This window comes from Aegilops tauschii, chromosome 3 (genome assembly GCF_002575655.3).
Source record: "Aegilops tauschii subsp. strangulata cultivar AL8/78 chromosome 3, Aet v6.0, whole genome shotgun sequence".
In the NCBI taxonomy this organism is placed as follows: Eukaryota; Viridiplantae; Streptophyta; class Magnoliopsida; order Poales; family Poaceae; genus Aegilops; species Aegilops tauschii.
The window spans coordinates 486,314,391-486,386,479 of NC_053037.3; the positions used below are offsets into that span (position 1 = coordinate 486,314,391).

Below are 72,089 nucleotides of genomic sequence, written 5' to 3' on the forward strand. Positions count from 1 at the left end.
GCCAGTAACGATATTGAACGAGGTATTGGGATACCGACGATCGAATCTCGGGCAAGTAACGTACCGATTGACAAAGGGAATTCTATACGGGATTACTTGAATCCTCGACATCGTGGTTCATCCGATGAGATCATCGAGGAGCATGTGGGAGCCAACATGGGTATCCAGATCCCGCTGTTGGTTATTGACCGGAGAGTGTTCTCGGTCATGTCTGCATATCTCCCGAACCCGTAGGGTCTACACACTTAAGGTTCGGTGACGCTAGGGTTGTAGAGATATTAGTATGCGGTAACCCGAAATTTGTTCGGGGTCCCGGATGAGATCCCGGACATCACGAGGAGTTCCGGAATGGTCCGGAGGTGAAGATTTGTATATAGGAAGTCCAGTTTCGGCCACCGGGAAAGTTTCGGGGTCACCGGTATTGTACCGGGACCACCGGAAGGGTCCCGGGGGTCCACCGGGTGGGGCCACCTATCCCGGAGGGCCCCATGGGCTGAAGTGGGAAGGGAACCAGCCCCTGGTGGGCTGGTGCGCCCCCCATGGGCCTCCCCCTGCGCCTAGGGTTGGAAACCCTGGGGGTGGGGGGCGCCCCACCTGACTTGGGGGCAAGTCCCCCCTTGGCCGCCGCCCCCCCTTGAGATGGGATCTCCGGGGGCCGGCGCCCCCCCAGGGCCCCTATATAAAGGGAGGGAGGGAGGGCTGCGCACCTAAGCCCCTGGCGCCTCCCTCTCCCCCCGTAACACCTCTCCCTCTCGCTGAGCTTGGCGAAGCCCTGCCGAGATCCCCGCTGCTTCCACCACCACGCCGTCGTGCTGCTGGATCTCCATTAACCTCTCCTTCCCCCTTGCTGGATCAAGAAGGAGGAGACGTCTCTCCCAACCGTACGTGTGTTGAACACGGAGGTGCCGTCCGTTCGGCGCTAGGATCATTGGTGATTTGGATCACGACGAGTACGACTCCATCAACCCCGTTCTCTTGAACGCTTCCGCTCGCGATCTACAAGGGTATGTAGATGCACTCATCTCTCTCATTGCTAGATGACTCCATAGATTGATCTTGGTGATGCGTAGAAAATTTTAAATTTCTGCTACGATCCCCAACAGTGGCATCATGAGCTAGGTCTATGCGTAGTTTCTATGCACGAGTAGAACACAAGTTGTTGTGGGCGTTGATTTTGTCAATTTACTTGCCGTTACTAGTCTTATCTTGATTCGGCGGCATCGTGGGATGAAGCGGCCCGGACCGACCTTACACGTACGCTTACGTGAGACAGGTTCCACCGACTGACATGCACTAGTTGCATAAGATGGCTAGCGGGTGTCTGTCTCTCCCACTTTAGTCGGATCGGATTCGATGAAAAGGGTCCTTATGAAGGGTAAATAGAAATTGGCATATCACGTTGTGGTTTTGGCGTAGGTAAGAGTCGTTCTTGCTAGAAACCTATAGCAGCCACGTAAAAGTTTGCAACAACAATTAGAGGACATCTAACTTGTTTTTGCAGCAAGTGTCACGTGATGTGATATGGCCAGAAGGATGTGATGAATGATATATGTGATGTATGAGATTGATCATGTTCTTGTAATAGGAATCACGACTTGCATGTCGATGAGTATGACAACCGGCAGGAGCCTAGGAGTTGTCTTAATTTATTTATGACCTGCGTGTCAACTGAAACGTCATGTAATTACTTTACTTTATTGCTAACCGTTAGCCATAGTAGTAGAAGTAATAATTGGCGAGACAACTTCATGAAGACACGATGATGGAGATCATGGTGTCATGCCGGTGACGATGATGAACATGGCGCCCCGAAGATGGAGATCAAAAGGAGCAAAATGATATTGGCCATATCATGTCACTATTTGATTGCATGTGATGTTTATCATGTTTTACATCTTATTTGCTTAGAACGACGGTAGCATAAATAAGATGATCCCTCGCTAAAATTTCAAGAAAGTGTTCCCCCGAACTGTGCACCGTTGCGAAGGTTCGTTGTTCCGAAGAACCACGTGATGATCGGGTGTGATAGGTTCTAATGTTCGCATACAACGGGTGTAAGCCAGATTTACACACACAATACACTTAGGTTGACTTGACGAGCCTAGCATGTACAGACATGGCCTCGGAACACAAGAGACCGAAATGTCGAACATGAGTCGTATAGCAGATACGATCAACATGAAGATGTTCACCGATGATGACTAGTCTGTCTCACGTGATGATCGGACACGACCTAGTTGACTCGGATCATGTAACACTTAGATGACTAGAGGGATGTCTGTCTGAGTGGGAGTTCGTTAATAATCTGATTAGATGAACTTTATTATCATGAACTTAGTCTAAAAATCTTTACAATATGTCTTTGTTGGAAATATGCCCTAGAGGCAATAATAAATAGGTTATTATTATATTTCCTTGTTCATGATAATCGTTTATTATCCATGCTAGAATTGTATTGATAGGAAACTCAGATGCATGTGTGGATACATAGACAACACCATGTCCCTAGTAAGCCTCTAGGAGACTAGCTCGTTGATCAATAGATGGTTACGGTTTCCTGACCATGGACATTGGATGTCGTTGATAACGGGATCACATCATTAGGAGAATGATGTGATGGACAAGACCCAATCCTAAGCCTAGCACAAGATCATGTAGTTCGTTTGCTCAGAGCTTTTCTAATGTCAAGTATCATTTCCTTAGACCATGAGATTGTGCAACTCCCGGATACCGTAGGAATGCTTTGGGTGTACCAAACGTCACAACGTAACTGGGTGGCTATAAAGGTGCACTACAGGTATCTCCGAAAGTGTCTGTTGGGTTGGCACGAATCGAGACTGGGATTTGTCACTCCGTGTAAACGGAGAGGTATCTCTGGGCCCACTCGGTAGGACATCATCATAATGTGCACAATGTGACCAAGGAGATGATCACGGGATGATGTGAGTTACGGAACGAGTAAAGAGACTTGCCGGTAACGAGATTGAACAAGGTATAGGGATACCGACGATCGAATCTCGGGCAAGTAACATACCGATAGACAAAGGGAATTGTATACGGGATTGATTGAATCCTCGACATCATGGTTCATCCGATGAGATCATCGAGGAGCATGTGGGAGCCAACATGGGTATCCAGATCCCGCTGTTGGTTATTGACCGGAGAGTCGTCTCGGTCATGTCTGCCTGTCTCCCGAACCCGTAGGGTCTACACACTTAAGGTTCGGTGACGCTAGGGTTATAGAGATATTAGTATGCGGTAACCCGAAAGTTGTTCGGAGTCCCGGATGAGATCCCGGACGTCACGAGGAGTTCCGGAATGGTCCGGAGGTAAAGATTTATATATGGGAAGTCTTATTTTGGTCGCCGGAAAAGTTTCGCACTTTATCGGTATTGTACCGGGAGTGCCGAAAGGGGTCCGGGGGTCCACCAGCCACGGGGGGCCACATGGGCTGTAGGGGGTGCGCCTTGGCCTATATGGGCCAAGGGCACCAGCCCCAAGAGGCCCATGCGCCAAGAGATAAGAAAAAGGGAGAGTCCTAAAGGGGGAAGGCACCTCCGAGGTGCCTTGGGGGGGAAGGACTCCTCCCTGGCCGGACCCTTCCTTGGAGGAAGGGCCAAGGCTGCGCCCCCTCCTCTCCCTTGGCCCTATATATAGTGGGGGGAAGGGAGGGCAGCAACACCTAAGCCCTGGCGCCTCCCTCTCCCTCCCGTGACACATCTCCCTCCTCCCGCAGCGCTTGGCGAAGCCCTGTTGGAATCCCGCTACTTCCACCACCACGCCGTCGTGCTGCTGGATCTCCATCAACCTCTCCTTCCCCCTTGCTGGATCAAGAAGGAGGAGACGTCCCCGCTCCGTACGTGTGTTGAACACGGAGGTGCCGTCCGTTCGGCGCTAGGATCATCGGTGATTTGGATCACGACGAGTACGACTCCATCAACCTCGTTCTCTTGAACGCTTCCGCTCGCGATCTACAAGGGTATGTAGATGCACTCCCCTTCCCCTCGTTGCTAGATTACTCCATAGATTGATCTTGGTGATGCGTAGAAAATTTTGAATTTCTGCTACGTTCCCCAACAGTCTTGTAGATCAAATGGCCCACGCTAATGTTGCCCTCAACTTCAACGCGTTCCTAGAGAAAACCAAGCTGAAAGACGATGGTAGCAACTACACGGACTGGGTCCGTAACCTGAGGATTATCCTCATAGCTGCCAAGAAAGCATATGTCCTTGAAGCACCGCTAGGTGATGCACCTGTTTTCCCAGCAACTCAAGACGTTCTGAACGCCTGGCAGTCGCGTAGTGATGATTACTCCCTGGTTCAGTGCGGCATGCTTTACAGCTTAGAACCGGGGCTCCAAAAGCGTTTTGAGCAGCACGGAGCATATGAGATGTTCCAAGAGCTGAAAATGGTTTTCCAAGCTCATGCCCGGGTCGAGAGATATGAAGTCTCCGACAAGTTCTACAGTTGTAAGATGGAGGAGAATAGTTCCGTCAGCGAACACATACTCAAAATGTCTGGGTTGCACAACCGCTTGTCTCAGCTGGGAGTTAATCTCCCGGATGACGCGGTCGTTGACAGAATCCTTCAGTCGCTCCCACCTAGCTACAAGAGCTTTGTGATGAACTTCAATATGCAGGGGATGGAAAAGACCATTCCTGAGGTATATTCAATGCTGAAATCAGCGGAGGTGGAGATCAAAAAGGAACATCAAGTGTTGATGGTGAATAAAACCACTAAGTTCAAGAAAGGCAAGGGTAAGAAGAATTTCAAGAAAGACGGCAAGGGAGTTGCCGCGCCCGGTAAGCAAGCTGCCGGGAAGAAGACAAAGAATGGACCTAAGACTGAGACTGAGTGCTTTTATTGCAAGGGAAACGGTCACTGGAAGCGGAACTGCCCCAAATACTTAGCGGATAAGAAGGCCGGCAATACCAAAGGTATATGTGATATACATGTTATTGATGTGTACCTAACCAGCGCTCGTAGTAGCTCCTGGGTATTTGATACCGGTGCGGTTGCTCATATTTGTAACTCAAAGCAGGAGCTGCGGAATAAGCGGAGACTGGCGAAGGACGAGGTGACGATGCGCGTCGGGAATGGTTCCAAGGTCGATGTGATCGCCGTCGGCACGCTACCTCTACATTTACCTACGGGATTAGTTTTAAACCTCAATAATTGTTATTTAGTGCCAGCTTTGAGCATGAACATTGTATCTGGATCTCGTTTAATGCGAGGTGGCTACCCATTTAAATCCGAGAATAATGGTTGTTCTATTTATATGAGAGATATGTTTTGTGGTCATGCCCCGCTGGTCAATGGTTTATTCTTAATGAATCTCGAACGTGACGTTACACATATTCATAGTGTGAATGCCAAGAAATGTAAGGTTGATAATGATAGTCCCACATACTTGTGGCACTGCCGCCTTGGTCACATTGGTGTCAAACGCATGAAGAAACTCCATGCAGATGGACTTTTGGAGTCTCTTGATTATGAATCATTTGACACGTGCGAACCATGCCTCATGGGCAAAATGACCAAGACTCCGTTCTCCGGAACAATGGAGCGAGCAACCAACTTATTGGAAATCATATATACTGATGTGTGTGGTCCAATGAGCGTTGAGGCTCGCGGTGGCTATCGTTATGTTCTCACCCTCACTGATGACTTGAGTAGATATGGGTATGTCTACTTAATGAAACACAAGTCTGAGACCTTTGAAAAGTTCAAGGAATTTCAGAGTGAGGTTGAGAATCAACGTGACAGGAAAATAAAGTTCTTACGATCAGATCGTGGAGGGGAATATTTGAGTCACGAATTTGGCACACACTTAAGGAAATGTGGAATTGTTTCACAACTCACGCCGCCTGGAACACCTCAGCGTAATGGTGTGTCCGAACGTCGTAATCGCACTCTATTGGATATGGTGCGATCTATGATGTCTCTTACCGATCTACCACTATCATTCTGGGGTTATGCTTTAGAGACTGCCGCATTCACTTTAAATAGGGCCCCGTCGAAATCCGGTGAGACGACGCCGTATGAATTATGGTTTGGAAAGAAACCTAAGCTGTCGTTTCTTAAAGTTTGGGGATGCGATGCTTATGTCAAGAAACTTCAACCTGAAAAGCTCGAACCCAAGTCGGAAAAATGCGTCTTCATAGGATACCCTAAGGAAACCATTGGGTATACCTTCTACCTCAGATCCGAAGGCAAGATCTTCGTTGCCAAGAACGGGTCCTTCTGGAGAAAGAGTTTCTCTCGAAAGAAGTAAGTGGGAGGAAAGTGGAACTTGATGAGATGACCCCTCTCGAACCAGAAAGTAGCGCAGCACAAGAAAATGTTTCTGTGGTGCCTGCACCGACTAGAGAGGAAGTTAATGATGACGATCATGATCAAGTTACCACTGAACTTCGTAGGTCCACAAGGACACGTTCCGCACCAGAGTGGTACGACAACCCTGTCCTGGAAATCATGTTGTTGGACAACGGTGAACCTTCGAACTATGAAGAAGCAATGGCGGGTCCAGATTCCAACAAATGGCTTGAAGCCATGCAATCCGAGATAGGATCCATGTATGAAAACAAAGTGTGGGCTTTGACAGACTTGCCCGATGATCGGCGAGCGATAGAAAATAAATGGATCTTTAAGAAGAAGACGGACGCGGATGGAAATGTTACCATCTATAAAGCTCGACTTGTCGCTAAGGGTTATCGACAAGTTCAAGGAGTTGACTACGATGAGACCTTCTCACCCGTAGCGAAGCTGAAGGCCGTCCGAATCATGTTAGCAATTGCCGCATTCTACGACTATGAAATATGGCAAATGGACGGCATTCCTTAACGGCTTCCTTAAGGAAGAATTCTATATGATGCAGCCGGAAGGTTTTGTCGATCCTAAGAATGCTGACAAAGTATGCAAGCTCCAGCGCTCAATTTATGGGCTGGTGCAGGCATCTCAGAGTTGGAACATTCGCTTTGATGAGATGATCAAAGCGTTTGGGTTTACACAGACTTATGGAGAAGCCTGTGTTTACAAGAAAGTGAGTGGGAGCTCTGTAGCATTTCTCATATTATATGTGGATGACATACTGTTGATGGGAAATGATATAGAATTCTTGGAAAGTATAAAGGCCTACTTGAATAAGTGTTTTTCAATGAAGGACCTTGGAGAAGCTGCTTACATATTAGGCATCAAGATCTATAGAGATAGATCGAGACGCCTCATAGGTCTTTCACAAAGCACATACCTTGACAAGATATTGAAGAAATTCAATATGGATCAGTCCAAGAAGGGGTTCTTGCCTGTATTGCAAGGTGTGAGATTGAGCACGGCTCAATGCCCGACCACGGCAGAAGATAGAGAAAAGATGAGTGTCGTCCCCTATGCCTCGGCCATAGGGTCTATTATGTATGCCATGCTGTGTACCAGACCTGATGTAAACCTTGCCGTGAGTTTGGTAGGAAGGTACCAAAGTAATGCCGGCATGGAACACTGGACAGCCGTCAAGAACATCCTGAAGTACCTGAAAAGGACTAAGGATATGTTTCTCGTTTATGGAGGTGACGAAGAGCTCGTCGTAAAGGGTTACGTCGATGCTAGCTTCGACACAGATCTGGATGACTCTAAGTCACAAACCGGATACGTGTATATTTTGAATGGTGGGGCAGTCAGCTGGTGCAGTTGCAAGCAAAGCGTCGTGGCGGGATCTACATGTGAAGCGGAGTACATGGCAGCCTCGGAGGCAGCACATGAAGCAATCTGGATGAAGGAGTTCATTGCCGACCTAGGAGTTATTCCCAATGCATCGGGGCCAATGACTCTCTTCTGTGACAACACTGGAGCTATTGCCCTTGCCAAGGAGCCCAGGTTTCACAAGAAGACCAGGCACCTCAAGCGTCGCTTCAACTCTATTCGTGAAAATGTTCAAAATGGAGACATAGATATTTGTAAAGTACATACGGATTTGAATGTCGCAGATCCGTTGACTAAACCTCTTCCACGGTCAAAACATGATCAACACCAGAACTCTATGGGTGTACGATTCATCACAATGTAACTAGATTATTGACTCTAGTGCAAGTGGGAGACTGTTGGAAATATGCCCTAGAGGCAATAATAAAAATGGTTATTATTATATTTCCTTGTTCATGATAATTGTCTATTGTTCATGCTATAATTGTGTTATCCGGAAATCTTAATACATGTGTGAACACATAGACCATAACATGTCCCTAGTGAGCCTCTAGTTGACTAGCTCGTTGATCAATAGATGGTTACGGTTTCCTGACCATGGACATTGGATGTCATTGATAACGGGATCACATCATTAGGAGAATGATGTGATGGACAAGACCCAATCCTAAGCATAGCACTAGATCGTGTAGTTCGTTTGCTGAGGCTTTTCTAATGTCAAGTATCATTTCCTTAGACCATGAGATCGTGCAACTCCCGGATACCGTAGGAATGCTTTGGGTGTGCCAAACGTCACAACGTAACTGGGTGGCTATAAAGGTGCACTATAGGTATCTCCGAAAGTGTCTGTTGGGTTGGCTCGGATCGAGACTGGGATTTGTCACTCCGTATGACGGAGAGGTATCTCTGGGCCCACTCGGTATTGCATCATCATAATGATCTCAATGTGACTAAGTATTTAGTCACGGGATCATGCATTACGGAACGAGTAAAGTGACTTGCCAGTAACGAGATTGAACGAGGTATTGGGATACCGACGATCGAATCTCGGGCAAGTAACGTACCGATTGACAAAGGGAATTGTATACGGGATTACTTGAATCCTCCACATCGTGGTTCATCCGATGAGATCATCGAGGAGCATGTGGGAGCCAACATGGGTATCCAGATCCCGCTGTTGGTTATTGACCGGAGAGTGTTCTCGGTCATGTCTGCGTGTCTCCCGAACCCGTAGGGTCTACACACTTAAGGTTCGGTGACGCTAGGGTTGTAGAGATATTAGTATGCGGTAACCCGAAATTTGTTTGGGGTCCCGGATGGGATCCCGGACATCACGAGGAGTTCCGGAATGGTCCGGAGGTGAAGATTTGTATATAGGAAGTCCAGTTTCGGCCACCGGGAAAGTTTCGGGGTCACCGGTATTGTACCGGGACCACCGAAAGGGTCCCGGGGGTCCATCGGGTGGGGCCACCTATCCCGGAGGGCCCCATGGGCTGAAGTGGGAAGGGAACCAGCCCCTGGTGGGCTGGTGCGCCCCCCCATGGGCCTCCCCCTGCGCCTAGGGTTGGAAACCCTGGGGGTGGGGGGCGCCCCACCTGACTTGGGGGGCAAGTCCCCCCTTGGCCGCCGCCCCCCCTTGAGATGGGATCTCCAGGGGCCGGCGCCCCCCAGGGCCCCTATATAAAGGGGAGGGGGAGGGAGGGCTACGCACCTAAGCCCCTGGCGCCTCCCTCTCCCCCCGTAACACCTCTCCCTCTCGCTGAGCTTGGCGAAGCCCTGCCGAGATCCCCGCTGCTTCCACCACCACGCCGTCGTGCTGCTGGATCTCCATCAACCTCTCCTTCCCCCTTGCTGGATCAAGAAGGAGGAGACGTCTCTCCCAACCGTACGTGTGTTGAACGCGGAGGTGCCGTCCGTTCGGCGCTAGGATCATCGGTGATTTGGATCACGACGAGTACGACTCCATCAACCCCGTTCTCTTGGACGCTTCCGCTCGCGATCTACAAGGGTATGTAGATGCACTCATCGCTCTCGTTGCTAGATGACTCCATAGATTGATCTTGGTGATGCGTAGAAAATTTTAAATTTCTGCTACGGTCCCCAACAGTAGGCAACTGAGCATCATTCGTAAGCAACTTTATAGTATTGTAGGCAACTTAGTTTTCAAGTTAGTCTAATAGTATCCTAAGGGGGCTACCATGACTAGCTAGTAGCTTAACATCATCCTTAGTTGCATACAACTTAGTTTCATACATAGGCGACTTTGGATCTAAGTTGCTAATGCTACTTAGTTTTAAAAGTAACTTTGATGCTAGATGAGGCAACTTTAATGCTAAACAGAAGCAACTCCACTCCTAAAAATAATTAATTAGCAACAATAAGCAACTAACTAATAATACAGAACAACCACCAAATCGAGGTAGATAATATCACATCACCTTTATGAGCAACTTTCTTTCCACAAGAGGCAACTCTAGTGCTAAAAGCAGGCAACGTCACTACATTGTGTGTCCTAATTAATTTTGTCTAACATTCTCCTAACTTCCTCATCGGTACTTCTAAGTTGCCTATTGTTCATGCTCGTATGTCGGTGTTTCTAAATTGCCTACAATACTATGATGTAGTCTACCGATGATGCTCTTGTGTCTGCTATATATTGCTAGTTATGGTAGGCAACATGATGATGAATCTTGGCCACTTCAGAGTGTCTGTAGGCAACTTAGAAAAACAATGATAAATAACTTCATAATATTCGAGGCAACTATTTTAACAAAATTAGGCAACTGAGCAACAATTATAGGCAACTAATTACCAGTAGCAGGCAACTAGGCATCAATTATAGGCAATTTATAGCATTTATAGGCAATTGAACATCAACCGTTTGCAACTCAACAATAGGCAATTGAGCAGCCATGATACACAAGTTGGAATAATGTTAGCAAAACTGACAAATATACATAGTGCAGTGAAGTTGCTTTGTATGTACACTAAAGATGCCTTATGTTTTGTGTGATTTTTCTTGTTTTTATGCAAACCAACCTAATAGTTAGTCCAACTAGGCCAAAAAGAAGTCCAACTAGGCTAAAAAGAAGAAGTTGCTCCCCAATAGCACTATAGTTGACTCCATTGCACCCAAAGTTACCTTAAAAAAAATTGACGAAACCAACTCATATGAGATCTAGTTTTGAAGAACTCGTCGTCAGAAACCTGACTGTGAAAACGGAACTGGATTTTGATGCTTGAATCAAAAGTTATGACTTTTACAACTTTTTAAACCCCAAATAAATGCACATGGGAAAGGATCTAGGCTGATTCAATCGGTAGTCACGTGCGCTATGGGATATGACCAAACAATTTCCTTTTCCGCAGTACACAGCTGGACATAACGACATGCACTTACTATATATGGCAATGCGTTCAAAACAACAAACGAGCGCAACAGCACTCCCTAGCCATGTCCATCTTTGTTTAATGAAAAATATTGAAAGTTGACAAATGCCTTCGAGAGGTAAGGCGAACGAGGAGAGACGTCCGACTCTCTCTCTCTCTCTGCGATGATTCAAATTGTTGCTATCCAACTCCGTTTTATTTTGAGGGATTGTTGCTATCCATGTGAGCAACGCATCTATACCGATACCGATACAAACCAGCTCGGTAGTACAGCACACAGTCCGACTCCAGCCCGGCCCGTTCCGTTAAAAGCAGGGCCCAGGGGGGAAACCCAACCGAACGAACGAACTGTCCCCAGAAAATCTCCCGACTCGCCCGACCGGATCCCCAAATCCCTCCACGTCTCATGGCGGCGAGCCTGTGGCGAGAGGCGATGGGCGCCGGCGCACCGGCCGCGGACGCGGACTTCCTGGACTACATCGAGTTCTGGCACCAGCCCGAGTGCGCGGGGTGGCTGGACCAGCAGGGGGAGCACACCAAGACGTGGCGGCGGCGGTGGTTCGTGCTCAAGCAGGGGATGCTCTTCTGGTTCAAGGACTCGGCCGTCGACCACGCGTCCGTGCCCCGCGGCGTCATCTTCCTCGCCTCCTGCCTCGCCGTCAAGGGCGCCGAGGGCGTGCTCGACCGCAAGTTCGCCTTCGAGCTCTCCACCCCGGGCGAGACCATGTACTTCGCCGCCGGCTCCGAGAAGCAGAAGGAGGAGTGGATCAACTCCATTGTCCTCCCACTCGCCGCTCCTGCAGGGACCACATGGGATGAAATTTTTCACATGGTGGACACGCTGCGCGAAGGGTTTGGAGCAGGAGGTTTAGATCCTTTTGTGGGAGAGTAGGCTATGTGTAGTGTGTTGGTGTCGGTGTGTTGCTGTGGATTTCGCATTTGTTGACGGTTTCTTGTAATAATAACTCTCTATCTTCTCCTATAAGAATATGATACGTCATTGATGTATTCTCGAAAATAAATTCACAAGAAATTTTACCAAGTAATTTTTGTGTTATGTAGAGATGTGAAAAAGTAGGATGAATGTGGCAAAGATGATGAGCAAATTTAAATGAACCCCTCTCCTTTTAATCGTTTTATTAATAGTACGAGATGATATAACTTAAGATTTAAATAAAAAGGCTATGCTAGTCCCCTCACGCTTGAGTCATATCTTGTTTGACGGGTCCACGATCACGCAATGATGCCAAGGGAATTAATATCATATATATATATATATATATATATACACACTTAATCAACGTAAGTATATTGTCATCAATATTAAAATATGATTAAGGGCATGATTATACTTTCAGGTGCAACTAGCGTCGTCGGAGTGCATGTGGATGTATGTTTTCGACAGATCATGTGGGATTGATGTGTGTATCCACTTGATCCAGTCTTCGTTCGTCGATGTTGGATCCTTTCGATCTAGTGCACTGGTCCTAGGACCTTAGCATGACGACTTCTCAACTGTCTAGGTTTGTCCGACTTCGATGAGGAAGGGTCAACGATGACGATGCGTCTTTGGCTCATCGCTTCTTGTGTTCTTTTATGTTGTCAGCATGTTTGATAAATATTGGAAGTTTTTCTCAAGATTTTTTTTCCAATAACAACTCCCAGTAGATGTAAAAAATACTCCCCGTAGACGAGTTAACGCCTTCGATAGAATGGGCGGATAAGGGTATCTCCAACGCTGACTCGCAAACCGAACACCGTAACTGTTCGCGAACCGAGGGAGGGGGCAGTCCGCGGATATGAATGTGGGAGGGGGTCATCCAATGCTATCCACATACATTTCAAAACAAGTTTAACAAACCGAACGAAATTTATCAAACAAGTCGGATTTTATTAAAGTTCAGACATAATTTACACAAAATCAATCAATATTTTGACCATTCAACTAAAAATTGGAAGGAAGAAAAAACCCTAAACCCTATACCGGACGATCGACCACCCCATTTCGTCTCGAATTTGCAAAAAAAGAAAGTGTTCAAACCCGTTAGCGGACCCATGTAGATCCGCTTTGGAAGGCAAAACACATTCGGACATCGCACGGTTGCGACGGCCGTGGGTGTTTAAGGGTCCGCGTTGGAGACGCTGTCCGGCGAGAAAAAGAAAACCTGGACTCTCTCTGCGATGAGCCGATGACTTTAAGTTTTTTTCTTATGAGTTGCCTTTTAAGTTGTTTCTATCCACGTGAGCAACGCAGATACACCGATACAAATCAGTCCCGTTCCGTCAAAACCAGGGGGAAAAAACCAACCGAACGAACTCTCCCGATCCGCCCGGCCCGATCCCCAAATCCCTCCGCATCTCATGGCGGCGAGCCTGTGGCGAGCGGTGATGGGCACCGGCGCCCCGCCCGCGGACGCCACGGACGGCGTCGAGTTCTGGCGCGAGCCGGAGCGCGGCGGGTGGCTGGACAAGCAGGGCGAGTACATCAAGACGTGGCGGCGGCGGTGGTTCGTGCTCAAGCAGGGGAAGCTCTTCTGGTTCAAGGACTCGACCGTCACGCGCGCCTCCGTGCCCCGCGGCGTCATCGCCGTCGCCTCCTGCCTCACCGTCAAGGGCGCCGAGGACGTGCTCAACCGCAAGTTCGCCTTCGAGCTCTCCACCCCGGGCGAGACCATGTACTTCGTCGCCGACTCCGACAAGGAGAAGGAAGACTGGATCAACTCCATCGGCCGCTCCATTGTCCAGCACTCCCGGTCCATGACCGACGACGAGATCGTCGACTACGACAGCGGCCGCCCCGCGGCCGGCGGCAAATCATAGATTCGTCGATTGATTCGGGTGAGCTAAAGGACCGGTGAGGCGGTGGCACCTGTAATTCTACTGTTCTACATCGTCTTTGTCATATTTATTCTTTTAGTTCATATTTTCCACAGATATGATGTATGCACCTGTATATTATTAGTGATTTTAGGTGTCTTTATTTATACTATGGATCGGTTTTGTTCTTATAACTTTCTTAAGTACTGTTCGATTTGTATTTGGTCCTTGAACGTTCTTATCCAAGTGTATATCTCAAGCCGTAGCAAATTGAACAAGGGGATGTTTCTCGGTGTTTTTATCTTCTGTGTATCTAATTGTCTGTTAATATTTGGCCTGTTATGAGTGGATATGTAGTGGGCTGCTAACCGTAAAATCATGCAATGCATTGTATCTTGTTCGATCAACATCTTGGTTTGCCTACTCCAGCGTTTAGTTGACCATGATGAACTCAAAGCAGTGCTTGTGCACAGAAAAAAATGGTTGCGTTCCATATTAACATGGATAGATATGTAGTGCTTGTGTTTTTATAAGCTTATCACTTAAAATAGCTTTTGTGCTAATCGCTTAACCATGTTGAGAACATCTGCAAAGCTGCAAGTAGCAGTATTTAAGTACATCAATATGGTTATAAGCAAATCATGTGAAAACAGCTGTAAACAGTGGTGTTATGAGTAATGATACCTCCAATTATATTCCTCCACCTCATTACTGAAGATGGCAGGTCCCCATCTCATCATTGGAAATGGCTAGGCTCAAGAGCTGAATGCTAACATCATTCCTAACATTATTGTGCCGTCATGTGGTAGATACATGTGGTTAGTATTGTACTTATGTTCCTGCAAAAAAAAAAAAAAAATTGCACTTACGGAGATAATAGTTTCGCAGTACACCCTGATAAGATAACTCTGTCTTGCGCAGGCGAGTTGGGTAGATGTGATTTTTCTGTTTCTCTAATTAATTATTTTATTTCCTGACTTACGAATGTTATATGCGTATCTCTGATTTGAGGATACTTGCTTTGCATGCCCAGCAAGATAATGTTCTGTAGACGCATTTATCTGTTAAATGTACCAAAGTATTGAAGTGGGATAAAGTTCACATATTTTTATATGCCAACTTGGCAACTTATATGTTTGGAGCTTGGAGACGACACTCCGCGTCTATTTTGAAACAGGTATATGAATGTAAGTTCGGTTGGGAATGCAGACTCCTGGTTGAGATTGGGCAGCTAGGTTCTGGTGCATGACCTATGAAATATGATGCTTATACCAGTTTAACTTGTTAAGGGTACATTTTTGTATCCCACAGGGATCTTTGCAGCTCCACTGGTAGTTTTCTGACGAAAATCAACATAGTTTGAATTTTCAGCATTACATTTGGTAGGCTTCTATTTTAGCTAGTGTCGTTGTACCTGTGACATGCTCTTCAATATTTTGTTCATATGCCAGATTTGTAAATGTGGTACATGGCCTTTTGTGATGTAACTGCAGCTTTTGAGCTTGCTGTACTTAATTACTGTCCACTATGTTCACATTACCATACGGTTGATTTGGCTTACCAGGATTTGTATGTTGCTTCTCTTAGATCAGACAATCCTATTGTAATCATGATCAGTAATTTGATCTGAGAGGATTCATTTGGAGAACAAGTTGGCAATAGAGCTGACTTATAACTTTGTCAATGTCTGCAAATCTGTTGTTGATGCTATTAATCGACATCTGTAAATCTAGTATATATCCAGAATTTTCCAAGTAAAGCTTCTGCTACTTGTCACAACTTCATCCAGTTGAACGAAAAATCCTGACTTCTTTTTGAAACTGTCCAGGTCCCGGAAGGAAGACCTGTCCCGAACTTTGTACTGTTCCAGCTTGCAACCGAAATCCTGACTTATTTCGTTCAGATTTTTACCTTCACTTGTAACTTTGTCAGACCGAATGAATCCTTACCTCTTGAAACAAGCGGAAACTCGCTTTGTATATAAAGCAGACCATAAACATCCAAACAAGTTCAAGTGTGGGAAGGAAAATAAATAGTCTCCCGGAGCAACAACACAAACATGCTAAAAAGAAAAAGGAATAACGTAGGCTTGGAGGAAGCAAAGGTGGCGGCGTCCAGCTGCAATGGGGCATTGATCATGCCCCCTAGCAGCTCCTTATCCCGCTGCCTAGAGAGCGGGTTTCAGTGTTGCAAAAAAGGCAAGAAATTTGAACACCGAGCAAAGCAAAGCAACATATCAAACATTTCTCAACTTCCATAAAGGTCCAGCAACCTACAGGCAGCCCAAGAAACTGAACATATGAAAATAGCCACAAGCTTTCATTTCCAAGGGAATGGGTTGCCCAGAGTTCTAACTCGTGTTGTTATTCGATGATTTGGCAAATAATTTCTTCTTATCGCTGCGTTTTGGAAAAGCTTCATCCGCGTCCTCGCTTGAATCGCAATCAATAATTATTTTCATACAGTTTGTCTGATTGCCTCTGTTTGTCTGCAGATACCCATCTACTAAAATGAAAGGAAAGATCCTACACCCACATTAACTGGCCTATAAACTCAAATACACTGCTGGCATTTCATTCCATGGAATTTTCTGGTGGAGAAAGATGGATGTCTTATCTTGAAGTGGAGCTAAGCTCGACAAGGGAAGCGTAGGTTCCATCCTTGATCCGCATCAGTTCCTCATGCCTTCCTTTCTCCACTATCATCCCGTTTTTCACCACGCTGATAATGTCGGCGCCTCTCACAGTCGACAGGCGATGCGCCACCACCACGGTCGTCCTCCCAACCATCACCCGGTCCAGCGCCTCCTGCACCACGCGCTCTGACTCCGCGTCCAGAGCGCTCGTCGCCTCGTCCAGCAGGAGCACCTTGGGGTCCTTGACAACGGCCCTCGCGATGGCCACCCGCTGCTTCTGCCCGCCGGACAGCTGGATCCCCCTCTCGCCAACGACGGTGTTGTACCCGTCAGGCAGCCCAGAGATGAACTGGTGTGCATTGGCCGCTTCGGCGGCGGCGACGATCTCTTCCTCGGAAGCCTCCCCTTGCTTCCCGTAGGCTATGTTGGCGCGGATGGTGTCGTTGAACAGCACCGGCTCCTGCGCCACGAGACCGATCTGCAGCCGAAGCCAGCTGACTTTGAGGGTCGGAAGCTCCACGCCGTCCAAAAGGATCCTGCCTGAACTCGGGTCGTAGAACCTCTCGAGCAGCGCAATGGCAGTGGACTTGCCACTTCCACTCTCTCCAACAAGGGCAGCCGTCTGTAAAGATAGTGTCACCAGATTAACCTTCGTACTAGCTAGCATACTTATTAGTTAACATAGAAAGAAGGTTGTCAAAAAAAAGTTAGAAAGAAAGTAACCTTTCCAGAAGGAATGCTCAAGGACAGATCAGTGAATATTTGAACATTTGGGCGTAAGGGGTAACTGAAGCACACATTCTGGAACTCAATGTCACCCCTGAGATTTGCAACCACCATGCCTTCCTCGCTGCTGGAATCTATCTTGGACTTACGGTCAAGAATTTCGAACACAGAGATGGCCGATTCACTAGCCTTGGTGCTATCTGCACCTACTGCGCTTGTTCGTGAGATCCCAGTAGCCGCCAAAACTAATACGAAGAAGACCTGAGAATCGGTGGATTAGTTAACAAAAATACGAGGTTAGAACAATCAACACTCAAGTTCTGAATAAGAATAATGTGCTCGTACCCGAAACACTTCAGGAAATGTTGCTGTTCCTTCACGAACAAACTTTGCACCGACGTAGAAGCAGAGAGCATAAGTAAGGTAGAACACAAGGAATGAAAACCCAAATCCCAAGCCACCAACAACACCTTCCCTCACTCCCTGCCTTGTTGGAGATTCACATTTCTTTTCATAGGCATCCATCACCTTCTGCTCTGCGCAAAATGACGCCACAGTTCTGATTCCTCCAACGGCGTCGGTTGCTACTTGACTTGCTTCCTCGTACTTTAACTGCATCCCACCAAACTATTAGACAAAACAACTCTCCATCTGACGAATACGTGTATGAACATTGGTCATTTTGTTGGTTTTTTTTTGAGGAAAAATTGAATAATAGTAATTGCTAATTCACAGCATGCACCTTTGCGTTTTTATTGAGACCTTTCAGGAACTTCATTTGAGCATAGGCTTGGAAACCCACCAATGGAACCACCACTGTGATAATCAATGCCAGCTTCCAGTTTGCCACCATAGCTATTGTGAAACCTACTATGATGGTCGATATAGTCTGGACATTAAGTGCTAAATTTTCTCCAACAAGCCGCTTCACGTTCAGAGCATCAGTCGATAGCCTTGCACCTATTGCTCCACTAGAACAAAAGTTGAAACTTATCTAAGTAAATCTGTAGAATATTGCACTAGTTGACAAGTATAACTCTTCACAATTTTTTCTTTGAAAATGCCAGATGGATTGATCTTAGTATTGATAAAAATTGTAAGAAGACTGCTCAAGCTAGTTAGCATACATAAATGTTCTTAAAAAAATCTGTATACTAACTGTTAGGGCAAAAGGAAGATTTGTGACAACACATCATGATGAGAAAAAGACTAAACACAGACCTAGAGTGTTCAGGTTTATCAAACCAGTTGATGTCCTGGTGCATGACACTTCGGAATGTCAGCGACCGTATGCGCTCCACAAGCTTCCCACCTGCTAATCCAAACAAGAAGTACTCTATTGGAATCAGAACAAGTGCACAAGCACCCAGCATGGCAAACATGCTTGCCCAGAACCTCGAGTCCTTGAGTAGTTCCGCTGGCGGCTCATAAAACGTCTTTATTGCACTTGAAATCAATATGCCATATACAGGCAAAATGGCCCCATGCATTGCAGCAGCAATCGAACCAAGAGCAAGAACAAGAGCCTCTGGTTTGTTCAGATAAAAGAGTCGGCCGATTGGAGCTTTCTTCCTGTCACTAGATATTTTATCTGTACTCTCCTCTAGGTCTTGATCATTGTTGAATTCCATGGGATCACATGGAGCAGGGTAAGGATGTGTACCACTGTGCCCAAAAGAGGAGCCTTTACTGTTTGATCTCCTAAAGGAGCTGCCTTGGCTTCTTGGTTTCCTTGTGAACGACCTAGAGCCAAAACTGTTTTCCATTATTGCATCAGGATCGACGTTAGGGGCTTCTGCTACCTGCAGAGTCTCTTGCAGATGAATCAGCTGAGAGTATGCACCTTCAGGTTTGTTCACCAGTTGTACATGTGAACCTGCTCCAAATTCACAGATCAAGTAGCAAGTCAGGACATCTATTTTGAAACGAAGTATGTACGCCCGATACAGAAGTTGTCAATTCTCATATGACATACCTTGTTCCACAATCTTCCCGTGTTGTAGGACGGATATGACATCAGCGTTCTTTACTGTGCTTAGGCGATGCGCAACAATAATTGTAGTCCTTTCTAACATTACCCTATCCAAAGCTTCTTGAACTATCCTCTCAGATTCCATATCCAGCGCGCTGGTTGCTTCATCAAGTAGCAATATCCTAGGGTTTTTTATAATCGCTCTAGCAATTGCTATTCTTTGCTTCTGCCCTCCAGACAGCTGAATCCCACGTTCCCCAACCATTGTCTCAAGACCCTGCAATGTTTCACAAAATATACATACTTTTAATTAACCATGAGTGAGTTAGCAACAGAATTAACATCATGTACATCTTAATTTCGCACTGTACATTTGGCAGTTTATCAATGAAGTTTGCTGCATTTGCAAGCTCGATTGCTCTTCTGATCTCTTCGAGATTAAGACCATCCTTCCCATAGGAAATATTTTCCCTGATCGTACTCGAGAACAACACTGGTTCTTGGCTGACGAGACCGATTTTTCCTCTTATCCACCCAAGAGTCATTCTTCTAATGTCAACTCCATCTATCAAGACTTCCCCAGACTGTGGATCATAGAATCTCTCCACCAAACTGACCACAGTTGACTTTCCACTACCGCTCACTCCAACTAGTGCCATTGTAGTTCCACTTGGTACCCGTAAGGAGAATCCATCAAATACCAAATGTTCAGGCCTGGTAGGATAGCTGAAGTAGACATCCTTCAGTTCAACATCACCCTTGATGTCTTCCAATATGATACCTGTGGTGTTATATACATCAATACATGGTTGTCTTTCAATTGTCTTGAACATTCTATATGCTGCTCCTTGACCTTGTGCAAAAGCTGTTATTGATGGTGCTGCCTGACCTAAGGACCTGCAGAAGCGACGCAACTCGAGTCAGAAACCAGAAGATCTCGAAAACAGACATGGAAGACCCTTTTGACATACTATGTTTGAAAGTTTGACTGCTGCTTTACGGATCCCACATCCTTATCAGAAACAAATTAGTAAGCACGATGTCACATCCTTCGGAGAACTGTGGGCTGGTCTGGTGCAGCAGCCGTGACCTTCTAGCATCATATGTCATATGCCCACATGACACACGGAGAGGCACGTCCATGGGGAAACGTGGCACATTAATCATCTATTAATCTAACTATGTCTAAATTGCCACTTATCAGATATAATGTTCTTCGAAGTCATTCTTAACCACATATAATTCAAGAATAAAATGACCCAGTAGTCAAGAAAGTTCATTCAAAAATCTAAAGCCCACCAATAATGCTCTCAACATTGCACCCCTAGATTCAAAGAGGAGCTCAAATGGATCTTCAGAGCTCACAGAAAGAAGTATATTGATTTTGAGGCCTGGGTCAACTCTTTTGATAGCTTGCTCCCCAGGATATTTGTTGTTGGTGTATTGTGTAGTTCTTTTCTTTTATCTTTTGGAACTAATTTTCTGTATACATTATTTTGAAAAACAATAAAATGCATGCAGCAGAGTCCTGCTTTTTCCTCTAAAAAAATGCACCCCTAGCTATAATCTCCGCCCTTCAACAACATCTGAAACAAATTTTAAGTATGTACTCAGAATATTAAAGTGGTAAGGACTAATGTACGGAACTTACATTGCGCCAACCATGACGGACATTATAATAGTAATAACTATGCCACCATTATATCCTCGGTCGACTATCAATTTAGATCCATACCAAACTGCCAACCCATAGCTGCAAAACAAGATTGCCATTATTGAACCCACTCCAAGGCCACTGACAGCACCTTCTCGACGAGCAGACTCATATGCTTTTCTTATGAACTTGTTATATGTTGTTATAGCTTGCTTCTCACCATTGAATGAGACAACCTTCAAAGCATAAGCATAAGAAGAGAATAGTGACCGCAAGAATCAGTAACAAAAATAAAGCATAATTTCTATTTGGTTTGGGCCACAAATCAAAGAACAGGAAAACAGAAGGCAAACATTGACTTCCACAAAATATTGGCGTCCAAATTGGCCACATGAGTTGTTCTAACTTTGGCTAAAAATGGCTTAGAAAGCCCGCCAAAAATGGAACCTTCCCAAAATTTTGTCATCACACCTTATAGGGGCCAAATGTGTAAAACTTTGACTCGCATGGTCATGGGCACCAAACGAAGTAGACCATGTATCCACTAGCACTTACCGTTCGAATGGTCCCAATAGTTTGCTCAACAATGTCTCCAGCATCACCATATTTTGCTTGCATTTTAGTGGACAACGTTGTCATCATCCTTAACACAATAGCACCAGCCACGGCTACTGGAGGGATGCTTGAGAGCATAACAAGTGTCAAGAGCCATCCTCTCACAAATGCAACAACGAAGCCTCCAAAAAAGGTAGAAAGGAGCTGTATGATCTTGCCAACCTATGAGAAAATGTATGTATAGCAAAGTGTTAAAATAAAATGGAATCCTAGTTATTATTAGATACTTATACAGAAGGTTAATGGACTAAGCTCTGGTACCAAGTTCATGTTATATATCCAATTAACTGAGTGGGTCTTCATCTCTGCAAGTCTATCAAACTAGTATTTCGTTGGTTATTATTAATATGGATCCATGTGAATGCAGTGTGCACCCATTACTTGTCGACTGAAGACAGGTGCAAAATTATGTGTTGTCCGTATAACAGAGCTGGGCCCAGACTCATATCGTAGGTTCATTTTGAGTAAAAAAATACGACAATTTATTTTCTCTATGACTTTAAGCTACCAATCTTTTCTAAAGAGCTAGCTTCTAGTTCGTGAACATACTGTTAGGTTAGCACATAAAAGAATGTAAAATCATTATACCACCTTCAACGTGAGGAAATACACACACTTTCCCACATTGGTCAAAGAGATCGGTCATCTACAGTGACAAAATGAATGACAAGAGCCTTTTTACATACAAGCTTATGCATATTGGCTGTAAGATTATAGCATCTAACAATGCTTTGAATGATGTGTCACAAGCACTCCTTGTGATAAAACAGCCTACCTTTTCTCCAATGGCATCTTGAATGAGGAATGTGTCCCCAGACATCCTCTCAACAACTTGTCCAGTGCTCATTTCCTTGTCAAAAAAAGCAATGTCCTGTCTGAGAATCGCCTTGAGATACATAGCTCTGATTCGTGCTGCCTGTCTTTCTCCAGTAATTGTCCAGCATGATACCTCTATCAAAACATCAAACTGATCAATCAAATGAAGGTACCCTTAAAGTTACTCTAGATGATCTAACTCTTAGGCTTGTATTCTGAACTCTCATTCATATCAGTACATTGAGAGTTTGAGACACAAAGCATCTGCGTTTTCTCAAAAATAAAATTTACTCTGGACAACAGTATTGCAACATTTGTTTTTTCATGAACAAGCAGCCAGGGAGTCAGAGCATCAACAACCACAAACCTCAAATTTGCCCCCCCCCCCCCCCCCCCCCGCCCCCATTTGTCTGCGGACATTGCCCGGACATGTCCGCCCCTCTCCCCCATTTATCCGGGTAGACAACGGCACTCCCCATTTTCAGGCATTTCACCGAACACGTTGCGTGCACAGCCCCGGACGTAGCGGAGCGCCCCAGATACAGAACGCACGCACGCGGTGGCAGGACGGCAACGCTCTCCGTCCAGCGACGAGCGCCACCACCCTCGCATGGAGCAGCACACAGCTCACGCGCTCATGCAGCAGCATCAGGCACGCATCAGCAGCAGCACACCATTAGCAGGTAGCAGCAGCCTACATGACAAGCTCACGCACGCACAAGAGCCCGCGCTAGCAGCCGCCCGGGCGCGGCGAGCTCCGGTTCATGGTGCGGCTGCTGGAGCGCTCGGGGCTCCGGGACGTGCGTCCGCTCGCTGCGCCGAGCGTGCGGAGGGCGGGCGGCTGGCTCGGTGGACCGGGCGTGGAGGTCGACGTGCGCGCGTGCTCGGGGAGCTCGAACCGAGCTACCGGCCGCTGTGCTTCTCCCTCAGCACCGGAGCAGTGCCTCCCCCAGCGGTGGTGCCGGCGTCGTTGCGGGCGGCCTGGCCCTCCCTTGAGAGGCTCGCGATTCCGTTAATACGGTAAATACGATTTTTTTTTTAATTGTTGGATTGCTTATCACATATGTCACGTGATCGGTAAATACGATTTTAATACATTGGTAAATGCACTATAAAGCCCCTCTGATCCTAACTCCTAAACAATTACTCAGTCCATTCACGAATGTAAGATTTTTGGATATTCCCTCAAAAGTAAAAGGAAAATGTTTGGGCTCGGCGTGCCAGCTGAATGCTCGGCCCGCGCCTTGTCCAAGCACACACCACGCGGTCAAAGGGCTCGCACGCAGCGCGTCTCCCCCTCTCCTTTTCCCTCCTTTCTCTTCTCCCATCGCTCATCTCTCTCTCCTTTTTCTCAGGGACCCCGCCGTCATGGTCAACTGTCGCTGTCTGGAGGCTTCCCAGGGCGCCGCCGCCACGGGAATCAGCTGGTCCGGCCGCCCTCGGCCAGATCCGCGCCACCGGAGCTCTGCCTGCCTCGCCAGACCCGACCATGCCGGGAGCTGCAACCGGTGGACGGAGGAGCTGCAAGGGCACAATGCTAGAACTGTGTTCTGGCGATGCTGGAACTGTGTTCTGGTAATGCTGGAATGAGGGGCGTAGAAGCTGGAACCATGTCCCCTGACAATGGCGCTTTTTGCTACGACTGTGGTCGAGAAAGCTGCAACCAGCATCCATAGAAGCTGCAACCTGTCACCGGTAGGGCTGCAACTAGCGTTTAGAACAGCTACAACCGTTCGATTTTTTGCAGAGAAGCCCCGAGCTCGATCAGAAGTTGTTTTTGCTGCAACCGGCAATCACAAAAGCTACAACTGGCGATCTATTTTGCTTCAATGGCGACGGGGTGGCGGCACCAACGAGCTTTTTTTTTTGCTGGAACCAGCACAATTTTTTGCTACTACTGGCTGACATTTTTGTTGCCACCAACAAACCCAAAGGAGAGTAACTTTTCGTGAGCTCCTTGCCCGGGATGCTGCGACCGACGACTGGCACTAGCGGAGATGTGAGCATCCTACCGGAGCTGCCACCCAACGAGGAAGCTGCAACCACGGGCGAAAGGCATTGCATGCGTGGATCCGGCGAGAAAGACATGAGATGACGGCGAGGCCGACGGCTAGTGCGGCGACGGGCGAGCGCGTGGGGTCGTGCTTCGAGGCCAGTTGTGTGCTCGTCCATGGAGGTGCCAGCGTGGGGGAAGAAGAAGACATGGGGAAGGAGACCCAATCGAACGGTTGAACGCGTCCGAATCGGGTGGCTGGGCAGCGATCGGCCCAAATTTGGGCCGACGCATCGGCGCGTATCATTGCCCGGAGAAAATAAAGTGTTTTAGATATTTCAACATATGCTACTCTCTCTGTCCTGTAATATAAGAGCGCTTTTTTACACTAGTGTAGTGTCAAAAACACTCTTATATTATGGGACGAAGGGGTACTATGGATTGAAATGAGTGAACAGACACACTAAAATGTGTTTATGTACATTCAAATCAGAAAAAGATAGAACATCTTATATTTGTGAATGGAGTGAGTAGCACACTAGAGACTGCTTGGTTTGAGACTAAATTTGTCAATGGTTGCCACACCTAAGGTTAGGCAAATTTGATCAACTCGGGCGGGTGTTTGGTTCAAGCCACACTTTAAACAAGCCACACTAGGGCCCCATGTTACATACACACAAAAAGTGTGACAAGATTTTCTAAGACTTGCCAACTTATGGCTCTTATTTTGTTAAACTAACCTTAGGCAAACTTTGCAAAAATGTATGACAACAGTATGGCAATCCAAAGCATAGAACCAAAAAAGCCTTAAACTACTCCATAAGGTTTCAATAAAAGGAAACAGTTGAAAATAGTTGGTTGATAATTCTTCGCGCATCGACACCATTCACGATTGTTGGATCATAGTTTGATCACACGGCCGACAACAAACCCATCCCATATGCTTCGGTTGCATCCGTATGGTGGGTCCGCTCTGCAATTTGGACGAGGCCACCGAGGGGAAGGATGGGAGGGGCGAGGCGAGGGATACGGGCAGCATGGTGTCCTCTTCGATAAGGATGGATAGGAGAGAAAGAAAAGAGAGGTGAAAGTGGCTACAAGCGGGGTCATGGGTGGTTTGGAGCTCAGATGGAGTGCATGTCCGGATCACCCTGTATGTACTCCATATTTAGGCCGACCTTACGGTGGTCTGGACATTTAGGAATGATTTGGAAGCTTTCACTGGGCCAAGGATTTTTTTTCAGGCATATTTGTGTGTGTGTGTGGGTGGGGGGGGGGACATTTTTACTATTCCTAATTAAAAAGATAAAGCAGTTTCTATCCAGACATATATCTATATTTTTCAACACACATATTTTTAAATTTTATTGCATACAAAAGGCACTCACGAAGTGTTGAAGCAAGTCCTGCTCCAATACCAAGATAAACAAAGTTAATGATCACCTGAAAACAAGAAATATTGGATTAGAAATTAGATAAAATGACAAAGAACACTATCCCAACTATGATAAAGAAATGAAGATTGGTTGGGAAGAGAAACTAAAGCTAAGTATTTGTAATTTGTGTCTTCTACAAGTATTGGCCTCAGAAAGTAATATTCTATTTGTTATTTTTGTTGGGTTCACTTGATGTCATACATTTCAATAACCTAGTTACCAGATGCATTTCAATTACTAAATCACTTTGCTACCGGATACTTTTCAATTATATATAATATATTCCAATAATAAGGTCCCTATAAATTTCAAAAAATATCATATATTTCAGTAATGAGGTGCATTTTAATACCATATCACTTTGTTAGCAGATGCATTTCAATACCGGATGCTTCACTACCAAATCATTTTTTAAACATATGAATTCAAATACTAGATTAATTTCAATTACTGGACCATTTTCAACACCACATCCATTTCAATAACATACACATATTTCAATTTCAGCACAATTTTAATATACATTTGAATAAGATTTAGTATCACGTCCATTTCAATGACATAAAAGTGAAATACAGATGATAAATTTCAGTGCGAGCTGCTTTTGATACGAGATGTATTCCAATACCAGATCACTTTGTTACAAGATGCATTTCACTACCATATGCTTCAGTACCAGATCACTTTGTTAGCATATGAATTTCAATACCAGATGAATTTCAATTACCAGACCATTTTTTTAAATACGAGATCACTTTCAGTACCACATACATTTCAGTAACATGCACATATTTCAATTTCAGTACAATTTTAACAATACAATTCAATAAAATTTATTTTATTTATTTATGAGTATATTTTTAGTTAATGTGAGACTGGAATATAAAAGTGAGATTTCACAATCACAACTATCAATGTGAAACTAAAATAGTGAAAATTAAACAACTTTGAAATGTATCCAAAATTTATCTTGTCTCCGGCAATTCAAATATATAAAGAAATGTAAAACATATAATTGGCTTTAAATATATGACTGATTTAAAATATCACTTAGAAATATAAAGGTTGCTTTTGTTAGGGCATCTCCAAGGCGGACCACAAACTGCCCGCATCCGTCCGGACCGCGTTGTTTGGACCGCGGAAGCCATCCAATGCGGGCCTGTATCGGTCTGCGGCGCGGTCCGAACGTACTTTCTCCCGCAAACCGGAGACTTGCGTGGGGGAGCTTTGCGGGAGTCGGGACACCAGACACGCAGGACTCCGACACCCCCGGCCCACCCAAAACCCTTCACGGACCCCATGCCTCCATCCTCCCTATTTCTCTCCTTCCTTCTTTCTCTCTTGCATTCGCCGCCGCTGCACACCCCGGCCACTACGCCACACCACACCCCTAACGAAATTATATGTCTCCATCACCTCTAGCGTTCCGGTTGGGCTCCAACCCGCTTCTCCTCCGTCACCATTCAACCCGTGTCCTCCGACTACCCCGTCAGGTACCATCCGCTATTGCTATACTCACCATGCTCGACAACTGTTTGATGATATGCCAGAGCTAAAAACAGTATTCCCTTCTTCTTTCTAGCAATGTATTTCGATTTGGAGTACATATATGAGCACTATGTTGAGTCGTCCGACGAGAAGGAGTACTCAGATGAGACGGCAATGATGCAAGTGGTCCTTAAAGACGCGGAGCATGCGGAGGAGCATGTTCTCAATTTCAAGGGCTCGGTCAATGGTCATCGAGTGCTCAACCGCAACAGTGCGCACAACCATTTGACACTGCCGACTACTTTGCCTCGGATGCACTCTTCGCTGACCATTTTCGTCGGCGTTTTTGGATGCGCAAGACTGTTTTTGATAGTTTGTACCATGGAGTCCGGTCATATGATGACTACTTCATCTTGAGGAAGGACGCCGTGGGAACGACTGACTTCTCTGGTTACCAGAAGTGCACGGTCGCACTACGGATGCTTGCATATGGCACGACCGCTGATTCATGGGACGAGTACCTACGGATGTCTGAGGGCACATGCGGAGATGCCATGATCAGGTTTGCAACTATTGTGGTCGAGGTGTTCGGACCTTAGTACCTGAGAGGACCAACTGTGGCATACACCGAGAGGCTCTTGGCAATCTCAGAAGCAAGAGGGTGGCCAAGTTTACTTGGATATCTTGACTACATGTACTGGAAATGGAAGAGCTGCCCGAAGGCTTTACAAGGGAAATATCAGGGTCATGTTAAGAAGCCCACCATCATTCTTGAAGCAGTTGCATCACATGATCTTTGGATTTGACACGCTTTCTTTGGCATGCATGGGTCTCACAATGACATCAATGTGCTGCAGCGATCACTATTGTTTGCGAGGCTGACTGAAGGAAAAACTTCTCCTTGCCACTATATACTGTCAATGGACATGAGTACAACATGTGCTACTATCTGGTTGACGGTATCTGGTTGACGGGATCAGCACCATATCTAACCCAGTTGGCCAGAAAAAGGCTCACTTTGCCCAAAGACAAGAAGAAGTTAGAAAGGATGTTGAGAGGGCATTTGGAGTTTTCCAGGCCCGTTTTATAATTGTTCTTGGACCTACTAAACAATGGGATCCGGGGACCTTATGGGAGGTGATGACATGTTGTGTGATCATGCACAACATGATCGTCGAGAATGAGTGTGACAGTGCTGCCACAGCTCTAGAATTTGAGAACATGGGTGATCCTATCAAACTTTCGGACCAGAATCCGGTCACATTTGAAGAGTTTATTCAAATGCATCAACAAATTCGGCATCGGCCAACTCACGAGCAACTGAGGGAAGATCTGATTGAGCATCAGTGGGCGGTTAAAGGGGACAACAATGTTGGGATGTAATGTTTGAACTTTTTAAAATTTGAACTAGTGTTGCATGCGGCTATTTGAACGTCTGAACTCTATGTGTGCGGCTATTTGATCGTACGGATTTAAAAGAATGAGGAAGGCCGAATGTATGCGGCTACGGTTGGATGACGTTCTCCCACACCTGTGTCCGTGGACTGGTCCCCCTGTCCGTGGACAGATGTGAGAGAAAATTTGTGGGTTGCCGTTGATAATGCCCTTATGGGGAGAGAGAGAATACAAAGCATAGATGCGAAAGTACCTTTCTACACCCAGGAGCAAATGCTCCTGGTGTGAACAATAATATCAAAATAAAAATAAAAATTTGGGACATACTTTCGTAAATGTTTGTCGTGCTTGCAAAATTTCATCACGAAATCACATTGATGCAAGTCGTGCCAAAAAAAAGCAAAATCAAAGCTCCAAAATGCTTTTGTAAGTAACATTTTCAGAGCATCGATTTTGTCTTTTTTATCACGCCTTACACCAATGTGATTTTGTGATGAAATTTTGCATGCACAACTAACATTTGTGAAAGTATGCCACAAAAAAGTTTAAAATTATTGATTTTTTTTATATTACTGTTCACACCAGGAGCATTTGCTCCTGGGTGTAGAAACTCCACGTCAAAACTCCACGTCCGCGTAGATGCACCATCTCCTCTGCACACTCTCTTTCTCTTTCATGACAAGATAACAAAAGGCTGACATGCACCATTTATTCTCTTGTATTGCTTCTTGTACCACACTACATCAGTATACATCCAAAAGTTTGCACGGTTCTTTAAGAAGTGTAGAGTGGTAGATCTTTATCCGGTACATACTTCCATTTTTAGATTTTGAAATTCCAGGGTGAGGGATGTTACTGCAGGAGCCAGGAGCCCGAATTTGAATATATAGCAAAGCAAAAAAGTCAATGGTCACAAATGAATAGACTAGCCCACTCTCTTGCACGCAAGTCCTAAGGTACCATTATTGAAAAAGAACTAATAGCGCTCCTAATTGGCTGTACGTGGAGTATTATCTGCTTGCGAGCTAAGATGCTCCTCGATGAACAGTAAAATAAATAAAAGAAATAAAAAAATTCGATATTTTTTTGTTAAACTTTGACAAATGTTTTCTATGTATGCAAAATTTATCAAGAACATTCACGGAAGTCGTGGCAAAAAAAAAAACGATGCTCCAGAAATGCTATTTTGAAAGTATTTTGGAGTGCTGATTTTTTCAGCCATGACTCCGTGAATGTCATTTCATGATGAAATTTGTCAAGCATACAAAACATTTGTCAAAATCTGATAAAAAAAGTTCAGATTTTTTTTGATTTATTGTTCATCCTGAGCTCATTCGACAAAATTAAAAAAAATCTGATATTTTTTTAACCAAACTTTGAGCTCGGGATCATCCCAACGTCTGGCCATACAAAATCTCAGAATTTGTGACTACCACCAAACCATCAATACACCATCTCACAACACTGGCGCATCTAACTGAAATATTACTAGAACTCGCAACTTTGAAGCTGTTGAATGGAATCAAACCTTCTCAGGACTTTCAGTTCTCCTACGCCTCCTCGCTCGCTCTACGGTTGTCGTATGATACGAACATGAAAAGTACGGTCGCGCATACATACACACGCACGCACCTTGGTGACCCTGTGCAGGACGTCCCGCGACGAGGCGGCGGAGCCGAAGGCGTCGATGACGTCGCCGAAGATGAAGGTCATGAGCGGCTGCGCCATCCCGTTGGCCACCGCCGTGGCCGCGCCCACCGCCATGAGCGCCGAGTCCGTCCTGTCCGCGAAGGCGAACATCCGGTAGAGCGGCACGCGCGCCGCCGCGGGCCTCCTCTCATGTCCGTCGTCAGCTCCGTCCTCTCCCCCGCCGTTGACGTCGTCCCTCTCCCCGCCTTGCTCCCTCCCCCTCCCTCCCATGGCTCCGATCGGCCTCTTAATTAGGTTCTCGCTATGGCTTTGAATTACCTTCTACTTATATGTTCTGTATATATGTCGCTTGCTAGCTGGTAGCTGTTGCTACTTGACATGTGCGGCGTCGTGAATAATGACACGATCGATCGCGGAGCGCATAGAAAATTAAAGAAGAACATGCGAGTCACAAGCTTGGGCAGCAAGGAAATAGAGATAAAAAAGTCGTACCAGCATTATGATACTGGAGTAGTACTATCGAATTATATGTGGATCCATTGGGATGTAGTAGTCCCTAATTTATTAGTATGTACTCCATCTGTAAACAAATATAAGAGTGTTCAGATCACTAAGTAATAATCTAAATGCTCTTATATTTCTTTATAGAGGGAGTAATGAGCATTCAAACTGCCGGCCCATCCGTAATTCCTACTAATAGCCACCTTCATACAAATACGTATATTCCTTTGAGTTGACCTCAGCTCACCGCGTGTCCGCATATATACGGCAGGGGATCTTGGCGTGGCGATCGACCGCTGACCTTCTGGAAGCTATGTGATTTAATAGCTGTCTGTCCATTTTTTTGCTGAGTAGTTTATTCAACCCGTCCGAGCTCGTCTACAGCGTCAGGTGCACCTACTTCCCTCCTCGAATACGTGATCCAACCGCTCACCCCGTTCGAATCTAGCCACGACTGCCATGGCCATGTCCATGGCGGCATGGCGCAGGAGCTCAGGCCGGTTCTATGCGTGCCCGCCTGGGCCTTGCGCTCACCTCGCGCACATGTTCCACACACACACACTTGAGTCCCGCACGCTTCCGCGCCTCCCGTCGTCGATCCGACTCGCCCACGGCCGCGGCCATGGACGGAAGGCCCCGTTTTGGCTCGGGCGAAGGTGAGCGTACAACAAGGAGAGAGAGAGAGAGAGAGAGAGAGAGAGGAGCGCAGGTGGAGGTTCGACGAGGCCGTACGGTGACGCGGCGCCGCGCGGAGCAGCTGTGGCCATGGCGAGCGCACGCGGGGACGGACGGAGGAGGAACGGAAAAAAAGGGGGGCCGAGGAAAAATCCGGCGGGCGGCAAGGATGGCCGGCGTCGGCCGTATCGGCTCATGGTGACGGCGCCAGCACGGAGCAGGGCCCGAAACTGCCGCTCCAGATGGGCCGGCTAAGCTGCCCGGGAGGCTACAGCCCCCCTTTTCTGTTTCTTTTACGTTTTATGTTTTATGTTTTATTTTTTGTTTATATTTTCAAATATTCTGAATATATTACAAGTATATAAAAATGTTAAATATGTATAGAAAAAATGAGACCATGTATTAAAAAAATATGAAACTTTTTGATCATGTATATGAAAATGTTAGTCAAGCATTTATAAAATATTGAACAAGTATTTAAAAAACTATTGATAAAAACTTTGGAAAATGTTAAATGCATGTAAAAAATGTGGACCATGTATTAAAAAAATGTTAAACTTGTATTGAAATTTTTTTAATCGAGAATTAAAAAAATGTTAAATGTGTATAGAAAAAAATTGACCATTTAATAATTTTTTTAATCTTGTATTTTTAAAAATGTTACATGTGTATTAGAACAATGTTCTTGACGTATACAAAAAATACAAAATGAAAACCAAAAGAGAAATAAAAAATAAAAAATGAAATCAACGACAAAAATTATGAAAAATAAAAACCAAAGAAGCAAATGTAAAAACAATTTAAAAACTATGAAAACCAATAAAGAAACAAAGAAAAACAAAAATATGGAAAACAAACAAAGAAAACAAAAAACTAAAGAAAAAGGAGAAGGAAAGAAAAACGGATAAAAATAATGAAAGAAACAAAGAGAAACCAAAAGAAAAAACAAGAAAAAAAAAATCAAAGTATAATGACCAAAAAACCCGGATAAGAAATAAGAAAACCAACCAAAAAACAAAAAGAAAAAGGAAAAAGGAAAAAATGGAGAAAACAGAAAAAACCCGGGTGTTTTCCCTCAAGTTTGTCGCGTCTCCTATCTTAATGTGAACTAGACTCTGACACATTTGCTAGAAGCACCAGCTAGCACCGTAGCCACCTGGGATCGATCCTAGGCCAGCCCGTTACTGCGGAGGCTTCAGCGAAAGGTTCTTTCATCTTGCTTAATGCAAGACATAGCTCTCATGCATCGGGGCGGTGGGAAGTTTGCCTTTGGCAGTTCGGCTACGTACGCGGCTGCGTTTGTATTTTGCTTGCAGCAGCCAGTTGGAGTGCTACAAATATGCAAATGTTGAGCCAAAATATGTGGCTGCCCAATTTTTTTTGCATCACTTTATGCATATACATCCTCTCCTTGAGCATGTTTTTGGGTCTAAATGCCCTATGGAATTGTTTGTGTGGCATCAGCCCTATTTTACAACATATGTTGGACATGTTCTTAGAGCATCTACAGGCGTGCGCCTCAAACCGGTCTCAAACACTCGGATGGGCGGACCGGTCACTAGCCAGTAAAAAAATTGTCCCACCCAGGCGTCTCAAACCGGCCTCCAACGTCTGGGTTGTCTGGCACCCCTCATACCCAGCCCGAATGTAGGACGAATATGAGGCGGGCGCATCCGCCATGTCAGCCCAACCCACCTCTGACCCCCTTCGTCCCCACAAAACCCCACCCAGAGTAAACCCTAAACTCCACTTCACTTCGCTCCGCCCCGTCTCTTCTCCTTCCTTTCTCCAATCTGGTCCAATCCTATCTCCATCCACCATGTCGAGCACCAGCAGCCACTCAATGACTGGGAAGCTTTCCTCCGCGAGGCGGCCATCGCCGAGGATGAGCTAGCCCTCCGCATCGCGCTACAACGGTCGTGGGTGGACATGGGCGGCAGTTCCGGATCTGTTCCTTCGCATGTTGATGACCTGCAAGTGAGCAGGGCTGTTGTAGCACTTTTGTGATCAGTAGAGTTTCAAACCCGCAGGGAGCGGAAAGGAAGCCATCACAAATCCAGCAACTATGCTATCACTTAACGCAGTTACATACACACCCAAAACGGAGTTTGGAAATAGTCTACTCTATAAGTTGTTAGGGAAACTGGATAAAAGGGGTGTTTAATACACTACGAATAAGAAGGTAAAAACAAGAATAAAAATATACTAAGTTAGTAGGACGGTGCTTGAGCAGTAAAGTGTTCTCGAGAGTTCCGAAGCTATTACCACAAATATGACCCACGCAAGTAGTGCGGAGCAAGTACCCTCTATTGTATCATCTATCCATCCTTCATATGCACAAGTAGGCGGTTTCTGGTACAGAACATGCTCTACTCAAATGTAGACTTCATGCCACATACGTCACTAACCATAGCTTCCCCATGTCGGTTATCACATACGGTCAATTAAGGGTTTCCCCGTGGACGCAGTCAGATATGGGTTTACCTGTACTCCCTATCAATTGCAAAGACTATAAATTGAAGATTTTACCATCACCTCAAATTACCTCAACATCCTAACCCGTACAACGACAATAGTTCCTCCATGGGCAATCATGGTGATAATGCGAGCGAGGCCTCCTTTCAACACTCGTTAAGAATGCTAACTTGAACATGAACATAAACATAAACATATTAGATCACGCGGAAATAATCATTCTACTCATTAAAGAGTTCATCTGTATCCCCGTGAACAAATACAACTACTCAGACATAAGGGAGAGGGTCAAGTTACAAGCCGGCATCGAGCCGGTGAAGGGAGATGGTGATGGCGGCATCGGCGATGGTTGTGATGATGGCGGCGCCGCCGACACGGCACCGGTGCTCGTAGTGGTGGAACCTCCTCTTCTTCCCTTGATCTTGTCCCTCTTCTATGGTGATGGATGGAGCATCAATTGAGATGAACTTGGATGTGTTTTTGATGAATAAGATGATGGAGATGAGAAGGCGGAGGCTAGGGTATGAAGGTATATATATAGGACGCCTCCTCGGTCTGCTTCGTTGATGGGATGCATCCAAGGGCACTAGATGAGCCTTATCCTCTCCCCAACCCTTATTGACCAAGGATATCATGGGAACAAATGGGGATGAAATCAGTGAAGAATCACGTTTGAAAGGGCAACTTTTAGAACTGTTTGCACGTCATACGACCATAAATACGGTGTTTTGGCCGCCATTTCTTCATAGGGGCTATAATTTTGACGTTTTGGGCTCGTTGGATTCGCAAGAGCAACGCCTCGATTTCTGGTCTTAGATATTGATTTGGAGCACTTTGGAAAAATCACTTTTTCCGCCCTCTGAAACACAAGTTTGGTACTGTAAGTCCTTCGTATTGAACCGTCCCTTGGTCCTTTCATCGTTCTTGGTACTAGGATGCTCCAAACCACCTATATACACAAGAAAAATAATAAAAATAAATAAATAACTAAATGTGTGATGCTCACAAAGAAAACTATAAAAACAGGTAATCAAGCATAATGGACAACTATTTGGTTCGATGGGACATAATATATAGAGAGATGATAATCCCCAAGTGCAAGGAATCATCGTAGAACTTTATAGAGATGGAAGTGGTAAGTATGGAGTGTCGAACCCACAACGAGCTAAATGTAAGATCAATATTCTCAGGTGCTATGTGCCACTGATGCAACCCTACGTACACCAAGCGTTTGCTTTTATCTAGAAACGAGAAATAAAACTACAAAGTGGGTATAAAGGGATAGCTTTGAATATCATAAACATAAAAGTAGGTGATGCCTAAGTAAAGATAGAATATATTAGAATATAATACAAATAGCGAGTGTGGAATAATTGTGGTATGGTGTGCGGAATTGTCCCTAGGCAATTGGCTAAGTTATTAGACCAGTGACAAGTTTTCATGTGGGAGAGGCCTCTGCTAGCATGTCATCCCTTACTTGGAATTCTATGCACTTATGTTTGGAACTATTAGCAAGCATCCGCAAGTACTAACAAGTTTATTAAGGTAAAACCCAACCATATCATTAATATATTGGTCCCCCTCCAAGCTTGTATGTATCCATCTTCATGTAGGGGATTAAAGCGGATTGCGAGAGAGTGGTCCACTTAAAAGATTTGAGGAAGGAGACGAAGATAACGACGTTGATGAAGACGATCACCGCAGTGATGATTCCCTCAGCAGCACTCTGGTGCCACCGGAAGAGAATAGAAGAGAGGATCCACTCCGGCTTGCTCCTCCATGGCCTCCCCCTAGATGGGGAGAGGTTCTCCCCTCTGGTACTTGGCCTCCATGGCGCCTGGAGGGGCAAGAGCCCCTCCGAGATTGGATCTCTCTGTTTCACGTTTGTTGCTGTCCTTTCACCATTTCTTTTATAGCCGAAGATCCGTAACTCTGACCGGGATGAAAATTTTAGGGGATTTTTCTCCGGAAATTGGCTTTCTTGCCGCTAAAGAAGGGCTCTGCTACTTGTGATAGTGTTCGGACTCCCCAAAGAGGAAGGGTGATGTAGTATAGTAGCAGATAGTATTTCCCACAGTTAAGAACCAAGATTTATCAAACCAATAGGAGATGGCGGATACATCTCCAACGTATCTATAATTTCTAAAGTATTCATGCTGTTATATTATCATTCTTGGATGTTTGACAATCATTTTATAGCAACTTTATACCATTTTTTGGGACTAACCTATTGACATAGTGCCAAGTGCCAGTTGTTGTTTCTTGCTTGTTTTTTACATCGTAGAAAATCAATATCAAACGGAGTCCAAATGCAGCGAAACTTTTTGTGGAATTTTTATGGACCAGAAGACATCCAATGGGTCAGAGCAGCCCCTGGGGGGACCCAAGATCAGAAGTTCCGCCCTATAAATCGTCAAATATTCCAATAACCCTCGCGGAGACCCAAGATCAGAAGTTCCGCCGCCGCAAGCCTCTGTAGCCACGAGAAACCAATCTAGACCCTGTTCTGGCACCCTGCTAGAGGGGGGAATCATCACCGGTGGCCATCTTCATCATCCTAGCAGCTACCATGATGAGGAGGGAGTAGTCCACCCTCGGGGCTGAGGGTTTGTACCAGTAGCTATGTGTTTAATCTCTCTCTCTCTCTCTCTCTCTCGTGCTCTTGAGATGTCATGATCTTGCTGTATCACAGGCTTTATTAATATAGTCGGATCATATGATGTTTTCCCCTCTCTATCTTGTGATGAATTGAGTTTTCCCTTTGAGATTTCGTTTTATCGGATTGAATACTTTTATGGATTTGAGAACACTTGATGTATGTCTTGCTATGAATACCCGTGGTGACAATGGGGTATCGTATTGATTCACTTGATATATGTTTTGGCACTCAACTCGTGGATTCCCGAGGTGACATTGGGGTAATCTATGCATAGGGGTTGATGCATGTTCTTGTCTTTGTTTCTCCAGTAGAAATCTTGGGGCACTCTTTGAGGTTCTTTGAGTTAGATTGAGTATTATGAATCTGAATTTGCTTTGGTGTTATTTTAGTACAAACTCTAGGATAGATCAAACAGAAAGAATAGCTTCGTGTTATTTTAGTATGAACTCTTGAATAGATCGAACGGAAAGAATAGCTTTGAGGTGGTTTCGTATCCTACAAACAATTTTGACTTATGTTCTCCAGTAGATAGTAACTTTGGAGTGATTCTTCATTGCACATTGAGGGATGGTTATATGATCCAATTATATTAGCATTGTTGAGAGACTGCACTAGCGAAAGTACGGACCCTAGGCCTCATTTTCAAGCATTGCAATACCGTTTGTGCTCCGTTTTATCAATTGCTACCTTGCTATTTTTTATTGTTCCTATTACAAAAATCAATATCTACTATCCATATTACACTTGTATCACCATCTCTTCGCCGAACTAGTGCACCTATACAAATTACCATTGTATTCGGTGTGTTGGGGACACAAGATACTTTTTATTATTTGGTTGCAGGGTTGTTTGAGAGAGACTATCTTCATCCTACGCCTCCCACGGATTGATAAACCTTAGGTCATCCACTAGAGGGAAATTTGCTACTGTCCTACAAAACTCTGCGCTTGGAGGCCCAACACGAGTCTACAAGAACAAGTAGTGTAGTAGACATCAAGCTCTTTTCTGGCGCCGTTGCCGGGGAGGTGAGTGCTTGAAGGTATATCTTTAGATCTTGCAATCGAATCTTTTAGTTTCTTGTTTTATCACTAATGGGTTTATAAAAAGAAAACTACAAGAAAATGGAATGGAGGTTGCATCATATTGTTCATCTTTATAATGTCTTTCGTGAAAATGATGGAAAGGAAAATTGTGCGCAATTGATAGAAGAAGAATTCAATAGAATGTTTGGCATAGATGATGAGCATGATTGCAATGTTGTTAGTATGAATTCTTTGAATATCCATGATTCTAGTGATATGCAAAGCCATAAGCTTGGGGATGCTATGTTTGATGAAGATGATATTTTTATTCCCCCAAGTTTTGATGTGCGAATTTGTTATAATGGTAGCATGCCTCCTATTTATGATGATTACAATGATGAATGTAGGTTTGGAAGAATGTCAACTCTAGGTAATGATCCCAATATTTTTGAGGGTGTTGAATCTTTTCACAATATTGATGAAAGTGGATTTGGAGAGGTCATGACTTTATTTACTGATGAATCCACTATTTTGGAAGAGGTTTCAATTGACTATGAGAACAAAGTTGCTATCTATGATGATTATGGTGATGACATGTATGCTATAAATAATAATGATAACCGTGAAACTTGTCATCGTAATTTTAATTCTCAATATGATCATGCCAATCAAGTATCACATGATAGTTATTTTGCTGAGTTTGTTCCCACTATTATGAATGATAATATATTTGCTTATGTGGGGAGTAACAAAATTTCTATGCTTATGTATCATGAAAGGAATGCTTTATGCGATGGATATATTGTTGAAAATTCATTCATGATGCTACTGAAAATTATTATGAGGTAGGAACTTATGCTTGTAGGAATTGCAATAATATCAAGTTTCCTCTCTTTGTGTTGAAATTTTTGAAGTCATGCTTATTTTGCCTTCCTATGCTAATTGATTCTTGCTACCATAAATTATTTTCTCATAAAATCCCTATGCATAGGAAGTGGGTTAGGATTAAATGTTCTAGTCATGTGTTTCATGATGCTTTTGTTATGTTTCAATTCCTTACTTTTATGTGAGCATCATTGAAATCATCATGCCTAGCTAAAAGGCATTAAAGAAAAGTGCTTGTTGGGAGACAACCCAATACTTATACCTACTGTTTTTATGTGTTTACATGATTATGCTACTGTAGTAATCATGTTTTATTGCTTTTGTTTCAAAAAAGTGCCAAGTAAAGCCTTTGGGATAGTGTGGATGATAGTTGACTTGAATCTGTGCAAAAACAGAAACTTTTGCGCTCAGTCCAGGAATTTTGAAAATTCAATGGAACGTGCTTTTGATCTGAATTTTTTACAGGTGATAGATATACAAATTCTCTACGTTGTCCTAAGTTTTCAGAATTTTTGGAGTAGCAGAAGTATGGTTGGAGTATAGATTACTACAGACTATTCTGTTTTTGTCAGATTCTGTTTTTAATGCATAGTTTGCTTGTTTTCTAGTTTCTAAGGCTTATATTGCTCAATATAAATTGTGGAAATGATATGCTACAGTAGTTTTTGTGTGGAAACAATTAAGAATCTTGTCTTTGACAGTACCAAAGCGAAATGGTTTGCTCTTTATCATACTAACCTATCTCACGAAGTTCCGTTAAGTTTTGTGTGATTGAAGTTTTCAAGTTTTGGGTGAGATGTCGATATGAGGAGAATAAGGAGTAAGAAGACCCTATGCTTGGGGGTGCCCAAGGCACCCCAAGGTAATATTCAAGGAATATCCAAGCAACTAGGCTTGGGGATGCCCCGGAACATTATCGGTTACCTTACTTTGAGCTATATTTTTATTCGTCACATGATATGTGTTTTGCTTGGAGCGTAATTTTCTTGTTAGGATTTGCTTGCTGCTATTTAGAATAATGTTTTGTATCTTTTATTCAATAAAAGTGGCAAGGACAGCCTTTACCATGCGTATTTTGCAAGTATGCGAGTTGCTGTTTGAAAACAGAAAGTTTATCGTTGTTGCAAAAATTCCCTAGAAAAGTTAGAATATGATAAAATGTTGAAACTTTTTGCATAGTAAGATCTTATAAATTTTCTACAGTATGGTAAATTTTCATTATTTTTGGAGTTAAAGAAGTATTGATACTCTTGCATTCTTTACAGACTGTACTGTTTTGGCAGATTGTTGTTATGTTTGCATTGTTTGCTTGTTTAATGATTCTATTTGAGGATAGGAGTATTAAATATGCATAGGCATTTACTATGCAATGTTGAATAATAATTTTTGTGATTTGCTACAGTAGAGAATGATAAGGTTTTTGCATTGGTTTATACTAACTTATCTCATGAGTTCTTGTTGAGTTTTGTGTGGATGAAGTTTTTAAGATTTAGGGAAACTGTGATATAAAAGGAATTAAGGAGACACAAAAGCTCAAGCTTGGGGATACCCAAGGCATCCCAAGTTAATATTCCAAGAAGTCTCAACCATCTAAGCTTGGGGATGCCCCGGTAGGCATCCCACCTTTCTTCATTAGCAATTATCGGTTAGTATCGATTGAGCCTAAGTTTTTGCTTCTTCACATGAGTTGTGCTATCCTTGAAATGTCATTTTTTTGCTTGCTGTTTTAATAAGATACTTAGATCTGAAAGGTTTTAAATAAAAGAGAGTCCACAATTAGCTACCTATTTACTTAACTACTCGCTTGATCTTCACTTATATCTTTTTGGAGTAGTTTGTCATTTACTCTTGTGCTTCACTTATATCCTATGAGTAAATTGTTGAATGAATTGAATATCATGAAGTTGAAATTATATGTTCATATCATGCCTAGTGGTAGCTTCACATTAGGTTTAGAAAGTGAAATATTTTGAAGCTTGACAATCACAATATTGGTCATACAAGCAATTCCTGAATGATTACTGTAAGGAAGAGAACTTTCACATGCAAATACACTATCTTGGAAATCTTTTGTGATTGTGAGCCGCCATCAAAATATTATATACCAAATTTTTTGACGTTGGACAAGGAAGACAACATAATGAATTATGTTTGTTCATATTCACATAGAAGTTATATTGTCATAGATCCTTCAACATGTGGTGCTTGCCCCCATATTTGCTAGCAAAAAATTCCGCACCAAGTAGAGATACTACTTGTGCATCCAAAAAACCTTAAACCAAAATCTTATGTTCAAGAGTCCACCATACCTACCTAAGGATTGAGTAAGATCCTTCAAGTAAGTTGTCATCGGTGCAATAAGGCAATAAAAATTGCTTATAAAAGTGTTAGATCATTTAGTGTGAGAGAAAATTGAGCGCTGTACGAACTTGTGATGGCAAAGAATAAAAGCGACAGACTGCATAATAAAGGTTGCTATCATAAGGGGCAATATAACGTGACATTCTTTTGCACTAAGGGATTGAGCATACAAACAAAAAGCGCATGGCAACCTCTGCTTCCCTCTGTGAAGGGCCTACCATTTACTTTTATGTATTTACTTTCATGCAAGAGTCAAAGTTTTTCTCTCTATTCCTTTTTATTTTTCTCTTTTGGCAAGCATCATGTGGTGAGGAAAGATCTCGGCACATATATCCAGTTGGATATGGGTAGCATGAGTTATTATTGTTGACATCACCCTTGAGGTGAATACGTTGGGAGGAAAAATTATAAGCCCCTATCTTTCTATGTGTCCGGTTGAAACGTTTTGCTCATGTGCATGCGGTGAGTGTTAGCAATCATAGAAGACTATATGATGGTTGAGTATGTGGAGCTCTTACTTAGACTCTGTTGAATAAGTTGAATTGCAATTGTTTGGTGACTAAGAATATAGGTTGTTGAGTTTCATGAGAATTCATTGTTTGAACCTTAACATGTGAATTGGTTGCTACTTTGTCATGATGAGTTTTATGAGAAAGAGTTGCTGTTATGATGCTAGGGAAGTGATTTAAATTATCATTGATCAAACTTATGCACTTTGCTAGCATTCACACTTCATAAATTATTTCTTTTATCATTTACCTACTCGAGGACGAGTAGGAATTAGGCTTGGGGATGCTGATACGTCTCCAACGTATCTATAATTTATGAAGTATTCATGCTGTTATATTATCATTCTTGGATGTTTTACAATCATTTTATAGCAACTTTATATCATTTTTGGGACTAACCTATTGACATAGTGTCCAGTGCCAGTTGCTGTTTTTTTGCTTGTTTTTTTACATCGCAGAAAATCAATATCAAACGGAGTCCAAATGCAGTGAAACTTTTTGTGGATTTTTTATGGACCAGAAGACATCCAATGGGCTAGAGCAGCACCTAGGGGGTGCCTTGAGGGGGGCACAACCCACCAGGGCACGCCTGGGCCCCCAGGCGCGCCCCGGTGGGTTGTGCCCACCTCGGTGGCCTCCCGCACCACCTCTTCGCCCTATAAATCGTCAAATATTCCAAAAACCCTCGCGGAGACCCTAGATCAGAAGTTTCGCTGCCACAAGCCTCTGTAGCCACGAGAAACCAATCTAGACCCCATTCCGGCACCCTGCCGGAGGGGGGAATCACCGGTGGCCATCTTCATCATCACGGCGACCACCATGATGAGGAGGGAGTAGTCCACCCTCGGGGCTGAGGGTTTGTACCAATAGCTATGTGTTTAATATCTCTCTCTCTCTCTCATGTTCTTGAGATGTCACGATCTTTATGTATCGCGGGCTTTATTAATATAGTCGGATCATATGATGTTTTCCCCTCTGTATCTTGTGATGAATTGAGTTTTCCCTTTGAGATTTCGTTTTATCGGATTGAATACTTCTATGGATTTGAGAACACTTGATGTATGTCTTGCTATGAATACCCGTGGTGACAATGGGGTATCATATTGATTCACTTGATATATGTTTTGGCACTCAACTCACGGATTCCTAAGGTGACATGGGGTAATCTATGCATAGGGGTTGATGCACGTTCTTGTCTTTGTTTCTCCGGTTGAAATCTTGGGGCACTCTTTGAGGTACTTTGAGTTGGATTGAGTATTATGAATATGAATTTGCTTTGGTGTTATTTTAGTACAAACTCTAGGATAGATTGAACAGAAAGAATAGCTTTGTGTTATTTTAGTACGAACTCTTGAATAGATCGAACAGAAAGAATAGCTTTGAGGTGGTTTCGTACCCTACAAATAATTTCGACTTATGTTCTCCACTAGATAGGAACTTTGGAGTGATTCTTCATTGCACGTTGAGGGATGGTTACATGATCCAATTATATTAGCATTATTGAGAGATTGCACTAGCGAAAGTACGAACCCTAGGCCTCATTTTCAAGCATTGCAATACCGTTTGTGCTCTGTTTTATCAATTGCTACCTTGCTGTTTTTTATTGTTCCTATTACAAAAATCAATATCTACTAACCATAGTACACTTGTATCACCATCTCTTTGCCGAACTAGTGCACCTATACAAATTACCATTGTATTTGGTGTGTTGGGGACACAAGAGACTTTTTATTATTTGGTTGCAGGGTTGTTTGAGAGAGACTATCTTCATGCTACGCCTCCCACGGACTGATAAACCTTAGGTCATCCACTTGAGGGAAATTTGCTACTGTCCTACAAAACTTTGCGCTTGGAGGCTCAACACAAGTCTACAAGAACAAGTTGTGTAGTAGACATCAATGGCACATAGACAACTTTAGTAGTACCTGAACACGCACAAACAAATGCTTGCACCCTAACAAGGCAAGGGGCATCACTCCACTTGTTCGTTCACGTTGAAAGTATCAAATCTGATAGTGGTAGATATAATAAGTATAAGTAAAAATAAAAAATAAAAGAAACAACGAGGAATTATAAGTTTTGTTTTGTAATAAAGGTGAATTGACCCGGGGGCCATAATGTTCACTACAGGCATCTCTCTCATAAATAGCATCAATGGGTAAACAAATTACTATTGCACAATTGACAAGATAGCGCATAGTTATGATGATCATCCAAGGCTTAATCAATATGTAGGCATTACGTCTGGGACAAGCATACCGTTAAACTTACTGATGTCTACTACTATTACTCCACCCCCGAGACTGCTATCCAGCAATGCATCTCAAAGTATTAAGTTCGTGACAAACAGAGTAATGATTTAAGCAAGATGACATGATGTAGATAGAATAAGATCAAGCAATATGTTTAAAACCCGTCATTTTATCCTTAGTAGTGTCGGTTTTCTAAGAACCTACATATCAGTTGTGAGCGACAACTCTTCGAGAGTTCAGCCAGGGACTGAACACGTCCAATAATCCTAAGTCATGAACAAATATGGTGGATGAAGTATGCGTGAATACAAAGAACTACCCAGGTTCGGGACACCTTCTTGGTGTAATACCCTATTCCTGCTTTGTTTTGTATTGCAATGATATGAAGCTACAATGTGTTTCTTACAAGGTGAACTGATCGATCTCTACTCCTCTTCTGCCCAGAAAGATCGACCTTCTGTGAGGCTTCGTCCTCCCCTATTTATAGTGTCCAGGGGGACCTCGCCGGAGGCACCGATTGGCTGAATAAACATTAGTTCTTGTAAATACAGGCTTCTCCAAAAGTCTGTATAAAACCATATGCTTTGATCACACTATCAAAGTATATATTCCAATTCCGAGATGCTTGCACCAGTCCATAAATGGATCGCTGGAGCTTGCACACTTTGTTAGCACCTTTAGGATTGACAAAACCTTCTGGTTGCATCATATACAACTCTTATTTAAGAAATCCATTAAGGAATGCAGTTTTGACGTCTATTTTCCAGATTTCATAATCATAAAATGCGGCAATTGCTAACATGATTTAGACAGACTTAAGCATCGCTATGGGTGAGAAGGTCTCATTGTAGTCAACTCCTTGAACTTGTCGAAAACCTTTCGCAACAAGTCGAGCTTTATAGACAGTAACATTACCATCAGCGTCAGTCTTCTTCTTGAAGATCCATTTATTTTCTATGGCTTGCCGATCATCGGGCAAGTCAACCAAAGTCCATACTTTGTTCTCATACATGGATCCCATCTCAGATTTCATGGCCTCAAGGCATTTTGCGGAATCTGGGCTCATCATCGCTTCCTCATAGTTTGTAGGTTCGTCATGGTCTAGTAACATGACTTCTAGAACAGGATTACCGTACCACTCTGGTGCGGAACGTACTCTGGTTGACCTATGAGGTTCGGTAGTAACTTGATCTGAAGTTTCATGACCATTATCATTAGCTTCCTCACTAATTGGTGTAGGCATCACTGGAACTGATTTCTGTGATGAACTACTTTCCAATTCAAGAGAAGGTACAACTACCTCATCAAGTTCTAATTTCCTCCCACTCACTTCTTTCGAGAGAAACTCCTTTTCTAGAAAGGATCCATTCTTAGCAACAAATATCTTGCCTTCAGATCTGTGATAGAAGGTGTACCCAACAGTTTCTTTTGGGTATCCTATGAAGACGCACTTTTCCGATTTGGGTTCTAGCTTATCAGGCTGAAGCCTTTTCACATAAGCATCGCAACCCCAAACTTTAAGAAACGACAGCTTAGGTTTCTTGCCAAACCATAGTTCATACGGTGTCGTCTCAACGGATTTAGATGGTGCCCTATTTAACGTGAATGCAGCTGTTTCTACGATCTGATCGCAGAGGCGAATATTTCAGTTACGAGTTTGGTCTCCATTTAAAACAATGTGGAATAGTTTTGCAACTCACGCCACCTGGAACACCACAGCGTAATGGTGTGTCCGAACATCGTAACCATACTTTATTAGATATGGTGTGATCTATGATGTCTCTTACCGATTTACCACTATTCTTTGAACTTTTCAAATGTTTCAGACTTATGTTTCATTAAGTAGATATACCCATATCTGCTCAAATCATCTGTGAAGGTCAGAAAATAACGATACCCGCCGCGAGCCTCAACACTCATCCGACCGCATACATTGGTATGTATTATTTCCAATAAGTCAGTAGCTCGCTCCATTGTTCCGGAGAACAAAGTCTTAGTCATCTTGCCCATGAGGCATGGTTCGCAAGCATCAAATGATTCATAATCAAGTGATTCCAAAAGTCCATCTGCATGGAGTTTCTTCATGCGCTTTACACCAATATGACCTAAACGGCAGTGCCACAAATATGTTGCATTATCATTATCAACTTTGCATCTTTTGGCATCAATATTATGAATATGTGTATCACTACGATGGAGATTTACAAAAATAGACCACTCTACAAGGGTGCATGACCATAAAAGATATTACTCATATAAATAGAACAACCATTATTCTCTGATTTAAATGAATAACCGTCTCGCATCAAACAAGATCCAGATATAATGTTCATGCTCAACGCTGGCACCAAATAACAGTTATTCAGGTCTAAAACTAATCCCGAAGGTAGATGTAGAGGTAGCATGCCGACGACGATCACATCGACCTTGGAACCATTCCCGACGTGCATCGTCACCTCGTCTTTAGCGAATCTTCATTTAATCCGTAGCCCCTGTTTCGAGTTGCAAATATGATCAACAGAACTAGTATCAAATACACAGACATCAATAACATGTATATCAAATATACCTTTGTTCACTTTGCTATCCTTCTTATCCGCCAAATACTTGGGGCAGTTCCGCTTCCAGTGTCAAGTCCCTTTGAAGTAGAAGCACTCAGTTTCAGGCTTAGGTCCAGACTTGGGCTTCTTCCCTGGAGTGGCAACTTGCTTGCCATTCTTCTTGAAGTCCCCCTTCTTTCCTTTGCCCTTTTTCTTGAAACTAGTGGTCTTGTTAACCATCAACACTTGATGCTCCTTCTTGATTTCTACCTCCACAGCTTTGTGTTGGAAATATGCCCCAGAGGCAATAATAAATTGGTTATTATTATATTTCCTTGTTCATGATAATTGTCTATTGTTCATGCTATAATTGTATTAACCGGAAACCGTAATACATGTGTGAATACATAGATCGTAATATGTCCCTAGTAAGTCTCTAGTTGACTAGCTCGTTGATCAATAGATGGTCATGGTTTCCTGATCATGGACATTGGATGTCGTTGATAACGGGATCAGATCATTGGGAGAATGATGTGATGGACAAGACCCAATCTTAAGCGTAGCACAAGATCGTGTAGTTCGTTTGCTAAAGCTTTTCTAATATCAAGTATCATTTCCTTAGACCATGAGATTGTGCAACTCCCGGATACCGTAAGAATGCTTTGGGTGTACCAAACGTCACAACGTAACTGGGTGGCTATAAAGGTGCACTACAGGTATCTCCGAAAGTGTCTGTTGGGTTGGCACGAATCGAGACTGGGATTTGTCACTCCGTATGACGAAGAGGTATCTCTGGGCCCACTCGGTAATGCATCATCATAATGAGCTCAATGTGACTAAGGAGTTGGTCACGGGATCATGCGTTACGGAACGAGTAAAGAGACTTGTCGGTAACGAGATTGAATGAGGTATGGGCATACCGACGATTGAACCTCGGGCAAGTAACATACCGATAGACAAAGGGAATTGCATACGGGATTGATTTAATCCGCGACATCATGGTTCATCCGATGAGATCATCGTGGAACGTGTGGGAGCCAACATGGATATCCAGATCCCGCTGTTGGTTATATGCTGGAGAGATGTCTCGGTCATGTCTGCATGGTTCCCGAACCCGTAGGGTCTACACACTTAAGGTTCGATGACGCTAGGGTTATAGGGAAAGTATGTACGTGGTTACTGAATGTTGTTCGGAGTCCCGGATGAGATCCCATATGTCACGAGGAGTTCCGGAATGGTCCGGAGGTAAATAATGATATATAGGAAGTGAGGATTTGGACACCGGAAGTGTTCCGGGCATCACCGGTAATGTACTGGGACCACCGGAAGGGTTCCGGGGGTCCATCGGGAGGGGCCACCAGCCCCGGAGGCATGCATGGGCCAAGAGTGGGAAGGAACCAGCCCCTGAGTGGGCTGGTGCGCCTCCCACCAAGGCCCAAGGCACAACAAAGGGGAGAAGGGGAAAACCCTAGGCGCAGATGGGCCTAAGGCCCACCCTAGGGCGCGCCCTCTCTCCCCCTCTTGGTCGCCCCCTCCATCCCATCTAGGGCTGCCACCCCCTAGGGTGGGAGCCCTAGAGGGGGCGCACCCCCTCCCTCCTCCTATATATAGTGGGGGTTTTGGGGCTGCCATACACGAAAGTCTCTCTCTCTCTTGGCGCAACCCTACCTCTCCACCTCCTTGTCTTTCGTAGTGCTTGGAGAAGCCCTGCTGGAGAACCACGCTGCTCCAACACCACCACGCCGTTGTGCTGCTGCTGGAGTTTTCTTCCCCAACCTCTCCCTCCTCCTTGCTGGATCAAGGCGCGGGAGACGTCACCGGGCTGCACGTGTGTTGAACGCGGTGGCGCCGTTGTTCGGCGCTTAGATCAGAATCGACCGTGATTTGAATCACTGCGTGTACGACTCCACCAACCGCGTTCTTGCAAAGCTTCCGCTTAGCGATCTTCAAGGGTATGAAGCTGCACTCCCTCTCTCTCGTTGCTAGTATCTCCTAGATTGATCTTGGTGACACGTAGGAAATTTTCTGAATTATCGCTACGTTCCCCAACAGTGGCATCATGAGCCAGGTCTATGCGTAGATTCTATGCACGAGTAGAACACAAAGTAGTTGTGGGCGATGATTTGTTAAATTTGCTTACCTTTACTAGTCTTATCTTGATTCGAAGGCACTGTGGGATGAAGGGGCCCGGACCGACCTTACACGTACACTTACGTGAGACAGGTTCCTCCGACGGACATGCACTTGATGCATAAGGTGGCTAGCGGGTGTCTATCTCTCCCACTTTAGTCGGATCGGATTCGATGAAAAGGGTCCTTATGAAGGGTAAATAGCAATCGGCATATCACCGTTGTGGCTTTTGCGTAGGTAAGAAACGTTCTTGCTAGAAACCCATAGCAGCCACGTAAAACATGCAAACAACAATTAGAGGACGTCTAACTTGTTTTTGCAGGGTATGCTATGTGATGTGATATGGCCAAAAGGATGTGATGAATGATATATGTGATGTATGAGATTGATCATGTTCTTGTAATAGGAATCACGACTTGCATGTCGATGAGTATGACAACCGGCAGGAGCCATAGGAGTTGTCTTAATTATTGTATGACCTGTGTGTTAATGAAAGCGCCATGTAATTACTTTACTTTATTGCTAACCGTTAGCCATAGTAGTAGAAGTAATAGTTGGCGAGACAACTTCATGAAGACGCGATGATGGGGATCATGATGATGGAGATCATGGTGTCATGCCGGTGACGAAGGTGATCATGTTGTGCCTCAAAGATGGAGATCAAAAGGCGCAAGATGATATTGGCCATATCATGTCACTTTATAATTTGCATGTGATGTTTTTCATGTTTACATCTTATTTGCTTAGAACGACGATAGCATAAATAAGATGATCCCTTGCTAAAATTTCAAGAAAGTGTTCCCCCTAACTGTGCACCGTTGCGAAGGTTCGTTGTTTTGAAGCACCACGTGATGATCGGGTGTGATAGATTCTAACATTCGAATACAGCGGGTGTAAACCAGATTTACACATGCAAAACACTTAGGTTGACTTGATGAGCCTAGCATGTACAGACATGGCCTCAGAACATGAGAGGCCGAAAGGTCGAACATGAGTCGTATAGTAGATACGATCAACATTGATATGTTCACCGTTGATGACTAGTCCGTCTCACGTGATGATCGGACACGGCCTAGTCGATTCGGATCATGTATCACTTAGATGACTAGAGGGATGTCTATCTGAGTGGGAGTTCATTAAATAATTTGATTAGATGAACTTAATTATCATGAACATAGTCTAAAAATCTTTACAATATGTCTTGTAGATCAAATGGCCCATGCTAATGTTGCCCTCAACTTCAACGCGTTCCTAGAGAAAACCAAGCTAAAAGACGATGGTAGCAACTATACGGATTGGGTCCGTAACTTGAGGATCATCCACATAGCTGCCAAGAAGGCACATGTCCTTGAAGCACCGCTAGGTGAAGCACCCATTTTCCCAGCAACTCAAGACGTTATGAACGCCTGGCAGTCGTGTAGTGATGATTACTCCCTGGTTCAGTGTGGCATGCTTTACAGCTTAGAACCGGGGCTCCAAAAGTGTTTTGAGCAACACGGAGCATATGAGATGTTCCAAGAGCTGAAAATGGTTTTCCAAGCTCATGCCCGGGTCGAGAGATATGAAGTCTCCGACAAGTTCTATAGTTGTAAGATGAAGGAAAACAGTTCTGTCAGCGAGCACATACTCAAAATGTCTGGGTTGCACTACCGCTTGTCTCAGCTGGGAGTTAATCTTCTAGATGACTCGGTCATTGACAGGATCCTCCAGTCGCTTCCACCTAGCTACAAGAGCTTTGTGATGAACTACAATATGCAAGGGATGGAGAAGTCCATTCCTGAGTTATATTCAATGCTGAAATCAACGGAGGTGGAAATCCAAAAGGAACATCAAGTGTTGATGGTGAATAAAACCACTAGTTTCAAGAAAGGCAAGGGTAAGAAGAACTTCAAGAAGTACGGCAAGGGAGTTGTCGCGCCCGGTAAATCAGTTGCCGGGAAGAAGCCAAAGAATGGACCCAAGCCCAAGACTCAGTGCTTTTATTGCAAGGGAAATGGTCATTGGAAGCGGAACTGCCCCAAGTACTTAGCGGATAAGAAGGCCGGCAATACCAATGGTATATATGATATACATGTTATTGATGTGTACCTTACTAGCACTCGTAGTAGCTCCTGGGTATTTGATACCGGTGCGGTTGCTCATATTTGTAACTCAAAACAAGAGCTGCGAAATAAGCGGAGACTGGCGAAGGACGAGGTGATGATGCGCGTCGAGAATGGTTCCAAGGTCGATGTGATCGCCGTCGGGACGCTACCTCTACATCTACCTACGGGATTAGTTTTAAACCTCAATAATTGTTATTTAGTACCAGCTTTGAGCATGAACATTGTATCTGGATCTCGTTTAATGCGAGATGGCTACTCATTTAAATCCGAGAATAATTGTTGTTCCATTTATATGAGAGATATGTTTTATGGTCATGCCCCGCTGGTCAATGGTTTATTTTTGTTTAATCTCGAACATGATGTTACACATATTCATAGTGTGAATGCCAAAAGATGTAAGGTTGATAATGATAGTCCCACATACTTGTGGCACTAGCGCCTTGGTCACATTGGTGTCAATCTCATGAAGAAACTCCATGCAGATGGACTTTTGGAGTCTCTTGATTATGAGTCATTTGACACATGCGAACCATGCCTCATGGGCAAAATGACCAAGACTCCGTTCTCCGGAACAATGGAGCGAGCAACCAACTTATTGGAAATCATACATACTGATGTGTGCGGTCCAATGAGCATTGAGGCTCGCGGTGGCTATCGTTATGTTCTCACCCTCGATGATGACTTAAGTAGATATGGGTATGTCTACTTAATGAAACACAAGTCTGAGACCTTTGAAAAGTTCAAGGAATTTCAAAGTGAGGTAGAGAATCAACGTGGCAGGAAAATAAAGATCTTACGATCAGATCGTGGGGGAGAATACTTGAGTCACGAGTTTGGCACACACCTAAGGAAATGTGGAATTGTTTCACAACTCACGCCGCCTGGAACACTTCAGCGAAATGGTGTGTCCGAACGTCGTAATCACATTCTATTGGATATGGTGTGATCTATGATGTCTCTTACCGATCTACCGCTATCATTTTGGGGTTATGCTTTAGAGACTGCCGCATTCACTTTAAATAGGGCTCCGTCGAAATCCGTTGAGACGACATCGTATGAATTATGGTTTGGAAAGAAACCTAAGCTGTCGTTTCTGAAAGTTTGGGGATGCGATGCTTATGTCAAGAAACTTCAACCTGAAAAGCTCGAACCCAAGTGGAAAAATGCGTCTTCATAGGATACCCTAAGGAAACTATTGGGTATACCTTCTACCTTAGATCCGAAGGCAAGATCTTTGTTGCCAAGAATGGATCCTTTCTAGAGAAAGAGTTTCTCTCGAAAGAAGTAAGTGGGAGGAAAGTAGAACTTGATGAGGTACTGCCTCTTGAACCGGAGAGTAGCACAGCTCAGGAAGATGTTTCTGTGGTGCCTGCACCGACTAGAGAGGAAGTTAATGATGCTGATCATGAAACTTCGGATCAATCTACTGAACTTCGTAGGTCCACAAGGTCACGTTCCGCACCAGAGTGGTACGGTAACCCTGTCTTGGAAATCATGTTGTTAGACAATGGTGAACCTTCGAACTATGAAGAAGCGATGGCAGGCCCGGATTCCAACAAATGGCTTGAAGCCATGAAATCCGAGATAGGATCCATGTATGAAAACGAAGTATGGACTTTGACAAACTTGCCCGTTGATCGGCAAGCCATAGAGAATAAATGTATCTTTAAGAAGAAGACTGACGCGGATGGTAATATGACCATCTATAAGGCTCGGCTTGTCGCTAAGGGTTATCGACAAGTTCAAGGGGTTGACTGCGATGAGACCTTCTCACCCGTAGCGAAGCTGAAGTCCGTCCGAATCATGTTAGCAATTGCCGCATTCTATGATTATGAGATATGGCAAATGGACGTCAAAACGGCATTCCTTAATGGTTTCCTTAAGGAAGAATTGTATATGATGCGGCCAGAAGGTTTTGTTGATCCTAAGAATGCTGACAAGGTATGCAAGGTCCAGCGCTCAATCTATGGGCTGGTGCAAGCATCTCGGAGTTGGAACATTCGCTTTGATGAGATGATCAAAGCATTTGGGTTTACACAGACTTATGGAGAAGCCTGTGTTTACAAGAAAGTGAGTGGGAGCTCTATAGCATTTCTCATATTATATGTGGATGACATACTATTGATGGGAAATCTTTAATAAGTGTTTTTCAGTGAAGGACCTTGGAGAAGCTGCTTACATATTAGGCATCTGGATCTATAGAGATAGATCGAGATGCCTCATTGGTCTTTCGCAAAGCACATACCTTGACAAGATATTGAAGAAGTTCAATATGTATGAGTCCAAGAAGGGGTTCTTGCCTGTATTGCAAGGTGTGAGATGGAGCACGACTCAATGCCCGACCACGACAAAAGATAGAGAAAAGATGAGTGTCATCCCCTATGCCTCGGCCATAGGGTCTATTATGTATGCCATGTTGTGTACCAGACCTGATGTGAACCTTGCCGTAAGTTTGGTAGGCAGGTACCAAAGTAATCCCGGCATGGAACACCGGACAGCGGTCAAGAATATCCTAAAGTACCTGAAAAGGACTAAGGATATGTTTCTCGTTTATGGAGGTGACGAAGAGCTCGTCGTAAAGGGTTACGTCGATGCTAGCTTCGACACAGATCTGGATGACTCCAAGTCACAAACCGGATACGTGTACATTTTGAATGGTGGGGCAGTCAGCTGGTGCAGTTGCAAGCAAAGCGTCATGGTGGGATCTACATGTGAAGCGGAATACATAGCAGCCTCGGAGGCAGCACAGGAAGCAGTCTGGATGAAGGAGTTCATCATCGACCTAGGAGTTATTCCCAATGCGTCGGGCCCAATGACTCTCTTCTGTGACAACACTCGAGCTATTGCCCTTGCCAAGGAGCCCAGGTTTCACAAGAAGACCAGGCATATCAAGCGTCGCTTCAACTCCATTCGTGAATATATTCAAGATGGAGACATAGATATTTGTAAAGTGCATACAGATCTGAATGTCGCAGATCCGTTGACTAAACCTCTTCCACGAGGAAAACATGATCAACACCAGAACTCTATGGGTGTTCGATTCATCACAATGTAACTAGATTATTGACACTAGTGCAAGTGGGAGACTATTGGAAATATGCCCTAGAGGCAATAATAAATTGGTTATCATTATATTTCCTTGTTCATGATAATTGTCTATTTTTCATGCTATAATTGTATTAACTGGAAACCATAATACATGTGTGAATACATAGATCGTAATATGTCCCTAGTAAGTCTCTAGTTGACTAGCTCGTTGATCAATAGATGGTCGTGGTTTCCTGACCATGGACATTGGATGTCGTTGATAACGGGATCACGTCATTGGGAGAATGATGTGATGGACAAGAACCAATCTTAAGCGTAGCACAAGATCGTGTAGTTCGTTTGCTAAAGCTTTTCTAATGTCAAGTATCATTTCCTTAGACCATGAGATTGTGCAACTCCCGGATACCGTAGGAATGCTTTGGGTGTACCAAACGTCACAACGTAACTGGGTGGCTATAAAGGTGCACTACAGGTATCTCCGAAAGTGTCTGTTGGGTTGGCACAAATCGAGACCGGGATTTGTCACTCCGTATGACGGAGAGGTATCTCTGGGCCCACTCGGTAATGCATCATCATAATGAGCTCAATGTGACTAAGGAGTTGGTCACGGGATCATGCGTTACGGAACGATTAAAGAGACTTGTCGGTAACGAGATTGAACGAGGTATGGGCATACCGATGATCGAATCTCGGGCAAGTAACATACTGATAGACAAAGGGAATTGCATACGGGGTTGATTGAATCCCCGACATCGTGGTTCATCCAATGAGATCATCATGGAACATGTGGGAGCCAACATGGGTATCCAGATCCCATTGTTGGTTATTGGCTGGAGAGATGTCTCGGTCATGTCTGCATGGTTCCCGAACCCGCAGGGTCTACACACTTAAGGTTCGATGATGCTAGGGTTATAGGTAACGTATGTACGTGGTTACCGAATGTTATTCGGAGTCCCAGATGAGATCCCGGACGTCATGAGGAGTTCCGGAATGGTCTGAAGGTAAAGAATGATATATAGGAAGTGAGGATTTGGACACTGGAAGTGTTCCGGGCATCGCCGGTAATGTACCGGGACCACCAGAAGGGTTCCGGGGGTCCACCGGGAGGGGCCACCGGCCCCGGAGGCATTCATGGGCCAAGAGTGGGAAGGGACCAGCCCCTGAGTGGGCTGGTGTGCCTCCCACCAAGGCGCAAGGCGCAGCAAAGGGGAGAAGGGGAAAACCGTAGGCGTAGATGGGCCCAAGGCCCACCCTAGGGCGCGCCCTCCTCTCTCCCCCTCTTGGCCGCCCCCTCCATCCCATCTAGGTCTGCCGCCCCCCCTAGGGTGGGAACCCTAGAGGGGGCGCACCCCCTCCCCTCCTCCTATATATAGTGGGGGTTTTGGGGCTGCCATACACAAAAGTCTCTCTCTCTTGGCGCAGCCCTACCTCTCCACCTCCTTGTCTTTCGTAGTGCTTGGCGAAGCCCTGCTGGAGAACCATGCTGCTCCAACACCACCACGCCATCGTGCTGCTGCTGGATTTTTCTTCCCCAACCTCTCCCTCCTCCTTGCTGGATCAAGGCGCAGGAGACGTCACCGGGCTGCACGTGTGTTGAACGCGGAGGCGCCATTGTTCGGTGCTTAGATCAGAATCGACCGCGATCTGAATTGCTGCGTGTACGACTCCACCAACCGCGTTCTTGCAACACTTCCGCTTAGCGATCTTCAAGGGTATGAAGATGCACTCCCTCTCTCTTGTTGCTAGTATCTCTTAGATTGATCTTGGTGACACGTAGGAAATTTTTTGAATTATCGCTACGTTCCCCTGAGCATGGCGAAGAGCTAGGGAATTGTCTTATCCATCCCTTGCATATTATAGTTCATCATGAAGCCTTTTTAGCTTGGTGGCAGTGATTGAAGAACTCTGTCAATAACACTATCATCCGGAAGATTAACTCCTAGCTGAGTCAAGTGGTTATGGTACCCAGACATTCTGAGTATGTGTTCACTGACAGAACTGTTCTCTTCCATCTTGCAGCTATAGAACTTGTTGGAGACTTCATATCTCTCAACTCGGGCATTTGCTTGAAATATTAACTTCAACTCCTCGAACATCTCATATGCTCCATGACGTTCAAAACGTCTTTGAAGTCCTGATTCTAAGCCGTAGAGCATGACACACTGAACTATCGAGTAGTCATCAGATCGAGCTTGCCAGACGTTCATAACATCAGCATCTGCTCCTGCAGCAGGCCTTTCACCTACCGGTGCATCAAGGACATAATTCTTCTGTGCAGCAATGAGGATAATCCTCAAGTTACGGACCCAGTCCGTGTAGCTGCTACCATCATATTTCGACTTAGCTTTCTCTAGGAACGCATTAAAATTCAAGGGAACGGTAGCACGGGCCATTGATCTACACCATAGATATGCAAAAACTATCAGGACTAAGTTCATGATAAATTAAGTTCAATTAGTCATATTACTTAAGAACTCCCACTTAGATAGACATCCCTCGAGTCATCTAAATGATCACGTGATCCATATCAACTAAACCATGTCCGATCATCATGTGAGATGGAGTAGTTTTCAATGGTGAACATCTCTATGTTGATCATATCTACTATATGATTCACGTTCAACCTTTCGGTCTTAGTGTTTCGAGGCCATGTCTATACATGCTAGGCTCGTCAAGTTTAACCCGAGTATTCCGCACATGCAAAACTATCTTGCACCCGTTGTATGTGAACGTAGAGCTTATCACACCCGATCATCATGTGGTGTCTCGGCACGATGAACTGTCGGAACGGTGCATACTCAGGGAGAACACTTATACCTTGAAATTTTAGTGAGGGATCATCTTATAATGCTACCGCCGTACTAAGAAAAATAAGATGCATAATAGATAAACATCACATGCAATCAAAATATGTGACATGATATGGCCATCATCATCTTATGCCTTTGATCTCCATCTCCAAAGCACCGTCATGATCTCCATCGTCACCGGCTTGACACCTTGATCTCCATCGTAGCATCGTTGTCGTCTCGCCAGCTATTGCTTCTACAACTATCGCTAACGCATAGTGATAAAGTAAAGCAATTACATGGCGGTTGCATTTTATACAATAAAGCGACAACCATAAGGCTCCTGCCAGTTGCCGATAACTTCTACAAAACATGATCATCTCATAAAATAACGTATATCACATCATGTCTTGACCATATCACATCACAACATGCCCTGCAAAAACAAGTTAGACGTCCTCTACTTTGTTGTTGCAAGTTTTACGTGGCTGCTACGGGCTTCTAGTAAGAACCGTTCTTACCTACGCATCAAAACCACAATGATTTTTCGTCCAGTGTGTTGTTTTAACCTTCAACAAGGACCGGCCGTAGTTAAATTCGATACAACTAAAGTTGGAGAAATAGACACCCGCCAGCCACCTTTATGCAAAACAAGTTGCATGTCTGTCGGTGGAACCGGTCTCATGAACGTGGTCATGTAAGGTTGGTCCGGGCCGCTTCATCCAACAATACCGCCGAATCAAAATAAGACGTTGGTGGTAAGCAGTATGACTATGATCGCCCACAACTCTTTCTGTTCTACTCGTGCATATCATCTACACATAGACCTAGCTCTGATAACCACTGTTGGGGAACGTAGCATGCAATTTCAAAAAAATTCCTACGATCACGCAAGATCTATCTAGGAGATGCATAGCAACGAGAGGGGAGAGTGTGTCCACGTACCCTCGTAGACCGAAAGCGGTACCCTCGTAGACCGAAAGCGAAAGCGTTGCTTAATGATACATCTCCAACGTATCTATAATTTTTGATTGCTCCATGCTATATTATCTACTGTTTTGGACATTATTGGGCTTTATTATCCACTTTTACATTATTTTTGGGACTAACCTATTAACCGGAGGCCCAGCCCAGAATTGCTGTTTTTTGCCTATTTCAGAGTTTCACAGAAAAGGAATATCAAACGGAGTCCAAACGGAATGAAACCTTCGGGAACGTGATTTTTAGGAAGATTATGATCCAGGAGACTTGGACCCTACGTCAAGAAACAAAGGAGGAGGCCACGAGGTAGGGGGCGCGCCCACCCCCGAGGGCGCGCCCTCCACCCTCGTGGGCCCCCTGTTGCTCCACCGACGTACTCCTTCCTCCTATATATACCTACGTACCCCCAAACGATCAGATACGGAGCCAAAAACCTAATTCCACCGCCGCAACCTTCTGTACCCACGAGATCCCATCTTGGGGCCTGTTTCGGAGCTCCGCCGGAGGGGGCATCCATCACGGAGGGCTTCTACATCAACACCATAGCCTCTCCGATGAAGTGTGAGTAGTTTACCTCAGACCTTCGGGTCCATAGTTAGTAGCTAGATGGCTTCTTCTCTCTTTTTGGATCTCAATACAATGTTCTCCCCCTCTCTCGTGGAGATCTATTCGATGTAATCTTCTTTTTGCGGTGTGTTTGTTGAGACCGATGAATTGTGGGTTTCTAATCAAGATTATCTATGAACAATATTTGAATCTTCTCTGAATTCTTTTATGTATGATTGGTTATCTTTGCAAGTCTCTTCGAATTATCAGTTTGGTTTGGCCTACTAGATTGATCTTTCTTGCAATGGGAGAAGTGCTTAGCTTTGGGTTCAATCTTGCCGTGTCCTTTCCCAGTGACAGTAGGAGCAGCAAGGCACGTATTGTATTGTTGCCATCGAGGATAACAAGATGGTTTTTTTTATCATATTGCATGAATTTATCCCTCTACATCATGTCATCTTGCTTAAGGCGTTACTCTGTTTTCATGAACTTAATACTCTAGATTCATGCTGGATAGCGGTCGATGAGTGGAGTAATAGTAGTAGATGCAGGCAGGAGTCGGTCTACTTGTCTCGGACGTGATGCCTATATACATGATCATACCTAGATATTCTCATAACTATGCTCAGTTCTGTCAATTGCTCAATAGTAATTCGTTCACCCACCGTAAAATATTTATACTCTTGAGAGAAGCCACTAGTGAAACCTATGGCCCCCGGGTCTATCTTCATCATATTAATCTTCCAACACTTAGTTATTTCCTTTGCTTTTATTTTACTTTGCATCTTTATCACAAAAATACCAAAAATATTATCCTATCATATCTATCAGATCTTACTCTCGTAAGTGACCGTGAAGGGATTGACAACCCCTTATCGCGTTGGTTGCGAGGAGTTATTTGTTTTGTGTAGGTACGAGGGACTCGCGCGTAGCCTCCTACTGGATTGATACCTTGGTTCTCAAAAACTGAGGGAAATACTTACGCTACTTTGCTGCATCATCCTTTCCTCTTCAAGGAAAAACCAACGCAGTGCTCAAGAGGTAGCAAGAAGATTTGTGGCGCCGTTGCCGGGGAGTCTACGCAAAAGTCAACATACCAAGTACCCATTACAAATCGCTTATCTCCCGCATTACATTATTTGCCATTTGCCTCTCGTTTTCCTCTCCCCCACTTCACCCTTGCCGTTTTATTCACCCTCTCTTTTCCGTTTGCCTCTTTTTCGCTTGCTTTTTGTTTGCTCGTGTGTTGGATTGCTTGTTTGTCACGATGGCTCAAGATAATACCAAATTGTGTGACTTTACCAATACCAACAATAATGATTTCCTTAGCACTCCGATTGCTCCTCTTACCAATAGTGAATCTTGTGAAATCAATGCTGCTTTGTTGAATCTTGTCATGAAAGATCAATTCGCCGGCCTTCCTAGTGAAGATGTCGCTACTCATCTAAATAGCTTCATTGATTTGTGTGATATGCAAAAGAAGAAAGATGTTGATAATGATATTGTTAAATTGAAGCTATTTCCTTTTTCGCTTAGAGATCGTGCTAAAGCTTGGTTTTCATCTTTGCCTAAAAATAGTATTGATTCTTGGAACAAGTGCAAAGATGCTTTTATCTCTAAGTATTTTCCTCCCGCTAAGATCATCTCTCTTAGAAACGATATTATGGATTTTAAGCAACTTGATCATGAACATGTTGCACAAGCTTGGGAGAGGATGAAATTAATGATACGTAACTGCCCTACTCATGGTTTGAATTTGTGGATGATTATACAAATTTTTTATGCCGGATTGAATTTTGCTTCTAGAAATCTTTTAGATTCGGCCGCGGAGGCACTTTTATGGAAATCACTTTAGGAGAAGCTACTAAAATCCTAGATAATATTATGGTTAATTATTCTCAATGGCACACTGAAAGATCTACTAATAAAAAAGTGCATGCGATAGAAGAAATTAATGTTTTGAGTGGAAAGATGGATGAACTTATGAAATTATTTACTACTAAGAGTGTTTCTTCTAATCCTAATGATATGCCCTTGTCTACTTTGATTGAGAATAATAATGAATCTATGGATGTGAATTTTGTTGGTAGGAATAATTTTGGTAACAACGCGTATAGAGGAAACTTTAATCCTAGGCCTTATCCTAGTAATTCCTCTAATAATTATGGAAATTCCTACAACAACTCTTATGGAAATTTTAATAAGATGCCCTCTGAATTTGAGACTAGTGTTAAAGAGTTTATGAATTCGCAAAAGAATTTCAATGCTTTGCTTGAAGAGAAATTGCTTAAAGTTGATGAATTGGCTAGGAACGTTGATAGAATTTCTCTTGATGTTGATTCTTTAAAGCTTAGATCTATTCCTCCTAAGCATGATATCAATGAGTCTCTCAAAGCCATGATAATTTCCATTGATGAGTGCAAAGAAAGAACCACTAGGATGCGTGCTAAGAAAGATTGCTTTATGAAAGCGTGTTCTTCAAATTTCTATGAAAATAAAGATGAAGATCTAAAAGTTATTGATGTGTCCCCTATTAAATCTTTGTTTTGCAATATGAATTTTGATAATGATGGGACTGAATATGATCCACCTTTACCTAGAAGGCGTTCCAAAAATTCGGAGTTTTTAGATCTTGATGCTAAAATTGATAAAAGTGGGATTGAAGAAATCAAAACCGTAGATGTTAATAAACCCAATATTTTGGATTTCAAGGAATTTAATTATGAAAATTTCTCTTTGATTGATTGTATTTCCTTGTTGCAATCCATGCTAAATTCTCCTCATGCTTATAGTCAAAATAAAGCGTTTACTAAACATATCGTTGATGCCTTGATGCAATCTTATGAAAAAATGCTTGAGTTGGAAGTTTCTATCCCTAGAAAACTTTATGATGAGTGGGAACCAACTATTAAAATTAAGATTAAGGATCATGAATTCTATGCTTTATGTGATTTGGGTGCTAGTGTTTCCACTATTCCCAAAACTTTGTGCGATTTGCTAGATTTCCGCGATTTTGATGATTGCTCTCTAAACTTGCACCTTGCGGATTCCACTATTAAGAAACCTATGGGAACAATTAATGATGTTCTTATTGTTTCAAATAGGAATTATGTGCCCGTAGATTTTATCGTTCTTGACATAGATTGCAATTCTTCATGTCCTATTATTCTTGGTAGACCTTTCCTTAGAACGATTGGTGCAATTATTGATATGAAGGAAGGGAATATTAGATTCCAATTTCCATTAAAGAAAGGCATGGAACACTTCCCTAGGAAGAAAATAAAATTACCATATGAATCTATCATGAGAGCCACTTATGGATTGCCTACCAAAGATGGCAATACCTAGATCTATCCTTGCTTTTATGCCTAGCTAGGGGCGTTAAACGATAGCGCTTGTTGGGAGGCAACCCAATTTTATTTTTAGTTTTTTTGCTTTTGCTTTTGTTTAGGAATAAATATTTGTTCTAGCCTCTGGTTAGATGTGTTTTTATGTTTTAATTAGTGTTTGTGCCAAGTTAAACCTATAGGATCTTCTTGGATGATAGTTATTTGATCTTGCTGTAATTTCCAGAAACTTTCTGTTCACGAAAACAATTGTTAAAAATCACCAGAATGTGATAAAATACTGATTCCAATTTCTGATGATCAATAAACAAATTTCCTAGGTCGTCCTATTTTGGCTGATTTTTTGGAGTTCCAGAAGTTTGCGTTAGTTACAGATTACTACAGACTGTTCTGTTTTTGACAGATTCTGTTTTTCGTGTGTTGTTTGCTTATTTTGATGAATCTATGGCTAGTAAAATAGTTTATAAATCATAGAGAAGTTGGAATACAGTAGGTTTAACACCAATATAAATAAAGAATGAGTTCATTACAGTACCGTGAAGTGGTCCTTTGTTTTCTTTCGCTAACGGAGCTCACGAGATTTCTGTTGAGTTTTGTGTTGTGAAGTTTTCAAGTTTTGGGTGAATTTTTTTGATGGATTATGGAACAAGGAGTGGCAAGAGCCTAAGCTTGGGGATGCCCATGGCACCCCCAAGATAATCTAAGGACACCATAAAGCCAAAGCTTGGGGATGCCCCGGAAGGCATCCCCTCTTTCGTCTACTTCCATCGGTAACTTTACTTGGAGCTATATTTTTATTCACCACATGATATGTGTTTTGCTTGGAGCGTCTTGTATGATTTGAGTCTTTGCCTTTTAGTTTACCACAATCATCCTTTCTGTACACACCTTTTGAGAGAGCCATACTTGAGTTGGAATTTGTTAGAATACTCTATGTGCTTCGCTTATATCTTTTGAGTTATATAGTTTTGCTCTAGTACTTCACTTATATCTTTTAGAGAACGGTGGTGGATTTTATAGAAACTATTGATCTCTCATGCTTCACTTAGATTATTTTGAGAGTCTTAATAGCATGGTAATTTGCTTAAATAATCCTAATATGCTTGGTATTCAAGATTTGTAAAACTTTCTTATGAGTGTGTTGAATACTATGAGAAGTTTGATGCTTGATAATTGTTTTGAGATATGAAGATGGTGATATTAGAGTCATGCTAGTTGAGTAGTTGTGAATTTGAGAAATACTTGTGTTAAAGTTTGTGATTCCCGTAGCATGCACGTATGGTGAACTGTTATGTGATGATGTCGGAGCATGATTTATTTATTGATTGTCTTCCTTATGAGTGGCGGTCAGGGACGAGCGATGGTCTTTTCCTACCAATCTACCCCCCTAGGAGCATGCGCGTAATACTTTGCTTTGATAACTTGTAGATTTTTGCAATAAGTATATGAGTTCTTTATGACTAATGTTGAGTCCATGGATTATACACACTTTTCTTCCTTCCACCATTGCTATCCTCTCTAATACCGTGCACTTTTCGCCGGTATCATACACCCACCATATACCTTCCTCAAAACAGCCACCATACCTACCTATCATGGCATTTCTATAGCCATTCCGAGATATATTGCGATGCAACTTTCCACTGTTCCGTTTATTATGACACGCTCCATCATTGTCATATTGCTTAGCATGATCATGTAGTTGACATCGTATTTGTGGCAAAGCCACCATTCATAATTCTTTCATACATGTCACTCTTGATTCATTGCATATCCCAGTACACCGCCGGAGGCATTCGTATAGAGTCATATTTTGTTCTAAGTATCGAGTTGTAATTGTTGAGTTGTAAGAAAAAATAAAAGTGTGATGATCTTCATTTTTAGAGCATTGTCCCAAGTGAGGAAAAGTATGATGGAGACTATGATTCCCCCACAAGTCGGGATGAGACTCCGGACGAAAAAAAAGAAAAGAGGCCATAAAAAAAGAGAAAAGGCCCAAATAAAAAAAATGAGAGAAAAAGAGAGAAGGGACAATGTTACTATCCTTTTACCACACTTGTGCTTCAAAGTAGCACCATGATCTTCATGATAGAGAGTCTCTCATTTTGTCACTTTCATATACTAGTGGGAATTTTTCATTATAGAACTTGGCTTGTATATTCCAATGATGGGCTTCCTCAAAATGCCCTAGGTCTTGGTGAGCAAGCGAGTTGGATGCACACCCACTTAGTTTCTTTTGTTGAGCTTTCATATGCTTATAGCTCTAGTGCATCCGTTGCATGGCAATCCCTACTCACTCACATTGATATCTATTGATGGGCATCTCCATAGCCCGTTGATACGCCTAGTTGATGTGAGACTATCTTCTCCCTTTTTGTCTTCTCCACAACCACCATTCTATTCCACATATAGTGCTATATCCATGGCTCACGCTCATGTATTGCGTGAAGATTGAAAAAGTTTGAGAATATCAAAAGTATGAAACAACTGCTTGGCTTGTCATCGGGGTTGTGCATGATTTAAATACTTTGTGTGATGAAGATAGAGCATAGCCAGACTATATGATTTTGTAGGGATAACTTTCTTTGGCCATGTTATTTTGAGAAGACATGATTGCTTTGTTAGTATGCTTGAAGTATTATTATTTTTATGTCAATATTAAACTTTTGTCTTGAATCTTTCGGATCTGAATATTCATACCACAATTAAGAAGAATTACATTGAAATTATGCCAAGTAGCACTCCGCATCAAAAATTCTGTTTTTATCATCTACCTACTCGAGGACGAGCAGGAATTAAGCTTGGGGATGCCTGATACGTCTCCAACGTATCTATAATTTTTGATTGGTCCATGCTATATTATCTACTGTTTTGGACATTATTGGGATTTATTATCCACTTTTATATTATTTTGGGATTAACCTATTAACCGGAGGCCCAGCCCAGAATTGTTGTTTTTTGCCTATTTCAGAGTTTCGCGGAAAAGGAATATCAAACGACGTTCGAACGGAATGAAACCTTCGGGAACATGATTTTAGGAAGATTATGATCCAGGAGACTTGGACCCTACGTCAAGAAACAAAGGAGGAGGCCACGAGGTAGGGGGGCGCCCCCCCCAGGGCGCGCCCTCCAGCCTCGTGGGCCCCCTGTTGCTCCACCGACGTACTCCTTCCTCCTATATATACCTACGTACCCCCAAACGATCAGATACAGAGCCAAAAACCTAATTCCACCGCCGCAACCTTATGTACCCACGAGATCCCATCTTGGGGCCTGTTCCGGAGCTCCGCTGGAGGGGGCATCCATCACGGAGGGCTTCTACATCAACACCATAGCCTCTCCGATGAAGTGTGAGTAGTTTACCTCAGACCTTCGGGTCCATAGTTAGTAGCTAGATGGCTTCTTCTCTCTTTCTGGATCTCAATACAATGTTCTCCCCCTCTCTCGTGGAGATCTATTCGATGTAATCTTCTTTTTGCGGTGTGTTTGTTGAGACCGATGAATTGTGGGTTTATGATCAAGTTTATCTATGAACAATATTTGAATCTTCTCTGAATTCTTGTATGTATGATTGGTTATCTTTGCAAGTCTCTTCGAATTATCAGTTTGGTTTGGCCTACTAGATTGATCTTTCTTGCAATGGGAGAAGTGCTTAGCTTTGGGTTCAATCTTGCGGTGTCCTTTCCCAGTGACAGTAGGGGCAGCAAGGCATGTATTGTATTGTTGCCATCGAGGATAACAAGATGGGGTTTTTATCATATTGCATGAATTTATCCCTCTACATCATGTCATCTTGCTTAAGGCGTTACTCTGTTTTCATGAACTTAATACTCTAGATTCATGCTGGATAGCGGTCGATGAGTGGAGTAATAGTAGTAGATGCAGGCAGGAGTCGGTCTACTTGTCTCGGACGTGATGCCTATATACATGATCATACCTAGATATTCTCATAACTATGCTTAGTTCTGTCAATTGCTCAACAGTAATTCGTTCACCCACCGTAAAATATTTATACTCTTGAGAGAAGCCACTAGTGAAACCTATGGCCCCCGGGTCTATCTTCATCATATTAATCTTCCAACACTTAGTTATTTCCTTTGCTTTTATTTTACTTTGCATCTTTATCACAAAAATACCAAAAATATTATCCTATCATATCTATCAGATCTTACTCTCGTAAGTGACCGTGAAGGGATTGACAACCCCTTATCGCGTTGGTTGCGAGGAGTTATTTGTTTTGTGTAGGTACGAGGGACTCGCGCGTAGCCTCCTACTGGATTGATACCTTGGTTCTCAAAAAATGAGGGAAATACTTACGCTACTTTGCTGCATCATCCTTTCCTCTTCAAGGAAAAACCAACGCAGTGCTCAAGAGGTAGCACTTAACGCGGTTGATGTAGTCGAACGTCTTCGCGGTCCAACCGATCAAGCACCGAACGTACGACACCTCCGAGTTCTGCACACGTTCAGCTCGATGACGTCCCTCGAACTCTTGATCCAACAGAGGGTCGAGGGGGAGTTTTGTCAGCACAACGGCGTGGTGACGGTGATGGTGATGTGATCCACGCAGGGCTTTGCCTAAGCACTACGACAATATGATCGGAGGAGTAAACCGTGGAGGGAGACGCCGCACACGGCTTGGAACAATTGGTGTGTCTCCAAGGGGTGCCCTGCCCACGTATATAAAGGAGGAGAGGGGAGGAGGCCGGCCCTAGGGGGCGTGCCAAGAGAGGGGAGTCCTACTAGGACTCCTAGTCCTAGTAGGATTCGGCCCCCCTCCTATTCCTTCTCATGGAGGGGGAAAGAGGGAAGGAGAGGGAGAGGGGGAAGGAAAGGGGGGGCGCCCCCTTCCCCTTGTCCAATTCGGACAACCCATGGGGGGGCGCGCGCCACCCCTTGTGGGCTCCCCTCTCTCTCCCCTATGGCCCATAGTGGCCCATTACTTTCCCCGGGGGGTTCCGGTAACCTCCCGGTACTCCGAAAATACCCAAGACGATCCGGAACCATCCCGGTGTCTGAATATCATCGTCCAATATATCAATCTTTACCTCTCGACCATTTCGAGATTCCTCGTCATGTCCGTGATCTCATTCGGGACTCCGAACAATCTTCGGTCACCAAAACACATAACTCATAATACAAGTCATCATTGAACGTTAAGCGTGCGGACCCTACGGGTTCGAGAACTATGTAGACATGACCGAGACATATCTCCGGTCAATAACCAATAGCGGAACCTAGATGCTCATATTGGTTCCTACATATTCTATGAAGATCTTTATCGATCAAACCGCAATGACAACATACGTTATTCCCTTTGTCATCGGTATGTTACTTGCCTGAGATTCGATCGTCGGTATCTCCATACCTAGTTCAATCTCGTTACCGGCAAGCCTCTTTACTCGTTCCGTAATGCATCATCCCGCAACTAACTCATTAGTCACATTGCTTGCAAGGCTTATAATGATGTGCATTACCGAGAGGGCCCAGAGAAACCTCTCCGATACTTGGAGTGACAAATCCTAATCTCGATCTATGCCAACCCAACAAACACCTTCGGAGACACCTGTAGAGCATCTTTATAATCACCCAGTTACGTTGTGACGTTTGATAGCACACAAGGTGTTCCTCCGGTATCGGGTGTTGCATAATCTCATAGTCAAAGGAATATGTATAAGTCATGAAAAAAGCAATAGCAATAAAACTTAACGATCATTATGCTAAGCTAACGAATGGGTCTTGTCCATCACATAATTCTCCTAATGATGTGACCCCGTTCATCAAATGACAACACATGTCTATGGTCAAGAAACTTAACCATCTTTGATTAACGAGCTAGTCAAGTAGAGGCATAATAAGGACACATTGTTTTGTCTATGTATTCACACATGTATCAAGTTTCGGTTAATACAATTCTAGCATGAATAATAAACATTTATCATGATATAAGGAAATATAAATAACAACTTTATTATTGCCTCTAGGGCATATTTCCTTCAAGAACTACTCACACATCATCATAGAGGCATCAAGGTTGATGAAGATTGCCTCTCTAATGGTTTCCCCCTCTGGCAGAGTACCAGCAGAGGCCTCCAAATGGGATTACGGAAGAATATAACCTTGTGACGGCAGAAGAATTGTTTCGGGTCTCGCCTCGGGGGATTATGAATATATGAGAATTTGTAGGCTTGAAATTAGGTCAAACGGAGCCACGTGGGCACCACAAGTTCACATGGTGTGCCCTCCCCCCTAGGGTGCGCTATGTGAGCTTGTGGGTATCTCGTGCATCTTTAGGCTCCTCCACAAAGCTTCTAGGGTCTCTCGTAGTCCAAAAAAATCACCATAAAGTTTCATAGTGTTCGAACTTTTTGGTATGATCTTTCTGTGAAACAAAGAAAACGCTAAAAACAGGAACTGGCACTGGGTACTAAGTTAATAGGTTAGTCTATAGAAATATATGTAATGGCATATAAAGTATACACAAATGATAATTTAATAGCATGAAACAATAAAAAAATTATAGATGTATCAAGCTTCAACCGACCTTAAGGGCTGCCCACAAGCTAGGGGCCACGCCCTGGGGGGTAGGGCGCGTCGGCCTGGCTTGTGGGGCCCTCGGGCACCATCTTGTGTTGCTTATTTTCCCAAAAATCACATATATGTCATAAAAAACACCGTAAACTCCTGTGGCATTTTGAACTTCCTTGATTTCGATTTTCTATGAAACAAAAAAATGCAAAATAGGAACTTTCACTGGGCACTAGATTAATAAGTTAGTCCATAAAAATAATATAAAACTGCACCAAAACCATATATAATTGATGTAAATATTGCATGAATACTTCATAAATTATAGATGCATTGAAGATGTATCAGCATCCCCGAGCTTAATTCATGCTCGTCCTCGAGTAGGTAAATGATAAAAGAAATAATTTATGAAGTGTGAATGCTAGAATAGAATAACATTTGATCACATACGCAATTATAATTCGAATAACAAGTAACACCAATTAAGTTCAACATATCATAAAGTGTTAACGAAGTATCTCGCGAATCTTTCAATATTATATTGCAAACATAAAGCAACAAATGAAGTAGAGATGATGACTAGGTACTCCTATTTGAAGATAACCATCATGCTTATACAATGCTCAACAAATTACTATTAGAAGAATGCATACAAAGGAGTGATCCCCATGCTCATTATGTGGTGTCGCAAGAAAGAAGATGGAATTGACTCAACAATAAAGTAAATAGATAGGCCCTTCGCAGAGTGAATGAGAGATTAACAGATGCCATAGCACATTTGGTTTAAAACAAAGATGAATTTATTGTGAGAGATGTACTTTTCCTGTGAACGGTTTATGACAAAGGTTTCCAATATATTCCATGCTAAACACATTAATGGCGGTTCCCATGCTTTTACACCCCCCTCCACCATAACCAACACACACCATGGCTAGCCAAATCTACCGTGCCTGTCAACTTTCAAATTTTCATGGGAGTGCAATTTTTTCAATATTTTTATTATTATCATTGGGACTAGGCATCCCTATTACCAGCCTCTCTCATAAATTTTGCAAGTGAATAAACTTTCTTTGTGAGTAAAACACACTTAGTATGGAAGATAATGACTACCTCCACTGCTCCATGAGTTGTATAGACACATAAAAGAAGTTTATTTGAAAGTTTAGAGGTGGCACATGCAAATTTACTTGGAATGGCAGTGAAATACCATATATAGGTAGGTATGATGGACACTTTATGACATAAACTTGTTTAAAAGATTGGATGCACAAGTAGTATTTCCTCTTAGTAAAAAAAGGCTAGCAAAAGGCTGGGAGCAACCACTTTACCAAGCACAAAAATCACAATCATGCATTCTCTAATAGTAACATTATTGAGAAAATATAATCATGATGATAACCTACAAACCTGAATACCACCAAGGCTGAATTTGTAATTTATTATACATGTGTAAATATGTGCCAAGCCAATCATCTGTCCTTCACTGGGAGATACTTATCACCACAACATAAAAGACTCAACTTAATGCAACTAATGCTCATTATCAGAAGGAGAGTTGGTGATGCGTGTAGCCGATCAGCTGAGTGATCTCCTTCTTGTGTAGTTGATCTCCCATGAATAGTAATCTCCCACATACAGCTCCTCGCGAATCCCTTGAACGGCTCCTTGTGTGTAACACCCCGAGAATCATGCTATAGTAATCTCCCCCTAATGGTGTCCATGTCATCATAATTACTATGCAAATTGCCACTTGTCCAAAAAAATCAATTCAAATCCAATTTGAAATACAAGTCAAATATTTACTTCTTCTGTCATTCAAACAAAATAGTTCATAAATTTGCAAGTATTCATGATGTCTGCTAGGACTACATCGGTATTTCCCCAAAGAGGAAGGGATGATGCAACACAGTGAAGGTAGGTATTTCCCTCAGTGATGAAACCAACGTTATCAAACCAGTAGGAGAACCAAGCAACACAACGTAAACATCCCCTGCACACAAATAACAACAACTCGCAACCCGACATGTTAAAGGGGTTGTCAATCCCTTTTGGGTAACAGCGCCAGAAATTGGTGCGTGGATGGGAGAAAGTTGCAATAGATTAAATGAATAGATCGCAAATAAAATAAAGTGCAGCAAGTATTTTTGTATTTTTGGTTTAGTAGATCTGAATAAAAAGAGCAAATAAAATAGATCGCAAAGGCAAATATATGAGAAAGAGACTCGGGGGCCGTAGGTTTCACTAGTGGCTTCTCTCGAGAAAAATAGCAAACGGTGGGTGAACAACTGTTGAGCAATTGATAGAACTTCAAATAATCATGACGATATCCAGGCAATGATCATTATATAGGCATCACGTCCAAGATTAGTAGACCGACTCCTGCCTGCATGTACTACTATTACTTCACACATCGACAACTATCCTGTGTGGCACCCCGGCTCAGAGAAAACCGGAACGCCCCGTATTCCAGCATAGAGATCGAGGAGAAGTCTTCTGGAATACGGAACTGCTTAGCATAGAACAAACCAGCTTTCTATTATTACACGAATATGAGTACAAGGTCTCCGATATTACAATGAATAACATCGGCACGGCGACACTACGCCATCCTCAGTTGCTCTATGCAAGCAGTAGAACAACTCGAAGCAGTGGAATAACTCTAGCAGCGGAACAACGACGATAGTGGTGAACTCCACTCCGCAGGGACTCTAGCTGGAACGCTTATCCTAGCTCGCAAACAAAGAATCCACGGCAAACAAGCATGCAATCCAGGCACGACCTGCAAGCTGGCATGACACGCCAGGTCAGTACATTGAATGTACTTGCAAGCTCACAATTAACCAGAAGCATTCAAGACAAACAACAACATGGCAATTACAGGTTAATCAGGGATTATCATGAGATCATGAGGATAACATGGCATGAACAATATGAACATAATATCTCTAGGACAATATATGATCATGGCATGAACATATAAATCTGATGATACTAGCATGCAACATGATGACACTACATGCACCATTTATTCTGCTCGGGTTACTACGTAACCATCACATGCATCACTTACCAACCTCGGACATTACACGATCATCTCAGGATCAATTCAAGCTTGGTATAAACAATACCGTAGTAATCATTAAATGACCACAAGGAGCTTGATCTTTACCCATGATTCTCGCACAACATCCCGAATATCCAACAACTCGGTATCCTCGATACCACGGTGATCATTCCGGCGATCACAACCATGACCAACACTTGGTCTCAAACGGTGATCTTTCCGGCGATCACAACCAACTTATCTCATCGTCGAACCGGGGTTGTCATTAATCAAGTTATTATTAATAGTGTTGACTCACGGTGGGACCGACACGAACTGGGCCCTTATCCGCGGGTGCGGCTATCGATAGATTTAATATACACTCTGCAGAGGTTAGTACACTGTACCCACACCACGGAACCCATGGCCTCGTACTCCCATTCGGGTGGACCAACGGCGTTCCGACAAAACCGATCTACTGCCATGACACTCTCCCGGCCACTCCGACTCACTCCCCATTGGGCTAGTCCTGGGTGGCCCCGTGTCTACCAAAGACACAACGACCACCGTCGTGGTCCATCCCAAACAGGGACAAAAGCGCTTATCATCCAACCTACGGGCACACAAGGTTATGTCCGCCTACCTGATCAGGGTAAGCGCGCCCATAACCTTCCCTAGTTGGAGGCACCGGCGAGAGGCACGACAATAGACCCAGTTAGGACCTTCCCATATCGACAAGTGTGGTTGCATTGGTCAGTTTCGATATGGTGGCACCATGACTCAGCCAACAGTTGTTCAAGTTCAATTTAATCCGGTTAAACTTGAATGCAAATATGCTGAGCCATGATAAAATAAAATGATGCATATACAAAGCATGAGCATGAGATCAAGATAAGCATGAGGGTACAACATGACGATCCACCATATCAACTATGAATAATCTCCAACTGAACATGGCATAATGACTAGCATAAATACTACAAGTACAACAATACTCATAGCATAACATGACCACTAGCATCAACCATAAATACCATGCAAGAACTCATCAATAACATTATCGAGTAACACTTAACCAACTAACAGCAAAGGAACAACGCATATTAACAGTACTCGAGAACCGACGGTAGTCATGCACCGAAGAACATGACCAACCCAACATGTACTACAATCAAGCATGGCAATATGAAAGTAATACTAGCAACTAGCAGGGCATGATAACCAGGTGCATAACAACATAGCAAGCAAGTAAGCACTAACCCAGAAGCATTACCGAAACAACGATAACCATATTTTAAACAAGCAATCACTTAATAAATATTCAAGTTGAAAACCATAGCTATTGCATGACTATCATGCAAGTGGGTATTGTGGCTTGCCTGGGGGTGAAGAAGGCACCGGGAAGGAGTGC

The 72,089-nt window shown here is 43.5% G+C and overlaps 3 protein-coding genes across 4 annotated transcripts; 2 read left to right on the forward strand and 1 right to left on the reverse strand.

The window, feature by feature from the left end:
• The first annotated feature begins 11,161 nt into the window (after window positions 1-11,161).
• Window positions 11,162-12,131, forward strand: LOC109768927 (pleckstrin homology domain-containing protein 1-like). Its single transcript, XM_020327659.4, has one exon. It carries the CDS (start codon window positions 11,492-11,494, stop codon window positions 11,975-11,977), a length of 486 nt encoding a protein of 161 aa, XP_020183248.1. The 5' UTR covers window positions 11,162-11,491; the 3' UTR covers window positions 11,978-12,131.
• A 1,211-nt stretch (window positions 12,132-13,342) lies between these two features.
• LOC109768924 (pleckstrin homology domain-containing protein 1) lies at window positions 13,343-14,201 on the forward strand. The gene has a single exon (XM_020327657.4). It carries the CDS (start codon window positions 13,447-13,449, stop codon window positions 13,903-13,905), a length of 459 nt encoding a protein of 152 aa, XP_020183246.1. The 5' UTR covers window positions 13,343-13,446; the 3' UTR covers window positions 13,906-14,201.
• Window positions 14,202-16,247: 2,046 nt separating this feature from the next.
• LOC109768923 (ABC transporter B family member 5) lies at window positions 16,248-30,567 on the reverse strand. 2 transcript variants are annotated; one of them, XM_020327655.4, is made up of 12 exons: window positions 30,265-30,567; window positions 25,702-25,756; window positions 22,280-22,455; window positions 21,445-21,666; window positions 20,887-21,125; window positions 19,607-20,132; window positions 19,239-19,512; window positions 18,485-19,139; window positions 18,006-18,234; window positions 17,609-17,875; window positions 17,261-17,524; window positions 16,248-17,159 (listed from the first exon to the last, which is right to left on the reverse strand). In XM_020327655.4, exons 1-12 carry the CDS (start codon window positions 30,550-30,552, stop codon window positions 16,515-16,517), a joined length of 3,840 nt encoding a protein of 1,279 aa, XP_020183244.3. In that variant the 5' UTR covers window positions 30,553-30,567; the 3' UTR covers window positions 16,248-16,514. The 2 variants fall into 2 exon arrangements, with proteins under 2 accessions (XP_020183244.3, XP_073366992.1); XM_073510891.1 differs by lacking the exons at window positions 25,702-25,756; window positions 30,265-30,567 and adding an exon at window positions 22,681-22,785 and having other exon boundaries at window positions 22,280-22,471.
• Window positions 30,568-72,089: the final 41,522 nt, after the last annotated feature.

Excerpts from the sequence above, each read along its gene's own strand:
- LOC109768927 (XM_020327659.4), top strand. The coding sequence starts at position 11,492 with ATGGCGGCGAGCCTGTGGCGAGAGGCGATGGGCGCCGGCGCACCGGCC.
- LOC109768923 (XM_020327655.4), bottom strand. The coding sequence starts at position 30,552 with ATGGGAGGGAGGGGGAGGGAGCAAGGCGGGGAGAGGGACGACGTCAAC. Across the intron at positions 21,126-21,444 it reads CTATTGGGACCATTCGAACG|GTTGTCTCATTCAATGGTGA; the intron begins GTAAGTGCTAGT and ends TATGCTTTGAAG. Across the intron at positions 17,525-17,608 it reads CATTTCCTGAAGTGTTTCGG|GTCTTCTTCGTATTAGTTTT; the intron begins GTACGAGCACAT and ends ACCGATTCTCAG.
- LOC109768924 (XM_020327657.4), top strand. The coding sequence starts at position 13,447 with ATGGCGGCGAGCCTGTGGCGAGCGGTGATGGGCACCGGCGCCCCGCCC.